We start from the raw sequence: 72,089 nt of genomic DNA, 5'->3' as shown, positions 1-72,089 counted from the left end.
TGCTGAAAAGCCGTGTGCGGAACCGAATCTTCCTTTTAATCTGTGGAAAATTGAAAAATAGTCAATTTGTTGAGTCGAATAAATTTTATTTCTTAATCACCTTAATAAATGTGCAGGATGAGCACGATGCAAAATGAACCTTTTTCAATAATGACTAAAATCCCTTTCAAGTTGCGGCTATGGTGGGATGATTTAGGTGGTGAAGGGCAAGATGAGGTCAAGAAATATCTAAAAGGCTGTTTCGGGTTTATTGGAAATCCAGCCACGGGGGGATATCATAAGAGCTTTGGTCACCTGCTGGGATCCGGCACACAATGTTTTCCACTTCTCCGATTTCGAACTCACTCCGACTTTGGAAGAAATAGCCGGGTACATCGGAAATGCTGAAGTTCCGTTGAGGCAAAAATACCTGGTTGCTCCAAGAGCTGTCACTGTGCATCGGTTTTTAGATTCGTTAAAGATACCCAGGACGGTCCATAACCCAGATCTGGCCACATGTTTTTGTAATCCGCGCTTCATATACGACAGATACGGTCACGTCGAAGGATTCAACAACCCGGGTAACAAGTTATGCAACAAAAGTAACCGTCAGAAATGGGACGAGCATAGACGAGTGGCTTTTATGATAACCTTTTTGGGCCTTTTGGTATTTCTAAGGAAAGACAGAAACATTGATCTGAAAATAGCCGGGGTCGTCAATACCTTGCTCACTCAAGATAAAAGCACTCTTGCGCCTACGATAGTATCTGATATCTTCCGAGCTCTCACAGCCTGCAAAGCCAGAGGGAACTTTTTCGAGGGGTGTAACTTGTTGCTACAAATATGGATGACTGAGCATCTCTGCCACCGTTCCCAGCTCTTGAGTTATGGTTCCTCGAAGAAAACTTGCATAGAAGAGTTCTACACAAGAATCAAGGGGGTCAGTCTACCCGAGGGAGTTACGGTGTGGACATCATTCTTTCGGACCCTCACCGCCAGCCAAATACAGTGGACACTAGGATGGTTGCCTGTGGATGAAATCATATATATGCCAGCCACTGGACCCCATTTCCTTTTGATAGGACTCCGGAGTATTCAGCCCTATGCCCCGTATCGAGTCTTGAGACAGTTGGGGAGATGCCAAATAGTTCCGAAAGTTGAAGATCTTAGTGGCCAAGTAGTCGATATCGGGCCCAACGGACAGTTTCCCGAAGCAGCAGTCCGACAAATTTAGAGCGAGTGTCAATACTTAACAGCCAATACATGTGTACGTGATCGGTCCAAAGGTGAAGTTTTGTCGGGATACCTTGCTTGGTTTAGGAAAGAAATCGAGTTTGGGAGACCGACTAAGAGGCCCCATCTCCAGGAGTTCGTCTAGGTGTCGCAAGAATAGTGGGATTGGTTGGCTAAAGAAGAGAGTTACAGGGCAGAAATAGGCAAGCTGAGGCAATAGATTAGAGACCTGGAATTTGAAAATAGTCTGCAATTTGATGCCGATTATCGGGGAGAAAAGAGCAAATTGGCCCAAGAAAATGAGGCGCTGAAAGCCCAAATCCGACAAATGAGGAGAGATGCTGACAAACAACAAAGGAGTCGGTCGGATGAGCGGTTAATAAAAGGATTGGAAAAGGAAATCGGTGAGTGCCGGGATGATTTGAAGAAATCTGAGGATACCTTAGCACAACTCCAGGCACAATGGGCAAAGAGAACAAAAGAGTGTGCACAGTACTTACAGCAGGCAAGGAAAGATTATGAAAAGACCATTGTCAGTCTAAAAAGGAAGGTGACCACCCTCGAGAGCAAGGCGGCTAAACAAGCCAAGGCTTTTGAAACCGAGAGTAAACACTGCTATGATCTGATGGCTTCGATGGAAGATGAAATGCAGCAGTTACGGAAACAACATCTGCATGATTCTCGGGTTTTGAAGGCTAGAGGGGATCAGATAGAACGCCTACTCCTAGAAAAAGACCAAACCAGGAACAAGATTCTGACTGTTGCTCGTGCTATTACCAGGAAATGTCGGGAGTGTGAAAACATAACCCGTACTACCTTCTTCTCGGCGGTGACGATATTTGTGAAGCAAATAATGTATGAATTGGAGCAGCTGGAAAGGAACCTTACACCTAAACCCACGGCGAGGCCGAATGATGCCCCGCGGGCACCCAAATTTGAAACTTTTATATGTTCATAGTTTGAATCTGCATTTTTCCTTTTCCTAGAGTCTGTTGTCTGTTAGTGTCTTTCTTTCTTTCGCGTCAGAGTCTGTCAGTAGTTATTGAGTTCGTACTTGGTTGAGTTTCGAGTCTGTTATTTTCCTTTCCAAAAAAGCATCTAGTTTGTAATAGAATGTTTATTAGTGAAAAATCAAAAATTTCCAAAAATTATCTTTTTACTTTTCGCACTTATAGGGCAGAACTACGCCCAGTCTGATTCATGCGGGGACATCTTACGTAGGCAATCCACATAAGATTCGACCACCACTAAAAAGAAAAAAAAAAGGCAAAGTAAAAAAAAGAAAGGAAAAGAAAGAAATAAAAAGAGAGATAAAGAAAGTTTCGGAAACACTTAAACAAGGCAAGTCGGAATGACACATGCGGTCGAAGCAAAGACTTGTTAGAAATGGTTAAACTGCCTAGGGACATTGCATTCCCCAATGTGAAATTGCAATATGTGTTAAACTCTAACGCTAACAAGTTTGTTGCCCTTCCAGAGATTTCGAACCAGTTAGTTTGTTAGAACGTTCTGGCAGATTACCATTACCAAATAAGATCCAAAGGGGTCGTACTAAAAAGCATGACTAGTTCAGACCAAAGTGTCGAGGATGAAAGGACGGAGAATCAAATGTTGAAGGAGGAAATGGATAAGATGAGATAGGAGATGAAAGAAATGCAGCTGGCTTTAGCTAGGGTACAAAAAGTGCCTAACCCTCCCGTTATTCCCACTCTTCCACCAGGACACACACCGAAATACCTTCCCCACGGCCGTTCGACAAGCTTCCCCAGTCACCAATACTATCAGGGAAGAAATGCCTATGATCCCCAAGCTTTACAACCCAATCAGAACCCTCCTCCACCAAATGCTCCTGTTTTCGTGGCACCCCCACCAGCCACGCTGCAAAGATCATCCAGCGAGCCATTGTTTCAGGCTCACGATGACCAATATTACCCCCTGAACCAACCTTCAAAGCACCCGAGCCTCATACTTATAATACTCATTTCGAGATACCGGTAGAGACTGAAAAGCTGGCTAAGAGCCCAGAGCAAGATGAAGTGCTTCGAAAGTTTAAAAGCCTGGAGCAGTCCTTCAGGAATATCCATGGGTTAGGCAACCAAGTCAGTGTGGCCTACAAAGATCTGTGCCCATTCCCCGACATTCAATTGTCGGCAGGGTTCAAGATGCCAAAGTTTGATCTATACGAGGGGCACGGTGATCCAATGGTACATCTGCGTGGTTTTTGCAGCAAGATGAGAGGAGCAGGTGGTAAAGATGAGCTGCAAATAGCTTACTTTGGTCAAAGTCTAAGTGAGTCTGCACTGGAATGGTACACAAGACAGGATCCGAGCAGGTGGTACACTTGGGACGATCTAGCACAAGCATTCGCAGGTCACTTCCAGTATAACCTTGAGATCGTCTTTGACCGTCTCACATTGCTGAAACTTGCGAAGAAACCGGGAGAGAGCTTTAGAGAATTTAGGTTTCGGTGGAGAGAACAGGCAGCAAGAGTTGATCCTCCGATGAGATAGGGGAAATGGTGGACTACTTTCTACAGACTCTAGAGCCAACTTACTTTGGTCACTTGGTAACGTTAGTTGGCAAATCTTTCAACGAAGTAGTAAAAATGGACGGTATGATTGAAGAGGGACTTAAGTCCAACAAAATCGTGAGCTATTCATCGATTAAAGCAACCACTCAGGCCATCCAGAGCGGCACGGGAGGTGCGCTCGGAAAGAAGAAAAGGGAAGATGTCGCAACAGTCGAGGCAGGTACTTGGTCCAGATCCAGAGGTCCCCCCCTCACTACCAACCTAGACCCCATCACTCAAATTACCCACACATTCCATACGGCCCTCCACAGCCCTACTACCCACCACAAGAGCCACACTTCTCTGTCCATCACGCCCAAACTTACACCCAGCCTCCGGCTCGCCCGTAATTGCGTGCGTTGGCTCCTCAGAATACATATCAACCTACATATCTACCTCCACAAAATACATATTCACCCTTACAAAACATATATCCACCTCCACAAAACATATATCCACCACCAAGGGCCTACAGGAATCCTTCGGGACCAGTCTTCCGTGGGAATCAGACCTTCAGGAATGAAAGGGTGTAGAGGCAGAGAACATTCACTTCGCTGGGAGAAACTTATACTACTCTGTTCCACAAATTGAGTCAGTTAGGCCTATTGAGTACTGTAGAGCCCAAATTGCCAAATCCCCTTCCCAAAATCTGGACCACTCGGTAAGCTGTGAATATTGTTCGGGGGCTCCCGGGCATGATACTGAGAAGTGTTGGAAGTTGAAGACTACCGTACAAGATCTTATTGACAGAAATAGGATCGAGGTCCAGGAGCCAGAGTCACCTAACATCAATCAGAACCCGTTGTCGGCACACCATGAAGCCCACATGATCGAACTAGTGCATGAAAGAGGGAAGCTCAAGAAGCCCTCACAAACGGTAATGATGATCCGTGCCAGTCCGAAAGAAAAGTTTATCAGTGGAAAAGCGGTAGTACAGTCGAAAAGGGTAGAAGACAAGCCAATGGTGTCAATGGGGAAGAGTTCGTCTGATGTTGCCAAGAATCCAGAGCCGGTCAAAGTAACGGTGCAAGGTATATCAAGCAAGCCAGTAGCCGTGAAGGGGGAATGCACAGGACCAGTTGTTATCAGGCCAGTAATGCAGTTGCCGATAATCAGCGAGAAAGCTGTGCCATGGAGCTACAGTCAAGTAATGGTAATGCATAAGGGGAAGGAAGTTGTGGAGGAAATATGTGAGGCACAGGGGTTAACTCGTTCGGGAAGGTGTTTTGCTCCCGCAGAGTTAAGAAGGGCCAATCTCGTAGCGATAAAGAATTCAGTTACCGAGGAAGAGGCGGAAGAATTTTTAAAGAAAATGAAGGCACAAGATTACTCCATTGTGGAGCAGTTGAGGAAGACCCCGGCACAGATCTCATTGTTGTCGTTGTTGATCCATTCAGATGAGCATCTCCAGGTATTGATGAAAATTCTGAATGAAGCCCATATTCCGGATAAGATCTCTGTGAACCATCTGGAGAAAATAGCAGACAAGATTTTCGAGGTCAACAGGGTCACTTTTTCAGATGATGAGTTGCCCGTGGAGGGTATAGAACATAATAGAGCCCTTTATTTGACTGTGAAGTGTGAAGACTCGGTAGTCACTCGCGTACTGATTGATAATGGGTCCAGATCCAATATCTTTCCTTTGGCCACATTGACCAAACTGAAGGTCGATGGTGACAGGATTCACAAGAACAACATCTATGTTCGAGGGTTTGATGGTGGTGGTACAGACACAGTGGGTAACATCATACTTGAATTAACAATTGGTCGAGTCGAGTTCACTATGAAGTTTCAAGTGTTAGACGTGGCAGTGTCATATAATCTTCTGTTGGGGCGACCCTGGATCCACGCCACCAAAGCAGTGCCTTCTACACTACATCAGATGGTCAAATTCGAGTGGGATAGGCAAGAGATCGTAGTACATGGGGAAGACAATGCAAGCGCCGTAAGTGATGCCATCGTACCCTTCATAGAGACTGATGATGATAAGGGACCGTGGGTTTACCAGGTTTTTGATACGGTTTTAGTGGACAAAGTTCCCGAAGGTGAAAGCATCCCACTTCCCAAAATAGCAGCTGCAACTGTCATGGTAGCCTCGGAGATGTTGAAGAACGGGTTTGTGCCAGGCAAAGGTTTAGGGGCTGATCTTCAGGGTATTGTTCAGCCGGTTTCTTTGCCCCAAAATCTGGATACCTTTGGGTTGGGGTTCAAGCCTACAGCAGCGGATGTGAGACAGGCCCGCAAATTGAAGAAAAGAGTTTGGGTTCTTCCCAAGCCAGTTCCGCGCCTATCCAGATCATTTGTCAGAGCAAGTATCAGAAAGTTGTCGGTCTCGAAAGTTCTCGGACCACTGGTTGGGCCAGATGGAGATTTGAATGAGGGCTTTGAAAGGCTGTTCGTCGATGTCAACATGGTAGAAGCTAGAGAAGGGTCCAGTAAGTTAGATGTACAATTTGTGGGGCCTAGGGCAAATATCAACAATTGGACGGCTACTCCCCTTCCTACCCGGAGGGAGTCTTGGTAGTGGGCTCTGATTTTTCTTTCTTGTCTTTTTAAATTATTCCAGGGTTGTAATCCAGTTTTGTTTTGTATTCGGCAAAGTGTGAAACTCTGTTATCCCGTATTTTAATAAAGTGAAAGCTTTTGTTCTTCTTATTTTGTTTTAACTTTGTTTTCTTCTTTTCTCTTTCTGAACAGTTCTCTTTATATTGGTTCTAATGACATGGCATGCACAACGTATCATCAACCCAGTCTAAGAAATCAATCTGATTCCAAACTAATTGTACAAGAGGTCGATTATGATGATGAATCAGAATACGATGAGGATGAAGCCTTCGAAGAGATAAACAGAGAGTTAAGCTAGTTTGAGGAGAAATCCAAACCCAACTTTAATGACACAGAAGCCATCAATTTAGGGGATGCAGATGATATCAGGGAAACTAAAATAAGCATCCACTTTGTACCGAATATCAGGAAAGAACTAATCAAAGCACTTATTGAGTTCAAAGACGTTATTGCATGGTCGTATGATGACATGCTGGGGTTAAGCACGGATTTAGTGGTTCACAAATTGCCCATTAACCCGGCATGCCCTCCCATCAAGCAGAAATTGAGGAAGTTCAAAACAGACATGAGTGTGAAGATTAAAGAGGAAGTAACCAAGCAGCTGCAAACAAAGGTTATTCGGGTCACTCGATATCCTGATTGGTTGGCTAATGTGGTGCCAGTGCCGAAGAAAGATGGGATGATTAGAGTGTGTGTCGATTACCGCAATTTGAACAGGGCAAGCCCCAAGGACAACTTTCCATTACCCAACATCCATATCTTGATCGATAATTGTGCCGGACGTGAGATCGGGTCTTTTGTGGATTGCTATGCTGGGTATCATCAGAATATGATGGATGAAGAAGATGCGGAAAAGACGGCCTTTATTACGCCGTGGGGGACTTATTGCTACCGGGTAATTCCATTTAGTTTGAAGAATGTTGGGGCAACGTACATGAGAAAAATGACTACTGTGTTTCATGACATGATATAAAAAGAGATTGAGGTATACGTGGACGATGTGATCATAAAATCCAAGCATCAGGAGGACCACGTAGCAGACCTAAGGAAGTTTTTCCAAAGACTTCGAAGGTACGATATTAAGCTCAACCCGGCCAAATGTGCATTTGGTGTTCCATCTGGAAAGCTGTTGGGATTCATCGTCAGTCAGCGGGGCATTGAGCTGGACCCGTTAAAGATCAAATCCATCCAAGATTTGCCACCGCCGAAGAACAAAACAGAAGTAATGAGTCTGTTGGGAAGGTTGAATTATATCAGCAGGTTTATTGCTCAACTCACAGCAACTTGTGAACCCATTTTTTGGCTACTGAAGAAAGATGTTGCGGTAGAATGGACGGCAGAATGTCAGGAAGCATTTGACCAAATCAAAGGATATTTGTCAAATCCACCTGTGTTGGTTCCACCTGAGCCGGGAAGACCATTAATTCTTTATCTAACGGTCCTGAAGAATTCGTTTGGCTGCGTACTGGGGTAACACGACATTACAGGAAGGAAGGAGCAAGCCGTCTATTATTTCAGCAAGAAGTTTACAGGCTATGAGGTTAAGTACACTCAACTCGAGAAGACATGCTGCGCCCTAACTTGGGTGGCCCAAAAATTAAAGCATTATCTGTCATCATATACTACTTATCTCATTTCACGCTTGGATCCACTGAAGTATATTTTCTAGAAGCCTATGCCCACAGGGAGATTGGCAAAATGGCAAATATTACTCACAGAATTCGACATCGTCTATGTGACGAGGACGGCCATAAAGGCCCAAGCATTGGCTGATCACTTGGCTGAGAATCCTGTTGATGAAGAATACGAGCCCTTGAGGATGTATTTTCCTGATGAAGAAGTGATGCATATAGATGAGTTGGAAATAACCAAGGAACCAGGATGGAAGCTTTTTTTCGATGGAGCCGCAAATGCGAAGGGAGTTGGAATAGAAGCGGTACTTATTTCTGAAACAGGACATCACTATCCTGTTACAGCTCAGCTGCGGTTCTATTGTACCAACAACATGGTTGAGTATGAGGCATGCATTTTGGGTCTACGGCTAGCTGCAGACATGGATGTCCAGGACGTTTTGGTGTTGGGAGACTCGGACCTCCTGATGCATCAGATTTAGGGTGAATGGGAAACACGGGATTTGAAGCTCATACCATATCGACAATGTTTGCATGATTTGAGCAAGCAATTTCGATCAATGGAGTTCAGACACATCCCAAGAGTTCATAATGAGGTTGCCGATGCTTTGGCCACCTTAGCATCAATGTTGCACCACCCAGATAAAATTCATGTTGACCCATTGCATATCCAGGTTCGTGATCAGCATGCTTATTGCAATATGATAGAGGAAGAAATGGATGGCGAGCCATGATTTTATGATGTCAAGGACTACCTCAGGATGGGGATATACCCTGAGCAGGCCACCGGAGATCAAAAGAGAGCCATTCGGCGATTGGCAAATGGATTTTTCCTCAGTGGAGGAGTGTTGTACAAAAGAACACCAGATTTGGGATTACTGAGATGTATAGATGCTATTCAATCCACGACAGTTATGACAGAGCTACATGATGGAGTTTGTGGGCCACATATGAGCGGATATGTATTGGCGAAGAAGATTCTTCGAGTAGGGTACTATTGGCTCACTATGGAGCGTGACTGTATCAGTTTCGTGCGGAAATGCCATCAGTGTCAGATACATGGAGATCTGATTCATTCTCCGCTGACAGAATTGCATACAATGTCAGCACCATGGCCATTTGTCGCCTGGGGCATGGATATCATTGGACCAATTGAGCCAGCAGCATCCAACGGGCATAGGTTCATTCTGGTGACCATCGATTATTTTACTAAGTGGGTTGAAGCTAAAACTTTCAAGTCGGTAACCAAGAAGGCAGTGGTAGATTTTGTTCACGCCCATATCATCTGTAGATTTGGAATCCCGAAGGTGATCATCACAGATAATGGTGCTAATCTTAACATCAATTTGATGAAAGAGGTATGTCAGCAGTTTAAGATTACACACCGCAATTCCGCCCCATATCGTCCCAAGGCGAATGGAGAAGTTGAGGCAGCCAACAAAAACATAAAGAATATACTTCGGAAGATGGTAGAAGGTTCGAGGCAATGGCATGAAAAATTACCATTTGCACTGTTGGGTTATCGCACTACTGTTCGTACTTCAGTAGGTGCAACTCCTTATTTGTTGGTATACGGAGCTGAAGCAGTGATACCGGCAGAAGTTGAAATTCCATCCCTTCGGATTGTCGCTGAGGCTGGGATTGATGATGATGAATGGGTCAAAGCCCGATTGGAGTAGTTGAGCCTGATTGATGAAAAGAAATTGGCAGCAGTATGTCATGGCCAGTTGTATCAGAAGAGGATGGCAAGAGCATACAACAAAAAGGTGTGTCCCCGGAAGTTTGAAGTGGGTCAGCAAGCGTTGAAACGCATCCTCCCACATTAGGCCGAAAAAAAAGGCAAGTTCGCCCCGAATTGGCAAGGGTCATTCATTGTAACCAGAGTGTTGTCCAATGGCGCCTTATGTTTAACAGATATCGAAGGGAAATGCGTCGACATGGCTATCAATTCGGACGAAGATAAGAGATATTATGTATGATTTCTTTTGATTGTAATTATTGTTTGTTTGTACTTTGCATTTATCGGAGAATGAAATGACGGAGGCAATTCTTTCTTCTATCCAACACTTTAACCTTTGCTTCCCCCTTTGAGACTTATTTATTCTTTCATATCCCTCTTTTGGAATCAGTAATGAAAATGAAAGAAAAGAGAAGAGAGAATAATGATAATAAAGACAGAAGAAAAGTCACAAGAAAAACAAAGGAATTGGGAACTACGTTTGACTTGATTCCTCAAAAAGGATACGTAGGCGCCTCATGGCTCGGTCATAGTGTAAAAAAAAAAAAAATCCCCAAGCAAGAAACTGGGGCAGAAGTTGTAAAAGAAGTTTGATTCCAAGAGTTGTACTGTTTTACCCATCAAAATTATTTTGAACCTTTTATCCTTTTTCTTTTAGCCATACACAAAAGCCCATATTGATGTCCAAACAAGACCTCTCGATCAGTATCCGAGAAGTGCCAAGTCATGCAAACGGAATTCGGGAATAACACTCTAATCCCCAGCAAGGAAGAGGATCATAAGCTGGAAATGAATTGATAGCCGAAAGAACCCCCGGCAGAGAGAGTCATATCGGTAACACTCCAATCCCCAGCTGAAAAATAAAATAAAATAAGAGAGAGACTTACCGGTGAAAACCTCCACAGGCACCATAAGGCGACGGAAGTCGAGAGAAATAAAATGAGAGAGTCTTATCGGTGAAAACCTCCACAGGCACCATAAGGCGACGTAAGTTGAGAGAAATAAAACGAGAGAGTCTTATCGGTGAAAACCTTCACAGGCACCATAAGGCGACGGGAGTTGAGAGAAATGAGAGAGTCTTATTAGTGAAAACCCCTCGAAGGGCACTATGAGGCGATAAGACAAGATTGGCGGAAAGGATCCGCATTTGGCAAAGAGTTGAGTGCCTGTTTATCCCCAGCAAGATGAGGTCGTCCGAAAGATTGATTGATACAAGTAGACTGGGTTGATTAATCCGGAATGCACGACATGATCGTTGGGATCGGTTATATCATTCAGATAAGTTCTTTTCTTTCCTTTTCCCCAGAATTTGTTCAGAAAGATTTCTTCTTTTTCTATCTTTTGAAATCATCACTTTTTAATTTCTTGGTCTAAAGACTTTATCTCCCCAGCAGTTTGTTTTTGAAAAGGATTTTCAGAGCTTATTACCAGTTGCCAAGATGGTGCAAAAACACAATGTGGATAGGATGGGCCAAAGATAAGGCGATAAAGCGAAAAGAAGTTTGTCGCAAGACCAAATGATGAATGGGTCTAGATTCCAAGAGGACCGAATTTCCAGGGGAAGTTGGAGAAAAATAGAAAAAACAACAGTTAAAAAGTTATGGATCAAATTCCAAGAGGATCCCCAGTAGATTTGCGAGGTGCAGGAATAACTCCGACAAATTATCGGCCAAGTTCCGCGACGGTCGGACAACACAGAGCGGGGAACGAAGAGAAAAGAAAAACCATCCCCAGCAGGAATATCATCCCCAGCAAATAATATCATCCCTAGCAAGTTTTGTAATAAAACGCAAAACAGGGAAAGGAAAAAGGGAAAAACCATCCCCAGCAGGAGTGGCACGACCACTCACCACGTTTTAAACTAACAAATTTTTCTTTGATTTGAAGCAGGGAAAGGAAATGTTATTGACAGCGGGAAGACATAGCCACAAAGAAGATTATCAAACTGGGGCAGAAAATTTTCTCTCATTGCGAAAATTTTCTTGAAATCAAATACCCACTTGGGGAAGATGGAAGATAACACAAGTTTTAAAGGAAGTGGAATCCCCAGCAGTATACGGGAGAAGGCAATACAAGTTTTAAAGAAAGCAATCTTGGAAGAAGCAAGATAACCCGAGTTTTAAGGGTAGTTGTCTTTGAATCAGTGTCATCCCCACCATTGTTAAAAGGAGAAAAGTAACTAGTCTTAAAGAAGGAATATAATTCCCCAACAGTGTTATCCCCGGCAGGTTTCAGAGAAGTGAAAACACCAGTTTGAGGGAAGTAGTTCCAGTGGAAGGAAAGCGCCAACTTTAAAGGAAGTAGTCTTTGAAGAAGGAAAATAACATATTTTTGAATAAAACACCGGTGTTATCCCCAGCAGCTTTCAGAGGAATAAAACACCAGTTTAGTGGGAAACATTTCTAAAAAAGATAATTTCAAGTTAGAAGGAAAATGGTTCAGAAGGCAGGAAGGAGCAACAACAATAAAACGCATTTTTAAGAAGTAGTAGAGTCAGGAGACCGCCTGAAGAACGGAGGTATTATATTTTTAAGAAGTTGTTGAAGTCAAGAGCCCGCCTGAAAAATAGAGGTATTATATTTTAAAGTTGTTGAAGTCAGGAGCCCGCCTGTAGAACGGAGGTTGTTATATTTTAAGTTGAAGAAGTCAGGAGCCCGCCTATAGAATGGAGGTCATTAAATTTCAAGTTGCTGTCGAAGTCAGGAGCCTGCCTGTAAAACGGAGGTTGTTATAATTTTAAGTCAAAGAAGTCAGGAGCCCGCCTGTAGAACAGAGGTTGTTATACTTTAAGTTGAAGAAGTCAGGAGCCCGCCTGTAGAATGGAGGTCGTTAAATTTCAAGTTGTTGTCGAAGTCAGGAGCCCGCCTGTAAAACGGAGGTTGTTATAATTTTAAGTCAAAGAAGTCAAGAGCCCACCTGTAGAACGGAGGTTGTTATAATTTTAAGTCAAAGAAGTCAGGAGCCCGCCTGTAGCACGGAGGTTGTTATATTAGAAGTAGCTGAAGTCAAGAGCCCGCCTGTAGAACGGAGGTTGTTATATTTTAAGATAAAGGAGTCAGGAGCCCGCCTGTAGAACGGAGGTTGTTATGTTTTAAGTTGAAGAAGTCAGGAGCCCTCCTGGAGAATGGAGGTGTTATGTCTTTAAGAAGCTGTTGAAGTCAGGAGCCCGCCTGAAAAATAGAGGAGTTATATCTTTAAGAAGCTGTCGAAGTCAGGAGCCCGCCTGAAAAATAGAGGTATTATATTTTTAAGAAGTTGTTGAAGTCAGGAGACCGCCTGTAAAATGGAGGTTGTTATCATTGCAAGTTGCAGACGAAATCAGGAGCCCGCCTGGAGAATGGAGGTATTATATTTTTAAGAAGTTGTTGAAGTCAGGAGCCCGCCTGAAAAATAGAGGTATTATATTTTTAAGTTGTTGAAGTCGGGAGCCCGCCTGTAGAACGGAGGTTGTTATATTTTAAGTTGAAGAAGTCAGGAGCCCGCCAGTAGAATGGAGGTCGTTAAATTTCATGTTGTTGTCGAAGTCAGGAGCACGCCTGTAAAACGGAGGTTGTTATAATTTTAAGTCAAAGAAGTCAGGAGCCCGCCTGTAGAACGGAGGTTGTTATACTTTAAGTTGAAGAAGTCAGGAGCCCGCTTGTAGAATGGAGGTTGTTAAATTTCAAGTTGTTGTCGAAGTCAGGAGCCCGCCTGTAAAACGGAGGTTGTTATAATTTTAAGTCAAAGAAGTCAGGAGCCCGCCTGTAGAACGGAGTTTGTTATATTTGAAGTTGATGAAGTCAGGAACCCGCATGGAGAATGGAGGTCGTATTATCTTTTCTAAAGTCAAGTTGGAGTTAGGATCCCGCCTGTAGAATAGAGGAATAAATTTCAAGATTGAGGTCAGGAGCCCGCCCGTAGAACGGAGGTTGTTAAATTTTAAAGTTGTTGCATTCGGGAGCCCACCCGTAGAACGGAGGCATTACTTTTAAAGTTGTTAAAGTCAGGAGCCCGCCTGCAGAACAGAGGTATACATTTCAAGATCAAATCAGAGGTCAGTAATGCAGAAGGTTACAACAAAATACCCCCCAGCATGAATCCCATCGCAGAAATCGGAAGGAAGACTACAAGAGCAAGTTGAAAATAGATAAGATGTTGTAATCCCCAGTTTAGTCTAGCTTCTTGTTTTCTTTTGTCCCGGTGTAATAAGGAGGTCGGAAAGCAGTAGTAACAGCATGCAACAACAGTAGCAACAACATTGCAGTCACATGGTAGTCCCAGCTACCAAAACTTCCCGAACTACATTAACCTGATTCCCTTCTAGCCAGGGATATGTAGGAAACCTTTGAAGCAAAGGTTCGGTTAAATCTTTTCAAAAAATGCTTCACACGGAGTGTTCCAACGGGCAAAAATCGCTCGTATCCGCTCACTTTATCTTTGCACGAAAACTCTTTGTGTTTTCGGACAAAGAGGGGCAGCTGTGAGCACGTGATTTTTGCCCTATGAGAACTACTCCCAAAAATTCAAAATAAAATGGTTTTGTGTTGTTTGTGATTTATTTGTATTTTGTCTGTGCATGTTTATTTCTACTTTAATTAAGAAAAATACAAAAATATGTGTTGCATGTGCATTTAGGATTTAATTTTACAATTTAGGAATTAATTAAACAATCAAGTTTGTTTTACAAAATGGAAAAATCACAAAAATATATACTTTGCATTTTTGCATTTAATGTCCGAATTGTGTGATTTTATCTTTATTTAATGTTTAATTTCATGTGATAGCTATTATTAAGACTTAATGTTTTTAGTTAATTGTTGATTTTATAATTTAATTAGGATTTTTAGTTGAAAAGGAATTAAAAGAAAATGAAAAAGAAAAGAAAAGAGTGAAAATTGGACCAAATCAGAACTGGACCGTTATATTTTGACCAGAAATCAGGCCCAAACAGATGCCCAGACCGGTCCAAATCTCACAGACGTTCGAACGACGTCATTTCAACGGCAATTAATCACAGCCGTTGGTCCTGCGTGATCCAACGGCTCAAAAGCCGTCTCCCTTACCCATTCCCTGGCCCGACCCGTTACCCGGTTCAAACCAAGCCCCCCATCTCATTCTCTCCCAAGCCTCGTCTCTTTCAGAGATGAGGAACCCTAATAGCCGCCACCTCATCCCTTCACCGTAAACCTGGTGGCGCCGGCCCCGATGGCCATGAAAATAACACCCCTGAACCTCCTAACCACCCTCAACACGATTCCATACTCCATTAACCTCGAATCATACTACAACTTCTTGAATCTTCGATCGAAGACCCCCGTCCCAAACCCTAGCTTGTCCGCTTAACCCCAAAATCACACCCAATAATCCCCTTGACCTACTCGTCGCTAATCCCTAACCAGATTGGCTCGAATCTGAGTAAAACTCGTCAAATGCCGGATCTAGGGTTCGACAGATCGAGACTGTTTTGAAGCTGTCAGGGTCGAACAGGTTCTAGTTAGTATTATAAGCCTATTTCTGATGAAATAGACGTATAATACTAACTGGAACTCAAGTTCGAAAGGGCATATTGGTGAGATCCGAGAAAAGAACAGTGAGTTCTTCTTAGCTTCTTCTTTTCCTTTTTTCTATGTGTTTGTTTGTCTGTGTAATTAGTCGCTTCTTTAGGTTTTCAGTTTAAGTTAATCCAGTATATATTTGCTTCTTTTTCTGATTCTGGTTAGATTAAATATTTCAATGTGTGTTTGAGTAGTTCAATCAATTCTTCGTTTGCCGAAATTAGGTCCGTTATTTTGTCTCTTCTCCCTCAGACCTTTTTCATGTTGTTCATTATTTTTGCATATGAGTTCAGTTTGTTTGTCGATTCAGTGCGTTTACAGTGATCATTCATTTTGGTCTAAGTTTAATTTAGAATTGAGAATGTAGTTAGTCATTCTCGCGTATCGGTGTCAATCATGGTCTGAAATTTGACCTTCGTAGTTCAATATGGTTTTGTTTGGATTCATTGGTCTTTATTTTTATGCTATTTGATCTGACCTGAGTTCTAGTTTGAATTACTGATTGAATTAGATAAGTTGAATTGGTTATACCTGATGGATTTGGTACAGATTGAAAGGGGTTGAGGTAGGATAATACACAGGGGTTATGGGGGTAATTTGGGAATTGAAAAGTTTAAAAATGGCCAGTTTAAGTGTTCTGTCCAGTAAGTACTAATTAACATTAAACTAATGTATTTGTTTAGTGCTAATGGGGAATAAGACATAATGGTAGGGGAAGGTTTAAAGGAAGTGGATTAAGAAATAGGTGCCCATACCTATTTGAACTTAAATAAAAAAAAGACAAGGGTAGTGGGGAACAAGTGAATTAAAAAGAGAACAAAACATGTAGTAGTGGAGGAGGAATATCATGGGCAGAAATACTTTCTTAATGAGCTTAATACTCCTAAGAGCTGAAAAAGTTAAAAAAAGTTTGGCTATAAATGAGAGGGGCTTTAGACAGAGAGGGATCCTTTTTTGGTCTGGGTTTTTCTTTTGGGCAATCTAAGGAGGGAGGAGAAAGGAAAGAAAAAAGAATAGGAGGCAGTTGTTGAAAACTTGAAAACAGTTTCTTTAGGCAGTTGGAAAGGAGAGTCCGGAAAATCCATGTTGGTGAATCTTTAATCAATTTATGAGAGCACTATTTGAGAGCATCTTGAGGTTAGGTTTTTTAGTCAGTTAAAAGAAACAGCTCAGAAAGCTTGTAAGGATTCAATTCTAAGAGTGTTGAATCTGAATCTAGAGTGTTAGGTTACTGTTTCATCAACCCTTTGAGCAAACCTTCAGTTCACTTTCAAATCTGGAGTATTTTGAGTAGTTTGAGATTTTGTTCTGTATCTGTTTAGTTAAGTGTGAATCCGGAACTAGATTCTGTTTCAAAGAACTGCATCCCATGGTCTGAGGTTGATTGGTTTTGGTCTGAGTTTTGGGTTTAACTTGCTGCTGCATTGCTGGAAGTTCTTTTCCTGATTTTGGTTTGATGTTGTTGTTGGTTTACAACCTCTCTGGGTTTTTCTGGGGCATTGATTGAGTCACTGCTGCTGGTGTATTGCTGTTGTATTGACTGCTACTAGTCTGTTGCTGACCTCTTTCTCTTCTCATTATATTGCCATTTCCAGGTACACGGCTGTAACCCTGGTCATTTGTAAGCTGAAAACATAAGCATGAATATACATGAAGATTTGAAACTTTAAGTTTGATCTAGCTTTCTACTGATTTGTATATTAGGATATCTCACTCACTAATATCATGTAAATGCGTGCGGGATGTATAACTGGACAGTTCTTGTAATGATTTAATTTGTGAACTTTCGAATGAACTTTATATCATGTATCTGCTCTTGTCTATTTCGAATGTATAGCTGTAGTCAATAATATTTGGTTTGCTTTAGCTTGATTATTAGGTAGTGTATTTCAAATGCATGTCCGTTAGATTCCGGCCTAATAGACTATTTAATTAATACAGCAATCTAATTGTAACATCAATGGCTTGAGTTTAGGATTAGGAATAGACATCTAAATTACCTCTTTCTAACTATTGCTCTTATAAAACCTGTAGTAATATACTTAATTAGATATAATCACTTCACATTTCTGCGTGGAAAATTGTTGAATATGTGTAGAATAACTTAAGTAAGTTTCATTAAGTGTTTAGTTCGTTTAAAATCGGAAGAGTGATGTGTTTTGTCGAAAAGAGATCGATAGCCCATATTTAGGCGGATTGGGCCTCCGCACTTGAATAAGATGGCCCAGGTCCTGTGTTTTTAACACTACATTCGTTTGGACCTGGGCCCAGGTTGGTGAATAGCCATGCCCGTCGGCGTACTTAGGTTCTGATTTTAAACGGGTGGTGTTCATGACCCAATTATAAAAGCTCTTAAACCATATAATTAACCAGGACTCCTCCTTTTATTTTAGAAACGAACTAAGTAGAACACTATAGATTACTTTAGGTTTGCCCTTTAATTAACGAACGAGATGAGCCTCGCCAAATAAAGCACCTAGATTGCGGGGCCCTCGATAATTGTATATATTAAAATACATAGATTTCGGGACAGGCCGTTTAGCGAGTTTCACGGCCATTTCCCAAAATAACCCCGCGTTAGTCTTTTTAGGCGCGTACTTTAAACAACATTACCTTCTTAAACCCGGGTGCACATTTATGTGACCCAAATCCAAATCCCAACGGAGTCGAAATGTGTCGCTAATCACGGGTACATTGATTGTGACGTGGTTCGAGATGCATTTCCACGACGTTGCAAATTCCTTTAAAACTAGTGAATGAGACGAGCCTCGACAAACAAAAGTACACAAGCTACGGGGCCCTCTATATGGGTTGGTAAAATTACTTAGATTTCGGGATGGGCCGTTTAGCAAAATTTCACGGCCTTACCCAAAATAATGATACGCTAGTCGCTTTAGGCGCGCCTTTAATAATTTACTATTTTAAACTCGGGTGCACATTTATGTGACCCAAATCCAAATCTCCACGGAGTCAAAATGTGTCAATAACCATGGGTGCATTGATGTGACGTGGTTCAAGATGTGTTTCCACGACGCTGCAATCCTCGTTAAAAAATAATAATAATGAAAGCGGTAAAAAGTTAAAATTTGCACATAGGTTCAACATGTATTGAAATCAGATAAATAAGTCGAATATGACAGTTGAGCGACCGTGCTAGAACCACGGAACTCGGGAATGCCTAACACCTTCTCCCGGGTTAACATAATTCCTTATCCGGATTTCTGGTTCGCGGACTGTTAAACAGAGTCAATCTTTTCCTCGATTCGGGATTCAACCGGTGACTTGGGACACCATAAATCTCCCAAGTGGCGACTCTGAATTAAATAATAAATCCCGTTTCGATTGTCCTTTAATTGGAAAAACTCTCTTTTACGCCCCTTTGCGGGGTGTAGGTGAAAAAGGAGGTGTGCCAATTCAAATATCATTAGAACTCTCGGGGAGCTTCATAAAGCAGTATACTGTTTAAAGAAAAAATTTAAAATGAAAGATCTTAGAAAGATAAAATTTCATCTTGGTCTACAAATTGAGTATATGAAAGATGAAATTTTTGTCCATCAATCAACATACACTGAAAATATTTTAAAGCGGTTCTATATGGATAAAGTACATACATTGAGTACCCCGATGGTTGTATGATCACTTGATATAAATAAAGGTTCATTCCGACCTCATGAAAATAATGAAGAACTTCTTGATCCTGAAGTACCATATCTTAGTGCAATTGATGCACTAATATAACTTGCTAACACTACAAGGCGTGACACAACTTTTTCAGTTAATGTCTTAGCAAGATATAGGTCTGCTCCTACAAGGAGACATTGGAATGAAATCAAACACATATTGCGTTCACTGAAAAAGGACTACCGATGTGGGCTTTATTTTATGGCAATGAGTGCAATTCCGATCATGTTGATTATGCCGATGCGGGGTATTTATATGATACACACAAGGCTTGATCTCAAACATGCTATGTATTTATATGTGGAGGTATTGTCATATCTTAGCGATCGACTAAGCAATCAATCGTGGCTACTTCATCTAATCATGCTGAGATAATTGTTATTCATGAAGAAAGTCGAGAATGTGTATGGCTGAGGTCTATAATACATCTTATTCGAGCCAAAAATGATTTGAAGTGTTACAAACTACCCACAATTTTGTATGAAGACAACACATCATGAATAGCCCAATTAAAGGGAGGATTCATAAAAAGGAGTTAGGACAAATCGCATTTCACCAAAGCTATTTTCCATACATGATATTCAAAAGAATGGTGATATCAATGTGCAACAGATTCTTTCAAGTGATAATATGGCTGATTTGTTCACCAAATCTCTACCGACGTCAACCTTCAAGAAACTAGTGTACAAGATTGGGATGTGAATGATCAAGGATGTGAATTGATGCTTTTATCAGGAGGAGTTAATACACGTTGTACTCTTTTTCCCTTACAAGGTTTTGTCCCACTGGGTTTTCCTTGCAAGGTTTTTAATGAGGCAACCAAAAGGCGTATTTCTAAACATGTGTACTCTTTTTCCTTCGCTAGGATTTTTTTTCCCGTAGGGTTTTTTCCTAGTAAGGTTTTAACGAGATACATTATCTTTGGACATCCAAGGGGGAATGTTATGATAAATATCACATTGTGGTGGATGTTTACTCTTCTTCCATGATCTTCATCTCAAATGCTTAATGACATATTCAATGACATATTTTGTATGTTCAATGGCATATTTTCTTCACTTTTTATGCCTATATAAAGATCTTGTAATAGATAGGAAAATACACACAATTGAAGAAGAAAATCTCTTCCTTCTTTCTATCTCCATTTCTTGTTCATGTTTTACTAAATTGCTTATATTTCTTGTTTATGTTTTACTAAATCGCTTTTATTTTATAACAAATTGTTTTTTTTATGCTTCATTATATCTTTTTTTACTGCTGCCCGAGTCTTTAATTATATGTATTTTTGTCCATTTGGGCAGAAATGTCATCAGATAAGGCCATAATTAACATCTCCACTTGGGATGGCACCATTACATCTACTGATTTTTACGTTGCTGCTTCTAATTTTGCTGAGCAATGGAACAATTTAGATCTAGGGTTTCCTCACTGGTCATGGATCAACTGTCCAAAGGGACCACTGTTTGCTGCTAGCAAGGTTTGTCTTTGTGCAATTGCTTTATATATGCTTTCGGCGTGTTATATATATATATATTAATACTACTCGTATTCTGCAATTGGGCAGGTAGAAGGATATTTATCATTGGAGAATATGGTTCTTCCAGGATCCACTGAGGTCTGTCCTTGGAACTTCAGTGGAGCTATATTATTGAGAAAATTTAGCATAAAATGTTATGTACCTGTAAGACTTTGCTGATTTGTTTGTCTTTCTTATAGGAAGATCGAAATCATTGTGGTCTTGCTGGAATAGAAGATTTGAGTTGCGCTAATGAAGATGTATATACGGATACTGCTATATTGGTATGTTGCACATTTTATTTCTTGAATTAATTCCGTTTACTTGGAAAAAAAAATTATTTTATGGAGTGCTCGAGTTTCAAAATATTTATCTTTTTCTCACGTGTTGGAGATTTTAACAGGGACTTTTTCTTGTTTGAACTGCTGAATTATAGCAAACTCAACTTCCAGAGTTTTGTGCTTCCTTTGGGATTAACATTTGAGTCTTCAGTAGAACACAACTAATTGTCCAATCTCTTAGTTCACGCGTTAATTTCTTGGAATCAGGCAACTAAGATTCATGAATTCATGTATTCTTATCCTTAGCATCTTTATAAAGCTTTCAATTGGCCTTATCAAAAAAAAAAAAAAAACTTTCAATTTGATACGGGTGCTAATTTGGTAGATGTTGGTGGTCTTGTCAATAGTTGCTCCTCTTTTTAGAACTAAAATTTCACTTGCTAAGTATGTAGCTGTTGCCTTCAGTCTTACTTTTGGAAGGGTGGGGGCATGCATCAGTGACTTTGTGTCTGATGCAGTTATAGATTCCTTGCTTTTTAAAGTTTCATGTGCAATATGTAGTTGTCAACATTTACACATATCCATGCTCCATCTTCAATGCCACATACTTTAGTTGTGATACAGTAAATAGCAATTTACTGTTTCAGTTTTCCTCCTATCTTTTGTTGAAAAATAAATGGTTTAACAATTGACGTGATGTTTCTCCTTTAAGGTTCAAAAGCACAGCCAAGAAAGACATCACTATGACTTCCATGTCGTCTACAGTTCCTCTTTCAGGGTTCCCGTGCTATATTTCCGTGCATACTGCAGTGGTATGTTTGTCCGTATCCATTTTATGCCGGAAAGAAACTGAATAAATTAGTTCTCTTGCTATTTTTGGAGTATCTGCACGGGTACGACGGTATTTTGGAGAATTCTTGCAACACAGTTTGTAGGAGCATCTGTCTTGTGATATTATAACCATGCTTTAGGACTTGATTGCTACAGCAACACTAGTAATTAAAAACAATAGCAGCTTCATAACTGTGCCACCGAGGCACTAGTTTATAAAATTTTAATTCTGAAGTAAAGCGGAAAATTTTGGTTAGACAAATCATGATGAGCTTGATACGTGTGGAAAAGATGATGACGAATACTAGTCTCGGGTCTATCCAATGCTCTGCGTAGTTTTAAATTCTGCCTCTACTACTTGTTTGTTGTATACGTCGTAATCCATTGTCATCAGTTTATTTGTTTCATTAATCACTTCAATCAAACAGCAAGCTAGTTTGGATTTGGTTTCTGATCTGCTATTCTTTCTCGCCTAATGTATGATAACTTATATGCCAGCATAAACATTGTTCTGATTGTGCTACATCCATAGATGGAGAACCCTTGGCAATAGAAGACCTGGAAAAAGAGTTTCCTGCCTATACTACACAAGAATTAGCAATATCTAAATGGACCTTTATAACTCAGGAGGTATATTGCTTCTTCATTTTTTTGTGCTTTTTATATATTCTGAAAACTGAATACATTCTCTTGGCTTGTGATTTCTATTAGCACTTGGTATGTTTGCATGGCTTCACCTTCTATGAAAAAAAAAAAAAAATTATCTCAACCAAGCCAGCTTTTGTGGAACAATTCTGATATATTTCCTCTTTCTCAACTCACTTACCTATCAACGCCTCACACCGTTGTATCTCGCCACATAATCCATCTATGTTAATTACCAGACTAGTAACAATATCCATCTCACTTGCCAATGCATTTTAGCCTCTTGCCATCATGCATGACCTCAAATATCAGGGTCTTTCCTCATGAAGCGGAGGAATATTGAAACAGATTGCTGCATTTTAACTAACTGGGAAGAACTGCAACATATATCTATGATTTACTAATCCCTGGTCGATAATATGTATGCTATTAGTAGTATTTAAGAATGTTTGGTGGCATTTAGTTGCAGCCAACAATCATAGCTGCTGCCAATTTCTAATTCTCAAGTATTCTCAGTGGAATCCTTATTTTCTGGTTGAGACTATCTGAATGTCAAGGTTCTGGCAAAATTCTCTTCAAATTATATCCCCAGTCCTTTCTAGTAGATGTCAAATCTGCTTGGATGATCCTTGACATATCTTCATGCTTCTCAATTAGTGTCTCTGCTTCTTTTTGCTTTGTTTCTTCCCTAACCCTTCTTCGCCAGTAAAAAGTAAAAGAGGAGTAACTACAATTAAAGCTAAGGTATATCTTAGGCTTTGTTTGTCTTCCTGGTAGTGCAGTTTGCTTTTCTCATTGTATCTCCTTTTACCAATTAGCGTGAAGTTTGTCATAAAAATGTGTGTTAATGAATGTGCACCATGTTTAGATCCACCTTAAATTCAAATGCTGAATTATCTGTAGGAGCACCCCTACCTGAATCGGCCATGGTACACGTTACATCCTTGTGGAACTGGTGACTGGATGAAGCTACTTTTCAGTAATGAACCTTCAGTGGTGTCTCAAGGTGGAGTTGCAGTTGAGAAATATCTGATCCCATGGTTTTCAGTTATATGTCCGATCTTTGGTCTTAAAATCCCCTTAAAATTGTTTGTAAATGCGTCTAACAAGTCTGAAAATGTTTCTTATGTAACATAGATTTAGTGTTATCTTCTCAACGTAAATGTTCTTCTGAACACAGCAGCAAAAATGAATCCATCTGCCAAAATGCAAAATATAAGCTATTATGTAGTGTTTATTAATTATTATCTTATGTCTTATGTTAGGAACTATTGGTTCTTTACATAAATGCAACCTTTAACATGGCTAGGCCGATCAAGTTTTCAATTTTAGTTTCTACTATTAGAGTTTAAGCATGTCACGTTTTCTTCTAGGGGCTTATCTCACTTTCATGGCTCCTAAGATGTACGTTGGTAAAGAGTGCATTCAGATTCAAAACATCATACTACAGTACAATGGTTTATGTTTAAGTGTTTGATCATCTCATTTAAAAGTTTTAGTTGTTAGAGGGACATTTATTTACTTAATTATATCTTCAACATGTCTTCTAACATGTGAATTTAATTCTTATGTGGAAATTCTTTTTGACAGTGAGGGAGACAAAGTGAGAATGAACTCAGAAGCTCTAATACTATGTTAAGTTAGGCTGCCAAAAAGGTTCTGTCATCTGGCAATTTGGATTGACTTAATTTGATATGCTTACTATCTGTATTCCAAGCTGAAACTTAGCAACTTTTGAATGTTTACACCAAGATCAGATAAAAATATCTGACTTCCAAAGTGAGTTCATGTTAAGCTTTGCGATTCTGTACATTTCGAACGTGGAAGCTTTCATTTTTGACATACCGCACAGGTCATTTGCTTGGAGAAAATCAACAGGCCCAAGATAAAAGTCATCGAGCAATACTTATGATCACGAATTTCTCATTAAACTAGAACCAATCCGAAAACGGAAGAGGATCATGCAAGGAAACCCTAGTACACCCTGTATTATTTTAACCCTGTTAAAGGTAATGGGGCCTAAAATGTAGGGAGAAATTTAAAAATAGTCATATTTACAAGTGGTCATTCAAAAATAGCCACAGTTTCAAAAGTAATCGAAATTTAGTCACTTTTCATGTAAAGATAAATTTGAACGAAAACACTGTTCAAAATCCGAAAAATACTCCAGCATAATATACTGAAGTTCCAGTATAATATGCTGGAAGTTCAAGTTCATACACAGGTGCTCCAATCTCCAGTATATTATGCGGAAACTTTTCGCGGTTGGAATTCCAACATAATATGCTGGAAGTTCATGCACAGGTGCACCGATCTCCAGTATATTATGCTGGACCAGTCCTTGTTGCAGCAAAATAGTGGCAATTTTTTAATGACTTTGCAAATGCTGGCTATTTTTGAATGACCAGTCCGAAAACTGGCTATCCCGTACTATTTTTACTAAAATATACCATTGTGCTAGTAAGCATTGATGAGCAGCCATTATAACCTTTGCAAAGGTATTTATTTCAGTACTATAATAATTACTACGCCTCGAACCCAAGAAAGATGGATCAGCTATATGAACTATGACTATCCATGTCACTCCATTAAAACCCATATTCCAATATTTTAAAAAGTAGTAGTAGTTATGCAGCACTTACAAAGGCATTTCAGTAACCCATAGTTTTGCCTTTTGGAAATGCAGTATGAACATGCATTACATTCCATTGCCAGCTGACTATTGTATAAACAGGTAATTGGACTCGAAATTCACAGTCGTAAACCAGAAGCTACACGACGTGAACTAAAAGTCCAACCACCATCCTCTTGCTGCAAGTGTTGGTGGCATGCCGAACGTCGCCAAAACTTGAGATGTTCACTGTTTATAGACATAGTGACGAAAGGACCAAAAACTCAGAAGGCCATTCATCTGGAATTCCTACTTAAGAATTATGCTTCCATGTAATTGATTTGACCTCCAAGCCCTTTAGAAGCTGTGCTCTTTAATGTTTTCGGAAACATATCCAGCATGCCAGTACAATACATGTTTGATCCAGATGTTAGGTAGGCTCATTGTTTTTCGACTTCTTCACTAATGACTGCCTGTCGACTGAAGCAAGCCAGAAACTCTATATTTCCTTCAGCTCCTTTTAGAGGTGATTCAATCCAACCTTTGCATTGAAACCCATGGTTTTGAACTCCATTTATGATCTTCTCAATCACCTGTACAACAATAAAGGAAATATATTGTGACAGCTATAACAGTAAGAACAAGGAATTTCTGTTATAAGCAAGATATGTGACTAGGAGCATTAACTTCTTTTTTCCTGTTATTTTCAAACACTAAAAATGACTTGATGTGGGAAAAGGAAGGAACAATAGAATTAAGCATCTCCAGATTACCATCATGTGAGGTTACAGTGCAAATATCAACTTCGTCGTACTTCACACAGTCAAGATTTCTACTACCTCCTTTGATGACAAAATGCTCTGACCCCATAAACAGTGACAAACCTACTAAAAAGATTGAGAACTGCTAGCTCAAACCAAAATTGACTTCTCCAAGAGTTCAGCCATATGGCACATCCAGAGCACAAACAAGCAGACATCAAAAGCAATAGCAACATACCCGTGACACTATTCTGTTCCATAACCCCAAACAGCTAGATGTACAATCAAATGCAATTCTGCAATTCTCTATATATACAGCTCTCCTCTTTGCTGGTTACTTAGCTTTTCACTGGCTTTCCCATCCTACCCAAGTTGACAAAACTCACCATTCTCTTTATCCAAAATCTAAGTTCTCACTTTCTTTCACCCTTAGTCAGTTGGCATCCATCAGAGTTAGAGAAAACATAAAAGGTCTGGAGACCTACTTCCCATCCTCCAGCAATCTATGCATCCACAAAAGATTTATGGGAGTCAAGGAGGGAAAGAAGAGAATTATCAAGATACTGGATTTACTTTAAGTTGCAATATACTTTAATTTGTTTTACCTTACTATGACCTCACCAAAAGTAGTTATCTTATATAAAAAAACAAAAATCATTATAGCCCTGAACAAAATTGAGTAAAGCAGTCCAACGGACTACTTCCCTCCAATTGACCTACTTATTCAGCCTTGTGAGTGGTATCCACTTAGTTTCTGGTTGAGCAGTCAAGTAGGGAGAAAGATTAATAAACAAGGGGCTACTGAATCCTAGCCATAGAAGTGGCAACTGTTATGCATTCTGTCCATAAGCTGTCAAGCTCAATTCAACAAAATGCAAAAGGTGTCAATTTTTAGGATGCTAGACTGGTGCCGAGCTTATCTACTGCTTTCCCCAAGTGTAACTCATACAAGGTTTAATTTTCTTGTGGTAACTGAAGGAAAATACGTAGAATAAGTACAAAAATTTCACAGGAAATGGTTATAACATCAAATTGCTATGTAATAAATATAGAGAAAAGGGCATACTATAACAAGTATTTGTTTAAAAATGTATCAAGTTAAGACAAGACATTAGTAGAATAAATCAACAAGAAAATGAGAGATCTTAACATATTTAACATTCAATTAACAAAATAAGCAATGCACTCTTAGAATTTTCAAAAGGTATGTAGCTACTTGTCTAAATTGTGGTTGATAAAGTGCTCCGTTATTAAAGCACAAATTCAAATGTCAGTTCTTGCTAAAAGAAATTTCTAATGCATTTCTTGACTTTTCATATTTATTGACTGCTTATAAAAGACGGAAAGAAAATCAGTTGCTTTATAGCCCATCATCCCTCAAAGTAGCCAAGATACCAGTATCATTAGCATTAAAACATGAGTTTAATAATCAGATTTTAAGTCAGTCATAAAACATCAAAAGCAAGCAAACGAAAAAGTTGGGCAAATACATACCTCTTGATGGACTAAGGGATCTCTTACAATTCCACCTCCTCCAACCTAACATGCATAAAGAATTATACATCAAAATACATCATCTTCTTGCAAATTCAATCACAATACTAACACAAGCTAACTCTTAAGAACAAGATAAAGGCCAACTCCTCTTGAGTGCAATACTGATGCAAGACTTCAGATACGCGCAAATGATTGAGCTATCAGTTGAAAATTTATGACTATTAATCTAATTGAATCCAATCAGGTTTGAAAGGGATATTGACTAAGCCGATAATTATACCCTATATATCCACATGAAGAATCCGTAGCATGCAAAATCAATCACAAATTTAACATAAAGATCATCCTGAAGAGCACAATATAAGCCAAGGAATCTTGAAAGCAATATAATACAAGACTATGGATAAAACACAAATGATTGATGTAACAACGCGACCGGCCGTTTTGAGCATTTGCACTTTGTTCGGTGGTTTGAGGTCTTTGAGAAGCTTCATATGGTGTATTATGACTTGCGTGTATCGTCAGTTTTGGTTTTCGAGTGGTTCAGGATTGATTTGAAAGAATGATTCTCATTTTAGAAGCTTTAAGTTGGAACAGTTAATCGAGTTTGGCTTTTTGCATATTTAATCTCGGATCGGAGTTTTGATGGTTCTGTTAGGTCGGGATGGTGATTTTGGACTTATAGCTTGTTTGGTCAAGCTTCTAAAATCTGCTTATTTTGAGAAGTGCTTTTCAAAAAAGTACTTTTGGTGAAAATCAGTTTGTGTTTGGCTAATCAATTTGAAAAACACTTTTGAGCAGTAATTAGTGTTTTGGCCAAACTTTTAAAAAGTGCTTCTAGGTGTATTTTTCTCAAAAGTGTTTTTCAAAAAAGTGTTTCAGGGGAGAAGATACTTTTTTCTGCTTCTTAGAAACTGCTTCTGCTCAAAAGTACTTTTTTTCCTTAAAAAAGCTTGGCCAAACACCTCAATTTTTTTTAAGAAAAGTACTTTTGACCAAAAAAAAAATACTTTCTGCCAAGAAAAAAACTTGGCCAAACAGGTCATTAGGCGTATGCCCGGAATTGGATTCGGGGGTTCCTAGGTTGATTTGGCACTTTTTGGTGAAAGTTGGCAATTTGAAGGTTCGGAATTTTCCTAAGTTTGACCATGGTTAGACTTTGTGGCTATCGGGTTTGGATTTTGGTTTCGGTACTTGGAATAGGTCCATTTTGTCATTTGGAACTTGTCGGCAAAGTCTGGCGTCATTCTGAGTTGGTTTGATAGGAATTGGACGCGTGGTTGTATTTTTAGAAGTTCTTGAGTTTCATTGTGATTTTCATGTGCTTTGGTGTCTGATTCGTGATTTTGGATGTTATCTTGGTGTTTTGATCACACGAGCGAGTTTGTATTTTGTTTATGTACTTGTGTAAATATTTGTTGTGGAGCCCCGGGGGCTCGGGTGAGTTTCAGACGTGTTTCTGGGTGTTTTGTTCATTGCTTCAAGTTTTTGGTGTTGCAGACCTCGCAATTGCATAGGTCTGCTCGCATTTGCGGAGGTTTGATCGCGCCGGAGAGTTCGCATTTGCAGACTCATTTATCGCATTTGCGATGGGGCACTGGGCTAGGGCTTTGCGCATTTGCGATCTGGTGGTCTTGCGAAGGGGTCAGGGTTCACAATTGCGAATATTTTGTTGCTTTTGCGACGTTTGCAGCATTATGCATGGGTCACTTTTGCGATCTTTATTCCGCATTTGCGAGGGTTGCATTTGCGAACCCTAAGTCGCAAATGCGATATCTGCAGCTTGTTTATAGCTGGATATTTCAGGACTTAGCTTCATTTTATTACATTTTGAGCCCCTAGACTCGGCAGGAAGCAATTTTGAGGAGAGATTTTCACACACAATCAGTGGATAAGGGATTTTAACTCAATTTTAATTATATAATGTGATTATTTATGAGTTTTAACATCTAAATCATGAGATTTGAAGATAAATTTTGGGTATTTTTGTCTATGTTTAGAAAAATGAAAATTTGTGATTTGAGAGTCGAATTGGACTCAAATTTGAAAATCAAACACATATTCAGGCTCGTGGGGCTATGGGTAGTCAAGATCTGCCTTTTGACTTGGGTTTTGACCGGGCGGGCCCGGGGTTGACTTTTATTAACACCGCTTTCCTAATCAAAAGATAGGAGAGCACCCCTTTGCCGAGTTCCTTCGATATGGTTCTCTCAAACGCCCTAGTATACTCTACTTGTTCACCTGTGTCGGTTTGGGGTACGGTCATTTCACCGGGAAGATCGCCCCTTTGAGGAATTGTGCAAAGATCTTAACTTTATTAATTGAAATTGGTTTCTCTTGCATCGTTAGGTGTTATTAAGTCGATTTTGATTAGATTTGAGTCGAGCGGAGGTGAGGAAAAGCATTTTTAGATTATTGATTGAGGGCTTTTGAGGTAAGTATCTTGCCTAACCTTGTGGGGGGAACTATACTGTAGGATTTGATCTAATTGCATTATTTGTACTGTGTGAACGACATGTACATAAGATGATTTTGTACACGGATGTATATGTGTTGGTTTTGACCGGATATGACCCGAGATTGCTCTTATTGCCTTGTTTTGATTGTGAGTACTCTACACTACATGTTTCCTGTTGCGGATGATTACTTGAGTTCATATTCCTTGTTAGAGATCATGTTTCAGGATTTTATTTCCTTAATTGGCCAAATTGGGCGTTTGTGAAATTGTTGCTATTTCGGTTAGCTGAATTCATGTTATATGTTGAACACCCATCTGCTTCCCCTATTTATTGTCCGTGTGCACTGCGTTGGCAGATTTGTGAGTTGATGTCTTGATGACAATTGTTGGTATGTTGTGCTGTTGTGATTTGGCACACGTGGACTTGTTGAGCGGATTGTCGGGATATTTGCACGAGGTTCTGCCGTGCTATTGTTATTATTGATATTGCACATGCAACAAGACAAGGTGGGCTACAGATATATATTGGGTCTGCGTATGTGGCAAGACAAGGTGGGATAATTGTTGATGCACGTGTGGCGAGACAAGGCGGGCATATACTTTATTGTTGCGCACGCGGCGAGACAAGGGGCGCTACGTGGGGATGATGTGTGATGGCTTGGGGGCGTATTATTGATGATATTTGTGTGGTGGTTTGACTTCTTTGTGTGTGTCATGCATATTACGTGTTTGTTGTGTTGTTTCCCTGTGATAGTTCACTTGCATATGCATAGACCGTAACATGTCATTTAAACCAGTCCAGGAGCATGAAACTTGATGTTCATTGATCATGTACATATATTCTTGTATATCTTCTTTCTCTGCGGTTTGGGTGACCATGCCGTGCGAATTGTGATATTGAGCCCGTGACCACGCCGAGCGGATTGTGATATTAGCACGTGAGTTGTCCGTGCAGTTATGATTGATAATGTGGGCACGAGGTGCCATGTGTATATGATTCATGATTTGTAACTTGAGATTTGTGATTATGAGGTGTGGTACCTTGGGGTGACTCGTGGTAAATCTTGTGTGGAGCAGTTTGATGGTTAGAACTGTCATTGTTTTCCCTTAATTGCTTTCACTTCTATTTTATTTGTGCTTTGATTATTTTGTTGTATTATCACATAATTACTCTTTGTTGCCATTTATTTACTTTGTTTTCCGTTGTTAGCTTTATATTCATATATTGTACATGTTACTTGGTTAGTGAGTGTCTTGACTTGAATCTCGTCACTATTCCACCGAGGTTAGTCTCGATACTTACTGGGTACCGACCGTGGTGTACTCATACTACACTTTTGCACATTTTTGTGCAGATCCAGGTATTGGAGCTAGCGGATTCAGGCAATGAGAGCTTCTTGATCGTGAGCAAGGTAGAGCTCCTTGATCGTCGCAGTCCCTTGGAGTCCTTTGCTTACATTATTACTGTCCATTCTCTTATCCGAACAGTGTTGTATTTCGAGTTTTCTATGTATTCAGTAGAGTACGTGACTCTGTACTACCTAGTCTTGGGGAATTCGTTGTGATTATTGCAGCTTAGGCTTGTATCACGTTTATTTCTATATTTATATTAAACCCTATTTTCATTATATCATGTTTAATTGGTTTGATTGTTGTAAGTGATCAGCTTACCCAGTTTTAGATACTAGGTGCCATCACGATCCTTAAGGTGGAATTTTGGGGTCGTGACAATTGAGCTTCAGTTGATCTGATTGAGCCAACACTAGGACTGAAAAGGATATTGATAAGCTGATACTTATACCCTATATTTTATATGCGCAAAATCCTTCATGCCCAAACACAAACGGGAGCACCACCTCAAGAAACTCATTTAACTGCATTTGTTTGAAGTGAGTAAGCTCAATTTTAGACAACTGGAAATTTTCAATTATGATCAAACTTTCAGCGAAATTGGTCCTCTTTTTAAGTCAACAAAGTCGAGGGTCTATCAGAAACAACCTCTCTACATTCATAAGGTAGGGGTAAGGTCTGTGTACACACTACCCTCCCCAAACCCCACCTTGTGGGATTACACTAGGTTTGTTGTTGTTGCGGTTGTTGTAACAAAGTACTCTACCAGTCTGTCCATTCAAAATCGCCTATTTTAGTATATTTGTTGCAGACTTGTATAAGTAAATAAAAAGTGTCTCCATACTAACAATTTAAGCTTTTAGATGAGGTTGTCACACAATTTGACATGGTACCAAAAGCAGGCATAGATTCTGTGTTAAAGTTTCACGGGCACCATCAACCAAAATTATTTCCACATGCTTGGTCCAGGGAAAAAAAAAACGGACCCACACATAAGTGATGTCTTGTAGACCTAATATATAAATAAATAGAAGTGTCACTTCTCTGGTAGCTTTTTTTTTATAAAGTAAAAAAAAACAGTATAATCACTTTTCTGAATGGCCTAAGCTTTTAGATAGAATAGTCACACAATTCAACAATGTTAAAAGATTGGTCCATCTCAACATGGATTATCAAAACAAGTCAAGTTCATACGAGCCTTTTGTCTTCATTGAACCTAGAACTATTGGGAGGTAACCAACAACTACTTTTTCTCTGACTTGGGAAATGACTTGGGAAATGTGCCCAGCCATATTCTGTCTCTTTGAAACATGTTCCGGCATATTTCTCTTCCGATAATCTTCTTTACTTTTTCATCATGGAGGACAAGATCTTTTTTATTCCAGGCGTTAAATCTTTTGAGCTTATCAACTCAGGCGAGGGGTGGTTCGATTGGATCGAAAGGGGCAAAAGATTTTCATGCAAAATCAGAATAGATGAGGAGAACCTCCGGCGGGTATGTGAAGCACTCAAGCAAGCATCTAAAAGGGCAGATTATTACAGACGATGGGGGTGGAAATCACAAGCATACTATTACAGAATTTTTGTTAATTTCAACTACTATGGGCGATTCATTCGCATTGAAACGTGGTTGGGGACAATAAGAAATCTGTAATCATCCCTAAAGCTGTTTTCAACATGGGTTGGGGAGATATAGCCGATAAAATCATCCACTTTCTGGGGAAGCAGTCCACAAACAGATATAGGCCAACTTATACTCACCAAACAAAGTCATATATTGACACGGCTAAGATTGCTCAGTGGCCGGTGTTAACAAAGGCTACAACGAGGGAGGTGGACAATGCTACTTCAGTTGACTCGGGTGGTGAGAGTCATCGTTTTCTTGCTAGGTGCTTGGTAGGTACCTTCAATGATCCGTTCAATTACAGTCCAAATCAATAAGTTATCCAGAAATGGTTTGTGAATAGATGGAGGATCTGTGCTGATATGAGAGTGACTCCGATGTCTCATAATCAGTTCCTGTTCGAACTTCCTTCAAGGCAAGAAGTTGTGAGAGTCCATGCAGGGGATTGGTTCTGGAATGGATGGTGTCTCTCTTTACAGTGGTGGTCGGCGGTGGCTTGCACTGAAATTGCTTGCCAGAAATATGACCAGATATGGATTAAAGCTTTTGGAATCCCCGTCCACGCATGGAAACTTGATACATTCAGAACCATTGGAGATCTTTGCGGTGGTTTCATAGGTATTGATGAGGACACGAAGCATCGGAGCCACTATCTTTGGGAAAGAATTTGTGTTAGCAAGAATAGTGCTAAATGCCCAGATAAGATAGAGCTCGAACTGGACTGTTGGAGATATGAAATCTCAATTTTGAAGGATGTGGCAGCAACACCAAAACTAGCTCGAAAGGCCGGAGAAGAAGGGTTGGGGATTTTATCAATCAAAGCAGCGGTGAATTTGGGTAAAGGTGTCGACAGGCAGGTCAAATCACAGCACGTGGAAGGGCATTTTAATTCAAAAGCTACATTAGACAGACAGCTGGACATAGGGCACTTTAATTCAAAAATATCGGGCCCTCTACCCAGTCTCATTAATTCACGGGCCAAGCAAGGGAATTTTATAATTAGGCCCAATGAAGCCATCAGCTCAGACATTAGTCGAGTACCAGGGAAGTTGGGCCAAAATATAAACTTTTATTCAAAAGGCCCACACAAAAAGGCCCATTTTAAGTCAAAGACAAATAAACCCATTAGCTCCCAGTCTTGGCGTGCCATCAGAATTTTACCACACCCTCGTCTTCTTCGCAGTAACGATGTGCCTCTCTCATCTGGTGATCTTCAGCAGACCCATGTCAACCATGTCATTACGAAATCAACTACGCAGGTCTCAACAGCTATCCCCCTCTCAGAAGCCGATGATGATGCCGATGACGAAGCTGAAACTTTCATCAACAATCTCAGAGGTCTTTCACAGAGGTTGAATTGGTCAGAATATGCTTCTACTGCTCTGGTATGTTCTGACACTGATTCTCACAGTGAATCTCTTCCCCTCTCTTGGCATGACGGTGAGGCATTGGAGCTACAAGAAATTCATCAAGTAATTCAGCAACCCACAACAATAGAGACTTCTAAATGGACAAAACTAGTTATGGGAAAGGCATGCAAGGATTTTGGGATCAATATAGCCGGCTTTAAACATGAAATTCTAGACTTAATTCTAAGAATGGACCAGAAGAGACATGTTCAATTACAAAAAATAGGATCTCCTTCTACTTCCAGTAAGAAAGGAAAGGGGAGAAAGAAAGGGGAAACTGAAGTTCAGAATCTAATTTGCGGCATCAACTATGATGGGAGGAAGAAAAGTGATCGGGGCCGGCATTGCAAGATACTGTCCAGATGAAGGTCAAAATTCTCAGTTGGAACATTCGGGGGCTAAATGATAAGAATAAAAGAAGCACTCTAGCTTCACTAGTCAGAAGGTGGAAAGCTGATATCTTATGTTTACAAGAAACCAAAATGGATGGCATACCATCAAGTATGATTTTTCAGATATGGGGGAATAGGTGGACTGATTTGGTAGAGTTAGGGGCAAACCGCAAGAGTTGAGGTATTATTATCTTATGGGACAAGAGATTGTGAAGGTCTATTGACTCTCACCAAGGTTGTTTTTCAATTACATGCATCCTTGAGAGTCTGCAAGAGGATTTCAGGTGGGGTTTTACAGGAGTTTACGGCCCACACAACAACACGGACAGGAATGACTTCTGGCAAGAGTTGGGAGCAATAAGGGGTATCTGGAATGATCAATGGGTTATAAAAGGGGATTTCAATGTGTGCAGATTTGAGGCTGAGAGATACAGTTGCAACAGAAGAACCAAAGCTATGAGAAACTTCTCTGAAATAATCTCGGATCTTTAACTAATCGACCTACCTTTACACGGGGCACAATACACATGGTCAAAGGGGGAAAACAATTTACAGGCCTCAAGAATTGATAGGTTCCTTATCTCTACAGAAAGGAATGAGAGCTTTAAGTCTATCAAACAGTTGGCAATGCCAAGACCTATTTCAGATCACAAGCCTCTAATGTTAGAAAGTGGTGACTGGTCTTCAGCTCCATCCTACTTCAAGTTTGAAAATATGTGGCTACAGCAAGAGGGGTTTATGGACATGGTGAAGGAGTGGTGGCAAGGTTATGTGATTAGTGGCAGCCCGGATTTTATACTTGTTCAGAAGCTGAGGTTTAAACCTGAAGAAAGACATCTCCAAATAGAACAAGGAAGTCTATGGAAAGCTAGAGACAAGAAGCAGAGTTCTAGAGGAGCTTTTAGCTTTAGAACAGGTAATAGAGAACAAAACTCCTACTCAGCCTGAAAAACAAAGTTTTCTTAATATGAAATTGGAGCTAATGGAAATTGCTAAAGCTGAAGAAACTTCATGGAGACAAAAATCAAGATGTCTATGGCTAAAAGAAGGGGACAGGAATACAAGATACTTCCAAACAATGGCCAACTCTCACAGAAGATACAACTCAATTGACAAGCTCAAAATTGATAATGAGATCACAGAAGACAAGGAAATGATCAATGAGGAGATCTTGAATTACTACCAGAATCTCTACAAAGAAAGTGAAGAGTGGAGGCCTACTGCCAGCTTTGAGGAAGTAGCCAGACTCATAGAGGCAGACAGGGAGTTGCTAGAAAAAGGGTTTGAAAGATGAAGTGCTTAGTGTCATTCAATCATGTGCTCCTGATAAGGCCCCAGTGCCAAATGGTTTTACCATGGCATTCTTCCAAAAATCTTGGGGTTTCATTAAGGCAGAGGTCATGGGGGCCCTCAACTACTTCCACCAGCATTGCTACATGGTAAGGTCTTGCAATGCACCTTTCATTGCTTTAGTACCTAAAAAGAAAGGTGTTGTTGAACTCAGGGATTTCAGGCCAATTAGCCTTATTGGAAGTGTTTACTAGATAGTTGCCAAGGTTCTAGCAGAGAGATTGAAGTTGGTTGTTGGGAAGCTAGTCTCTAGCTATCAAAATGCCTTCATCAAACAAAGGCAGATAACTGATGCAGCTCTCATAGCTAATGAGATTTTGGATTGGAGGATTAATACTGGAGAACCTGGAGTTATGTGCAAGCTGGATATAGAGAAGGCTTTTGATAAATTGAATTAGTCATACCTAATATCTATCTTGAGGAAGATGGGCTTTGGTGAAAAGTGGTTAAAATGGATAAGGTATTGCATCTCTACGGTTAAATATTCAATTTTAATTAACAGATCCCCTGTGGGTTTCTTCTCCCCTCAAAAAGGGATCAGACAAGGTGATCCACTCTCCCCTTTTTGTTCATATTAGTCATGGAAGGTCTAAGTAAGATGTTGGAAAAGGCCAGACAAATGCAGTGGATTCAAGGCTTCAGAGTTGACACCAATGCTGGGAATACAATTACTATATCTCATTTACTGTATGCTCATGATACTCTGATTTTTTGTGAGGCAGAAAAAGCACAGCTCCTATACCTGAATCTCACCCTCCTACGCTTTGAAGCCTTGTCAGGATTACATATCAACAAGCTGAAAAGCACTATCTATCTAGTCAACAATGTGAACAACATAGTAGAATTGGCAGGAACGATGGGTTGCAGCATTGGGGCACTTCCTTCCACCTACCTGGGCCTCCCATTGGGAGCCAAATTCAAGAATTGTGAAATTTGGAATGGTGTTGTAGAAAAATTTGAAAAGGGGTTGGCCACTTGGCAAATGCAATATTTATCTATGGGAGGTAGATTAACTCTTATCAGCAGTGTGCTTGACAGCATACCTACCTATTATATGTCTTTGTTCCCTATCCCTAAAAAGGTGTTAAAGCAATTGGATAAAATCAGAAGAGATTTCCTTTGGGGAGGGAATAACAGCTCTCACAAATTTCATTTGATAAAATGGGATAAAGTCATACAGCCGAAAAGCAATGGAGGACTGGGGGTCAAAGATTTAGCAATCCACAACAAAAGTATGCTGATGAAGTGGCTATGGAGGTATGGTACAGGTGAGCCTAAGTCTCTGGAAGAAAGTGATTGATGCAAAACATGAGAAAAGAGACAACTGGAGCACTAAAATTGCAAATGCCCCTTATGGTGTTGGTCCCTGGAAGTTTATTAGCAAATTGAACAATGATTTTTTCCAGAAGATCCACTTCAAACCGGGTAATGGAGAGCACATCAGATTTTGGAAGGACATTTGGCTGAATAACACGGCCCTTATGGATGATTATCCTGACATTTTCCTAATTGCCATGGACAAGAACTCCTCAATTGCTCAGAACAGGAGCAACAACAACTGGGATGTGCATCTGAGAATGTCTGGTCAAGATTGGGAAATGGAAAGTTTGATGGAAATGCTAGCAAGAGTGGAAAGCTACAACATTGATGAAGATCTTTCAGACACTATGTGTTGGGGCAGCAAGGGTATCTTCATAGTCAAAGAGTGTGTTACAAGCAAAACTGCACTCAAAATCAGGTGCTTGATGCCTGGCCATGGAAATTGATATGGAGGACCAAATTACCTATTAAGGTTATATGCTTCAATTGGATTGCATTATATGAAGCTTGTCTAACACAAGACAACCTTAACAGGAGAGGATTCCAGCTGGTCAACGGATGCTACCTTTGTAGGAGGAATCAGGAAACTGTCAGTCATTTGTTCCTGCACTGCCCAGTTGCCACTGATATATGGAATATGTTCTACAGTATTTTTGGTCTGAGCTGGGTTATGCCTCAAAATATGAGACAGGCACACATTAGTTGGAGTTTGTGGAAAGTTGATAAGGCCATCAAGAAAATCTGGTTGATGATTCCTGCAGCTATTTTTTGGTGTTTATGGACAGAGAGAAATAGAAGATGTTTTGATGGCATCTCAACTTCAAATCAATCTCTCAAGGCAAAATGCCTACTTGAACTTTTTTGCTGGACAAAATTGTCCCCTGTAATTAGTGCTGGTCATTTTTTGGACTTTGTTAGTACTCTTGTCCTAGATTGACACTTTGTATAGGGCCTAGCTTCTCCTTTTTGTTTTTGCCTTTGTAACTAGGCCTCCTGTAACTATGTAACTATGCATCTTCTTGATGCTTTTTTAATGGAACACCTAAAAAAAAAAAATTGGTCCCTCTCAACTTTCTTCACCGTAGACATGGTATCCATATACTGTAAGATATGAAAAAGATTCACGGATGAGGTACATCAGAGATGTAGACAAACAATCCTTAAGACTTGATCAAATTGCATCTCTAAGCAATCCAAATAAGAGCTTTGAGTTATAAAATGTTGGTAAAAAGTGACACTTTTATTTATGTATATTAGGTCTGCAATGGGTCACTTCTCACGGCATACTAACGCTTTACAAATGCAGGCAGGAATGCAAGCATGATATATGAAAAATGCTTACTTGGGATCTCCGAGCCTCAAATTGAGGTTTAATTAGAGTAACTAAAGTAGCTTCTTCCTTCATCAAATTGATAACTGCAGGCATAACCTGGATTGGGGGAATGAACATGTGAGTATTACTAGGTATTGACAAAGACCATCTACCATCTACAGATGTGGAACAGCCTAATTTTATATGCTAAACTGTTAACTTAGGAAGCTACATTAAAGAAATTACATTGGAAGCATTTTCGGATGAGAAAGCTTACCAAAAGTATCGAAATAAAGGAGAGGTCCAAAGTTACTAAATCAACCTTCTGTGGGAGTTCAGAAAGGTATCTCAAGTTTGTACGCTCAATAACACTTACACGCTCATCTCGCCGAATTTTATCTGCCACCTATAAAAAATCAGCAAGTCTTTACAAATTTAAACAACCAAATAGTCAGCCAATGTGAAATCGATCCAGGACCACTTGGCAACTAATTAAACTCAAAGAAGTGAAAGATACTTTCGAGCTGCCAAAACAAGGACAATTTCATAATTCAGGATTTAGTGAACTGTTGAACTTAAATTCAGAGCATTCTGAAAGATTTTTAATTAATTGTACATTCTACTGGTTTCAAATTTAAAGCTCTAGAATTTTCTTTATGGGCAGTCATTGCCACTAGTATACTTTCCAAAAAGAGAAAAGAAAGCTGTTTCATAGATACCTTATTCCACCTGCTTAGCTTATTTTATGCTAGAAGTAGTTTCAGGTTACCATTTCCAGCTACAGGGCTCAGCTTTGTGTAGAAAGATACTTCCAATAACAATGTACATTTTTGCAATTTGATTTTATAATAAGAGGTTACATGGATTTTTCATGTTTTTCCCCTCCTTTTCCAACTTGCACAGTGAACTTAAATTTGGCAATGCATTTGCACACAATGTTCTTTTAGTCTTCTATCTTTTGACAAATAAAACACTGCTTGCTAAAGCTGCTCCAACAAGCTTTGGCACTGTGTTATATTCAGCATCTTATCCATTTGGTCTCTAAGACATCTCAAATTTGATGAGCCAGTCAGTACCTTAACTTGCATTCTTGATTAGAGTATATACCAGTAAAAGAAAATTTAAAACAATAGAAGCTCTGTGAGCATCAGCTTTTAATTCTGATGATGTTACCTGTCCATATCCTACATCAACTCCATAGACAAATGAAGCACCATACTGAAGTAAACAATCAGTAAATCCTCCAGTAGACAAGCCTGAATCAAGAGCTACTTTCCCTGCAACATCAATGCCCAGGTTTTCAATAGCAGCCTCCAATTTGTGTCCTCCTCTGAGTAAACATCAACAAGCAAGTCAATTAGCTGGAGGGATCTCAGCAAAATACGATGTCAAAAACTAAAATATAGGCTCAGAGGAGGAATATTCACCTGCAGACATATTTGGGAACTTCAGCAATGATCTCCACGACAGCTTTATCGGAGATTTGACTCCCTGCTTTATTAACAACTTTTCCGTCCACAAGCACTTTGCCTAAGCTAGAAGATTGTCAGGAGTTACGGAGATGGAGACAGAGAGACAAAAGCAAATCAACCTCTAGTTAGGATATATCAACTTGACAGCAAAGTGGAAGCAAAGAAATTACAATAAGTTGTCACCCCGACAAGAAGAGAACGAATTCGAAAACACCATAAGATGATTTGGATGAAGTTTATGATTGGAGATAAACTAGCCTGAATAGGAGTTTTACATTGTCAGGTTGAGATACCTCATAAGACAAAAAATTGAGAGAAACTATCATTAAAGAGTGTCTGAAAAGAAATAGAGACATTCTCTTCAGGAAGACCAATAACATACACGTACAACTATTGACATCTGAAAACAATATTTTAGCATTGACGAGAGATGTGTTAAAGAATTAGATTTCCTGAAAAATTGCGTCTAGAAACGTTCAGTGTCTACTCTACTAGTGTGATTTATGATAGCTAAAGTATTGTTATATAGACTCTACTCAAGCAATGGTATTCTACCTTGTAACTGTACCATAAAGAATAAATTTCTAACCCTAAATAGCTCAAACCAAATTATAAGAACAGAGACAGGAAATCTCTTTACTCTGTAATGAGCTAAGCGAAAATCAGGTTTGATTACAGAAGCTCAAGGTCACTGAGCAATCCAGAAGTTCTATTATAATATCAAAAAGAAGTGTCAAATAGGCTTGATGAATAACAACTACCTTGTAGAATCCATGACTGTATAAATGTCCGGCTGTATTGCTGAAATCTCTCAAGACACAGTTCATCCAGTCTCCTTTTCCTAATGAAACCAGACAAACACTTAGCCAAATATGATGGTAGGAAAAAGACCGAAAGTTATCAACAAAATAACATACACAGAGAGCTTAGACCTTTGTTTGAGGAAATAGCTAAAAGAGTACCAGTCCTGAGCAGAAGTAAGGACAAACATTTTTCAGAGCCCAAAAGGAAGAAGAAAAAAACTCTGTTGATGATGCCATCACCTAGTAGTTATTAAAACCAAGAGGCATGTATGTGGGTAGAGCATATTTAGTTAACATCTAATGTTTCAAATTTTGCTAGTACTGCCTTTAATATTGCAGTTGGGCAGAGCATATTTAGTTAACATCTAATGTTTTAAAATTTTGCTAGTACTGCTTTTAATATTGCAGTTGGTTCATAGCATGTTATAGTATTCATTAGTTTGTTACCTCAGTAAGAACTATTGCATTTTGCTTATATTTCGTGCCCATCTATAAGGAATAAAAGAATGACCTTTTCACAAAAACATGTACTTTGGACTCAACAATTCAGTGGTATGCTATTTTTAGGATAATACCAAAAATATGCAAAATCGCATATGTGAAATGAAACCTGAGTAATATTACAAAAAAATGCTAAAAGCTCAAAATTGATGGACACCATTAGGCGAAACACCAACATAACATTGTTAATTGCATCTTTGACCAAAATGTGCGCTCTTCTAAACATAAATAGTGCGCAACTTAGAACTCTATCTATATGGTTAGAGTTATATGGATACAAGAATCCTCCTCGATCACTCATGCTTAAATACGTGTTTGTGCACATATTTACTATGCAAATCTCATTCGTCAAATGTGAGTTAAGTACATAGAACTCTATCTATCACGAGATTGCTTTCGTACACGTGAACACATCGAAGCAAATTTAGAAAATGTGCAATAAGAAAATACATACTATAAAGGCGACTAAAGTACAATAGTGCTTTGTAAAGCGCCTAAGAATTCCTACAATTGAATAATTCTCTGCCAAACTTGTTAGGGAATCTACACATAAAAATTGAAGAAAACACAAATGCATCTGGCGAATTTTAACTTGAGGTTAATAAAACATATTATCTCATGTGATTTATCTTTAAGGCCACCCTCCAGACATCAGTTATTTTAGTTGGTATATAAGCACATGTTTTTTGCTTGTTTTTTGTACTTTTTTTAAAAATCTGCCAACTCTTGGAATAGTGTTCAAAAGAAAGCACATTTTGGTAAAAGATTGAAGAAGAATAAATTAATACGAAACCAGAAACAAGTGAGAAATATTACTTTTTCTTTGGTTGACCCTTCTCCGTGGTCAGTGAAGCAAAGGTTCTTACAGAAGGATGATTGCGGGCTTTGAACTCGACCCATCTCGCTGATCAATAAAAATACAGAATTTTATCATCAAAATCTTATGTCGTATAAACCCACCAAGAAAAAGCAAAAATATAAGCTCAATACAAAAAACGGATATGAATTTAAGCCCCACGTAGCAGCTGGACTTGAAGCGTCGAAAAATGCAATATTTTGAAAACCAATTTCAACAGAGACTTGGGTTGTAACGTAAAACAAGTGAAGAAATGAGTTCAATTTAAAAGTACCAGAAAGCTTTGGAGTTCTGTATGATAATTTGCAGGAGAAAAAGAAGCTATTGCTGGAGCTGCAAGAACAGTAACAGCGTGATATGATGATGGGTAGCTTCAGTATTTGAAGCGCCATTTTCTCTGACCTCTGCAAGGAAGAGGAGATTAGGAGACGGAGATTTTGCAAGGACTGGCTTTTTGGGTTTAGCGCCCACTGGATAGCAGTTCCATGTAGAAATGGCGTGGGCCACTTTGTAAGGGGAAGTGGACAGCAGTAATAAAAGGGAGAAATTCAAAAATGCAATATGTAAAAATAGTCAACTATAATATACTGGAGTTCTAGCATAATATATTGGAATTTAGAGCACCGGTGCTCTAGTCTCCAGTATATTATACTAGAGACAGCACAGTATATTATACTAGAGATAGCAAAATATACTGGTCCAACATAATATGTTGGAAGTTCATATACAGGTGCACCGAACTCCAGTATATTATGCTGGACCGATCTCATTTGCAGCAAAATAGTAGTTATTTTTCATTGACTTGGTAAACGCTGACTATTTTTGAATGACCAGTCCGAAAACTGGCTAGACCGTGCTATTTTAACGTAATAAAATATGTATTTACTTTTAAGTCATTGTTTAAAATGTCTTGTCTTTAGTCATTGCTTTAATAAATTTCCCACTCGGACGAAAATACTCTTCTGCTCATAAAGTTCAGGACCAAGTGTCTTTAACTTATGAGCTTGTTACCGTAAGTTCAGGACTAGTTATGCTTAATTTATAAGTTTAAGTTTAGGACTACCTGTCCTTAACTTTTGAACTTGTAACTCTAAGTTCAGGTCGACTTGTCCTTGACTTTTGAACTTGGAACTCGAAGTTCAGGACTACCTGTCCTTAATTTTTGTGCTTGTAACTCTAAGTTAAGGACTACCTGTCCTTAATTTCTGTGCTTGTAACTCTAAGTTAAGGACCAAGTGTCCTTAATTTTTGAACTTCTAACTCTAAGTTCAGGACCAAGCGTCCTTAACTTATGAGCTTGTTACTGTAAGTTCAGAATTAAATGTCCTTAATTTATGAGCTTGTAAGTCTAAGTTAAGGACTACCTATCCTTAACTATTCCGATAACCAAGGACACAATCTCTTTCATTTATTTATTTTCTCATCCTGAAAAAGAATCTTATAGAAGTACTTGCCCTAAATAAAAGCGATTGTTAATAAACATTTGTGTCAAGCTTAAGAAAAAGATAAAAGAATCATATTGAGTATAGACCAGTCTGGAACATAAATCATTTTAACATTAGAACTTCCAACTGAATCCACTTGAGAATGAGAAGAAATGCAGTCGCCGATATAAACACTGCATTTCCGTTTGGGAAGGAAAAGAGATAGAAGAAAGGGTAACACCGTCTTTTCATATTAATTTTAATAGACTAGTGGCTACTTTTTCTCAGCATTAAAAATGCTGGATAAAAAGTAAATACCACTTTAACAAGTGGTTACCCCGTAATTTTTACATTTTATAATATGGTATTTAGTTTTTATCTAGTAATTTTAATGCTTAGCAAAAATAACCACTACTCTATTAAAATTAATACGAAAAGAAACTGTGTAAATATTAAGAATATGGTATCCTTAACATTTACACTACACACATGAAGTTAAGGATGTCATGTCCTTAACATTTATACTGCACATAAAGTCCTAAAGTTTAACAACAGAAGGTGCAAATACAGGACACTTTGTCCTTAATATTTACACAGCATTCATGAAGTTGATGTAACGGTCCGACTGATCGTTTTGAGAATTAACACCCCGATCCCCTATTAACTGATTTTCCTATGTTTGTTTCTGCTATTCTGATTTGCTGGGAAGATTCGTTTTGAGTTTCGGAGTGTTTTGGGACATTTAGTCCCTAAATGAGAGCTTAAACTTTAGAATTTGGACCATAGCTGAAACGGTATGAACACAGCCTTGGAATGGAATTCCTCAATTACGTTAGCTCTATTGGGTGATTTTGGGCTTAGAGGCGTGTTTCAATTGGGTTTTGGAGGTCCGTAGCTTATTTACGCTTGAAATGCCGAAAGTTGAATTTTGAAGTTTCCGTATCGATAGTGAGATTTTGATATCGGGGTCGGAATTTGATTCCGAAAGTTAGAATAGTTTTGTAGTATTGAACGTGACTTATGTGCAAAATTTGAAGTCAATTGGACATGGTTTGGTTGGCTTCGGCATCGGTTGTAGAATTCTTGAGATTTCAAGTTCATTAGGCTGGATTGGAGGGTGATTCGTGGTTTTAGCGTTGTTTGATGTGATTTGAGGGTTCGGCTGAGCCTGTATGATGTTTTAGGATTGGTTGGTATATTTGGTTGAGGTCTCGGGAGCCTCGGGTGAGTTTCAGATGCTTAACGGAATTGGATTTGGACTTAGGCAATTTTCTGAACTTGCTGAACTTGTTGGTTTCGCACCTGCAGAGCTTGGACCGCAGGTGCGGCGCTGCAGAAGCAGGTTGGAAACTGCAAATGCGGTCTAAGGCATAAGGACAGTTGGTCGCAGATGCAACTCAAGGACCGCAGAAGCGGAACCGCATCTGCGAGGTAAGGAGCGCAGGTGCGGAATCTGGTCCTTTAATGAAATTCCACAGGTGCGGAGTATGAGCCGCAGGAGCGGGACCACATGTGCGATTATTCCCTCACAGAAGCTTAAATCGCTGGGCAGAAAAGAGAGAAATTGAGGGTTTGAATTCATAACTTCTAAAATCAATTTTGAGCTCGGGAGAAGGCGATTTCTTGAGAGATTTTGAAGGAAAACTATTGGGTAACGATTTCTATCACTAATTTAGTTCTACAACATTAATCTATTGTTATTTTCCTCATTTAATCTAAGATTTGAGTGAAAGAATGGGGATTTGGGGGAAAAGTTCCCCAACCAAGTTTTTGGATTTTGATTGGGTTTTAGTTGTCGGAATTGAGTGATTTTTGGACGAGTGGTCTCGTGAGTGAATGGACGTTCATAATCCATAATTTTACCCGATTCTGAGTCGTGGTCCCGGGGAGGATTTTTGGGCATTTTTCTTATTTCTCATCGTAGCTTCAAATTCATTAGTTAAATTAGTTTCTTATAGTTTTATTTATGTTATGTAATTGATTTGATTAGATTTGGGCCACTCGGAGTTGGATACTCGTGGCAAGAGCGTGATATCAGATTGATTTTTAAGCTGGTTCGATGTAAGTGGCTTGTCTAACCTTATGGGGGGAACTCTCCTTAGGATTTTGGTATTGTTGTTATATTAATGTTGTGTATGCGAGGTGACGAGTACGTACATGTATTAATTGTTGAAAACCCCCATTTTTATTAAGCAAATATCTACGTTTTCTTTTAACTGAGCAACACTAGTATATGAAGCCTCCTGTTTAGCTTAGGAAAGCATGCTTACGTGACTTAACTGTCTTACCTGCTTTAACTGCTTACTTGGATTTTGTGTAGCATGTTTAGAGTAGAAATTTCCCGTTTTCCTGATACGAACTTGAATAGAATTGTAAGATTCTTTCTTGAGACTGTTGTGTATTTACTTTGGGAAAATGGATAGGTATTCTGGGAGATCCCCCTGCATATTTACTTTGGGACTACGGATTAGTATTTCAGGAGATCCCCTGCACATTTATAATTGGGACTACGGGACGATATCCCGGGAGATCCCCCTGTTCTGGGTAATTACTTTGGGACTACGGATTGATATTCCGAGAGATTTTCCTACATATTTGTGACGATCCGGCCAGTCGTCTTAAGAATTTACTCCTCGATCCCCCATTAACTGCTTTCCCCAAGTTTATTTCTGCTATTTTGATTTGTCGGGATGTTCGGTTTTGAGTTTCGGAGAGTTTTGGGACACTTAGTCCCTAAATGAGAGCTTAAGTGTTGAAAAGTTGGTCGTAGTCGGAACAGTATGAAGACGGCCTCGGAATAGAAATCTGATGGTTCTGTTAGCTCCGTTGGGTGATTTCGGGCATAAGGGCGTGTTCGGATTGTGTTTTAGAGGTCCGTAGCTAATTTAGGCTTGAAATGCCGAAAGTTGAATTTTTGAAGTTTCCGATTAGATAGTGAGATTTTGATCTGAGGGTCGGAATGGAATTACGGAAGTTAGATTAGCTCCGTAGTGTTTAATGTGATGTGTGTGCAAAATTTCAGGTCATTCGGATGAGGTTTGATAGACTTTTGATCGAAAGCGTATTTTTTAGAGTTTTTAGGATTCTTAGGCTTGAATCCGATGAAAAGTAGGTGTTTGGTTGTTGTTTTGAGCGTTCTGAAGGTTGGAACAAGTTTAAATAATGTTTTAGGATCGGTTGGCAGGTTTGGTTGAGGTCCTGGGGACCTCGGGTGTGTTTCGGATGCTCAACTGGTCATTTTTGGACTTAGAGGATTGCAGAAAATATAGCAGGTCTCCAGTTCTGGTTTCCTTCTTCGCATTCTCTAGTGGGGTCTCGTGTTCGCGAAGAGAAGCTGGGACTGGTGGAAACTTAACGCTTCGCATGGTCGTATGTCTACGCGTTCGCGAAGAGGGTCCCGCATTTTCCCGACAGGGGGCATCGTGTTCGCGATAAAGGAAATCTGGGCCAAGCGAAGTTGTGCTTCGCGAACGCGAGGGTCCTTCCGCGTTCGCAAAGAAGGATTTACCTGGGCAGATATAAAATTTCAAAGTCGAGGGTTTAGCCATTTTTATCAAAACTAGAGTTTGGGAGCTCACATTTGAGCGAGATTTTGAGGGATTTTCAGAGATATCGATTGGGTAATGATTCTTAACTCTTTTTTGCTTGTAACCCATTAATCTAAACATGAATTCATCATTTAATTTCGGATTGGAGATGAAAATTGGGAAAAAGTTAGAAGGAAGTTCTTAGACCTAGAATTCGACTTTTGATTGAGAATTTGACCTAAGATTTGAATAATTTTGGTATGCATGAACTCGGGAGAGTGTGAGGATTCTGAAAATATAAATTTTACCATATTCCGAGACATGGGCCCGAGGGGCGTTTTGGTTATTTTACCTAATTTCGCGTATTAGCTTAGAATTTCTTTGTAGAATCAGTTACTTGAAGTATTATTTACATTATGCAATTGAATTGAATAGATTTGGGATATTTGGAATAGAGTACTCGTGGCAAGAGCAAGGTTTCGGGTTGATTTGAGCCGGATCGAGGTAAGTGGCTTGTCTAACCTTGTGTGGGGGACCTTACCCTTAGGATTGGTATTGTGATAATTGAAATGCCTTGTATGTGAGGTGACGAGTGCGTACTTGTGCTAATTGTTGAAAATCCGGTTTTCATTAAGTAACTTTAATTGTGTTTTCCCTTTCTATTTATTCTACTTGCACTTTTAAACTTGCTGTTAGTTAGAGAAGCATGTCTAATTGACTTAATTGTTTTATTTGCTTTAACTACCTTATTTGTATTACGTTAAGCATGCTAGGTTAGTATTGTTTGTGTTACCTTGTTATGAAGCTGAGTTTATTTGAGTATTCCTTATGCCATTGTTGTGTGTTTTACTTTGGGACTACGAGACGACATCCTGGGAGATCCCCTGTATGCATTTACGATTTGAGCTGAAGTGTAGGATATCGAGAGATCCCCAGCATGTATATTGAGGATATCAAGAGATCCTCGGGATACCAAGAGATCCCTAGCATATATGGAGGATACCAAGAGATCCTTTTGATACCAAGAGATCCTTTTGATACCAAGAGATCGCTATCATACATTGAGGGTACCAAGAGATCCTCGGGATACCAAGAGATCACTATCATACATTGAGGATACCAAGAGATCCTCGGGATACCAAGAGATCTCTAGCATATATTGAGGATACCAAGAGATCCTCGAGATACCAAGAGATCCTCGGGATACCAAGAGATCCCTGGCATATATTGAGGGTACTAAGAGATCCTCGGGATACTGAGAAATCCCCGGCTATTTCCTCGTGTTTGGTTTTGCCTCTGTTTCAGTTATTGAATTCCTTATTTTCCTATATTAAATTCTTATCGTTAGTTTTCAACTGTACTGCTTATCTTATACTATCATGTCTTATATTCTTTATTTTATCTCAGTAGGGCTCTGACCTTCCTCGTCACTACCCGACCGAAGTTAGACTTGGCACTCACTGAGTACCGATGTGGTGTACCCATGCCCCCTTCTGCGCATGTTTTTCATGTGTAGATCTAGGTACTGTGACTCAGTCCTATCACTCTTGAGGCGAGGCGACTGCTCCAGCGACTTCGAGGTATATCTGCCGCGTCCGCAAACCTAGGAGTCCCTTTCTATTCTAGGTTTTAAGCATTTGCCCTTCTGTATTTCTTTTCCTTGTTAGATATTCTAGAGTTAGAATACTGTGTAGTGATCCTTAGCTTGTGATTCATAGTTTTCCGGGTCTTGGAAGTATGTATTGGTGGAGAGTTAAATATTGTGTATGCCGAGTGGCACTTTTAAATACTGTTTTATCACTCTTCATTCTGTTTTAATTTGTTTTTATTCCGCACTTTGGTTATCTTCCGCAATTTAGGCTTACCTAGTCATAGAGGACTAGGTGCCGTCACGATGGCTCTCGGAGGGCAAACCGGGGTCGTGACAAGTTGGTATCAGAGCTCTAGGTTCATAGGAGTCATAGATCACAAGCTAGTTTATTATAGTCTCGCTGATCGGTACGGAGATGTCTGTACTTATCTACGAGAGGCTATGTAACTGTTAGGAAAATTTCACTTTATTTGATTTCCTTGTCGTACTATATTTTGACATCACAATTCTAAACTTCTATCTTCTATTCTCTCACAGATGGTGAGGACATGTGCTACCGGAGATGATCAGGCACCCGTGCCCCCTACTGCAGCCATTAGAGGCTGGGGCCGGAGTAGAGGTCGAGGACGCGCACGTGGTGCAGCCAGAGCACCTGCGCGAGCTGCCGCCGAGGTACCACCAGCAGTTCCAGCCGAAGTCCAGGCACCTGACATGCCTATTGCTACTACTACTCCAGCTTTTTAGGAGACTCTGGCACAGTTCATGAGCATGTACACCATTCTGGCTCAGGCAGGGTTGCTTCCCCTTGCTGCAGCTACATCTCAGGCTGGTGGAGGAGCACAAACTCCCGCCGTCCGCACTCCTGAGCAGTGAGTGCATGTTGAGTAGGTCCCTGAGATTATTCTTGTACTGCATGCAGTGCCGGTTTAGCCCGAGGGTAGGGCAGCGGCTTCCGAGGATCGGAGGATGCTTTGAGTAGGCCTCCTATATTCAGCGGTCTAGCATCGGAGGATGCTTTGGAATTTCTAGATGAGAGTTACCACATTCTCCATACCATGGGTATATCAGGATCGAGCGGGGTTTCCTTCACTACTTTCCAGCTTCGAGGAGCCACCTATAAGTGGTGGCGTACCTATGAGTTAGATAGTCCGGATGAGGCTACTTCACTAACTTAGACTCAGTTTTCAGATCTGTTCCTGAGAGAGTATGTTCCTCAGAGCCTCAGGGATGCATGGTGCGCACAGTTTGAGCATTTGCGCCAGGGTACTATGACTGTCTCAGAGTATGCTGTCCGTTACACTAGTTTGGCTAGGCATACACCAACCTTGGTTTCTACTGTTCGCGAGAGGGTTCGTCGGTTTATTGAGGGCCTTATTCCTAGCATCAGGTCTAGCATGGCTCGTGGGTTGGAGATGGATATTTCTTATTAGCAGGTGGTGAGCATTGCTAGGAGGATTGAGGGCATGCATGCTAGGGAGAGAGAAGAGATAGAGGCCAAGACGTCTCAAGAGTCGGGCCATTTCTCTGGTGCCCGTGCCCTAGCAGCAGGTCATCATGGTAAGGGTTATATGAGTTGCCCTGTTCATTCATCTTTTCCAGCAGCCAGTGGTATTCCAGCTCCTCCTAGACCTCAGGAGCCTTATTATGCACCTCCAGTATCTAGCGTGACTCCTGTGTGGGGTGCTTTCAGAAGTCAGTCCAGCAGACCTGGCCTGAGCCAGTCACAGCCACCACGTCCTCCCAAAGTTTGTTTTGAGTGTGGTGACACACACCATGTGGTGAGGGATTGCCCTAGACTTGGGAGGAGTGCACCTTCATAGACTTTTCAATTACAACGTGCCCCGCAGAGTTCTCTGGCTATGGTTACAGCTCCAGTTGCTACCCCACCTGCTCAGCCAGCCAGAGGTGGAGGTCGGGGAGGCAGAGGTCGCCCTAGAGGAGGAGGCCAGGCCCAATACTATGCCCTTCCTGCTCGTACCGAGGTTGTTGCCTCCGATTCTGTCATCACAAGTATTATACTGGTTTGTCACAGAGATGCATCGGTTCTATTCGATCCAGGCTCTACTTATTCTTGTGCTTCTTCTTATTTTGCTCCGCATTTGGGTGTATCTCGGGATTCTTTGAGTTCCCCTGTTTATGTTTATACTCCTGTGGGAGATTCTCTTATTGTGGACCACGTTCATCGGTCGTGTTTGGTTGCTCTTAGTGGTTTTGAGACCAGAGCCGATTTATTGTTGCTCAGCATGGTAGATTTTGACATTTTCTTGGGCATGTACTGGTTGTCCCCCCATTATGATATTCTTGATTGTCACTCCAAAGCCGTGACGCTGGCTATGCCAAGTGTACCGTGTGTTGAGTGGAGGGGTACGTTAGATCACACTCCTAGTAGAGTTATTTCTTTTCTTAAAGCTCAGCGTATGGTTGAGAAGGGGTGTGACGCGTATTTAGCTTATGTGAGAGATATCAGTATTGATACCCCTTTAATTTATTCAGTCCCAGTAGTACGAAATTTTCCCGATATGTTTCCAACTGATCTTCCAGGCATGATGCCTAATAGAGATATTGATTTTGGCATTGATCTATTGTCGGGCACTCGGCCCATTTCTATTCCTCAGTATTGTATGGCTCCTCCTGAGTTGAAGGATCAGTTACAGAAATTGCTTGATAAGGGTTTTATTCGGCCTAGTGTACCACCTTGGGGTGCTCCTGTCTTGTTTGTGAAGAAAAGGGATGGTTCTATGCGTATATGTATTGATTATCGCCAGTTAAACAAGGTTACAGTGAAGAACCGTTATCCTCTACCTCATATTGATGATCTGTTTGACCAGCTTCAGGGCGCACGAGTGTTTTCTAAGATTGATTTGCACTCAAGTTACCATCAGTTGAAGTTTCGGGAGCCAGATATCCTGAAGACTGCTTTCAGGACTCGGTATGGTCATTACGAGTTCCTTGTTATGTCATTTAGGCTGACCAATGCCCCAGAAGCCTTTATGCATTTGATGCATAGTGTGTTCCGGCCGTATCTTGACTCATTCATCATTGTCTTTATTGATGATATTCTGGTGTATTCCCGGAGTCGGGAAGATCATGAGCATCACCTGAGGACTGTGCTTCAGACTCTAGGAGAGAAGAAGTTATATGCTAAGTTCTCAAAATGTGAGTTTTGGTTGGATTCAGTGGCATTCTTAGGCCACGTGGTATCGAGTGAGGGTATTCAGGTGGATTCGAATAAGATAGAGGTTGTGCAGAATTGGCCTAGACCATCCTCAGCTTCCGAGATCCGCAGTTTCCTCGGCTTGGCTGGCTACTACCGTCGTTTTGTGGAAGGGTTTTCATCGATTGCAACCCCTATGACCAGGTTGACCTAGAAGGGTGCTCCATTCCAGTGGACGGAGGAGTGTGAGGCGAGCTTTTAGAAGCTCAAGACAGCTTTGACTACAGCCTCAATTTTGATACTGCCTACAGGTTTGGGGTCTTATACGGTCTATTATGATGCCTCGAGGATTAGTCTCAGAGTGGTGTTGATACAGGACTGTAGGGTGATTGCTTACGCATCCAAACAGTTGAAGATACATGAGAAGAACTACCATGTTCACGACCTTTAGTTAGTTGCCACTGTTCACCCCTTGAAGATTTGGCGCCATTATTTATACGGGGTTCCCTGTGAGATTTATACTGACCATCGGAGCTTGCAGCACTTGTTTAAGCAAAATGATCTAAATTTGCGCCACAGGAGGTGGTTAGAGTTGCTAAAGGACTATGACATCACTATTTTATATCACCCGGGCAAGGCCAATGTGGTGGCCGATGATTTGAGTCGCCGAGCAGAGAGTTTGGGGAGTTTGGTTTATTTACCAACATCGGAAGAGGCCTATGGCGATGGATGTTCAGGCCTTAGCCAGCCAGTTTGTGAGATTGGATCTTTTGGAGCCCAGTCGGGTTCTAGCTTGCGTGGTTTCTCGGTCTTCCCTATTTGATCGTATCAGGGAGCGTTAGTATGATGACCCTTATTTGCTTGTCCTCAAGGACAAGGTTCTGTACGGTGATGCCAGAGATATGACTATTGGTGATGATGGGGTATTAATGATGTAGGGTCGGATTTGTATACCCAATGTTGATGGGTTTCGAGAGTTGATCCTAGAAGAGGCCCATAGTTCACGGTATTCCATCCATGCAGGTGAAGTATGAGCACCGGAGAGCGTGTGGGTTGCTTCAGCAGATAGAGATTCCGGAGTGGAAGTGGGAGTGGATCACCATGGATTTTGTAGTTGGGCTCCCACAGTCTTTGAAGAAGTTCGATGCTATTTGGGTGATTGTAGATCGGCTGACCAAGTCTGTTCATTTCATTCCTGTGTGTACTACTTATTATTCAGAGCGATTGGCGGAGATTTATATTCGGGAGATTGTTCGTCTACATGGTATTTCGGTGTCCATCATTTCAGATAGAGGTAGTCAGTTAACATTACGGTTCTGGAGGGCCGTTCAGCATGAGTTGGGTACTCAGGTAGAGTTGAGTACAACATTTCACCCTCAGACGGACGGACAATCCGAGCGCACTATTCAGATTCTTGAGGATATGCTCCATGCGTGTGTGATTGAGTTTGGAGGGTCTTGGGATCAGTTCTTGCCATTGGCAGAGTTTGCTTACAATAACAGCTATCAGTCCAGCATTCAGATGGCACCGTATGAGGCTTTATATGGTAGATGGTGTAGATCCCCGATAGGCTGGTTTGAGCCGGGTGAGGCTAGATTATTGGGCACAAACTTAGTTAAGGATGCTTTGGAGAAGGTTAAGGTGATTCAGGATAGACTCTGTACAGCCCAGTCCAGACAGAAGAGTTACGTAGACCGAAAGGTTCGTAATGTTTCCTATATGGTTGGAGAGCGGTTTCTACTCGCCTATGAAGGGTGTTATGAGATTTGAGAAGAAAGGGAAGTTGAGTCCAAGGTTTATTGGCCCTTTTGAGATATTGAGGCGTGTTGGGGAGGTTTCTTATGAGCTTGCCTTACCTCCCAGCTTGGCAGAAGTTCATTCGGTATTTCACGTTTCGATGCTCTGTAGGTATCACAGTGATCCGTCGCACGTATTGGATTTCAGTTCAGTCCAATTGGACAAGGATCTATCCTATGTTGAGGAGCCAGTGGCAATATTGGACAGGCAGGTTAGAAAGCTAAGGTCAAAGAACATTGCATCCGTGAAGGTTCATTGGCGAGGTCAGCTGGTCGAGGAGGCGGCCTGGGAGGCCGAGCAGGATAAGCGCAGCCGTTACCCTCATCTTTTCACTACTTTAGGTATGTCTTTATGCTCGTTCGAGGATGCATGAATGTTTAAGTGTAGGAGGATGTGACGAACCGGTCGGTCATCTTAAGAATTTATGCCCCGATCCCCCATTAAATGCTTTCCCCAAGTTTATTTCTGTTATTTTGATTTGTCGGGATGTTTTGCTTTGAGTTTCGGAGAGTTTTGGGACACTTAGTCCCTAAATGAGAGCTTAAATGTTGGAAAGTTGGCTGTAGTCGAAACAATATAAAGACGACCTTGGAATAGAAATTCTATGGTTCCGTTAGCTCTGTCGGGTGATTTTGGTCTTAGGGGCGTGTTCGGATTGTATTTTGGAGGTCCGTAGCTAATTTAGGCTTGAAATGCCGAAAGTTGAATTTTTGAAGTTTCCGTTCGATAGTGAGATTTTTTATCCGAGGGTTGGAATGGGATTCCGAAAGTTGGAGTAGCTCCTCAGTGTTTAATGTGACGTGTTTGCAAAATTTCAGGTCATTCAGACGAGGTTTAATAGACTTTTTGATCGAAAGTGTATTTTTTAGAGTTTTTGGAATTCTTAGGCTTGAATCCGATGAAAAGTAGGTGTTTTGATATTGTTTTGAGCATTCCTAAGGTTGGAACAAGTTTGAATGATGTTTTAGGATCGGTTGGCAGGTTTAGTTGAGGTCCCGGGGCCCTCGGGTGTGTTTTGGATGCTCAATGGGTCATTTTTGGACTTAGAGGATTGCAGAAAATGCAGCAGGTCTCCAGTTTTGGTTTCCTTCTTTGCGTTCACGATTGGGGTTTCCCGTTAGCGAAGAGTGAGCTGGGACTGGTGGAAGCTTAACGCTTTGTGTTCGCGAAGAGGGTCCCGCGTACGCGAAGCTGAGAGGTCGTATGCCTACGTGTTCGCGAAGAGGGTCCCAAGTTCGCGTAGGAGGGGGAAGTTTGCTACCGCGTTCGCGACAGGGGGCATCGTGTTCGCAATGAAGGAAATCTGGTCCAAGCGATGTTGTGCTTCGCGAACGTGAGGGTCCTTCCGCATTCGCGAAGAAGGATTTACCTGGGCAGATATAAAATTTCAAAGTCGGGGGTTTAGCCATTTTTATCAAAACTAGAGTTTGGAAGCTCGGCTTTGAGCGAGATTTTGAGGAATTTTCAGATATATTTATTGGGTAATGATTCTTAACTCCTTTTTTCTTGTAACCCATTAATTTAAATATGAATTCATCATTTAATTTCGGATTGGAGATAAAAATTGGGGAAAAGTTGGAAGTAAGTTCTTAGACCTAGATTCAGACTTTTGATTGGGAATTTGACCTTACATTTGGATAATGTTGGTATGCATGAACTCGGGAGAGTGTGAGGATTCTAAAAATATAAATTTTACCCGATTTTGAGACGTGGGCCCGAGGGACATTTTGGTCATTTTACCTAATTTCGCGTATTAGCTTAGAATTTCTTTGTAGAATCAGTTACTTGAAGTATTATTTACATTATGCAATTGAATTGAATAGATTTGGGCCATTTGGAGTCGAGTACTCATGGCAAGAGCGTGATTTCAAGTTGATTTTGAGCCGGTTCGAGGTTAGTGGCTTATCTAACCTTGTGTGGGGACCTTACCCTTAGGATTGGTATTGTGATAATTGAAATGCCTTGTACGCGAGGTGACGAGTGCGTACTTGTGCTATTTGTTAAAAATTCGGTTTTCATTAAGTAACTTTAATTGTGTTTTCCTTTTCTATTTATTCTACTTGCACTTTTAAACCTGCTGTTAGTTAGAGAAGCATGTCTAATTGACTTAATTGCTTTATTTGCTTTAACTGTCTTATTTGTATTACGTGAAGCATGCTAGATTAGAATTGTCTGTGTTACCTTGTTATGAAGCTGAATTTATTTGAGTATTCCTTGTGCCATTATTGTGTGTTTTACTTTGGGACTACGGGACGACATCCTAGGAGATCCCCTGTACGCATTTACGATTTGAGATGAAGTGTGGGATACCGAGAGATCCCTAGCACGTATATTGATGATACCAAGAGATCCTCAGGATACCAAGAGATCCCTATCATACATTGAGGATATCGAGAGATCCTCGGGATACCAAGAGATTCCTATCATACATTGAGGATACCGAGAGATCCTCGGGATACTAAGAGATCCCTATAATATATTGAAGATACCGAGAGATCCTCGGGATACCAAGGGATCCCTGGCATATATTGAGGGTACTAAGTAGACCTATTATATGGGTCGACCTGATCCGGACCCAAATCCGTTGACTCTTGGCCTATGGATTCTTAACCGGGCTGGTCCGGTTCACTTTTTTATAAGGGTCGGTCCGGATTTTACCCATTAATCAAAATATGTTGATCCAACCCGGGCCCGTAACCCGTAATCCCTTAACCCGGGCCCTATGGGCCGAATCCAATTTAATTAAAAGAAGTTAAAAACTAATAAATGATAAAATAAATTCAAACTTTTTACATATATACGAACTTGAAATTACTACATGTCCTTGAACCAATTAGAATAAAAGTGAATGAAAAATCATACTTTATTAACATTAGAACTTGAGAAACATATCGAATTCAACTATTTCTATAACTAATAGTCTAAAACATATTGAATTCGACAAGACGCCTCATAGTGTCTTGAACTATATTCTTTTTTTTAATGTTTGGATTTAATTTTTTACCAAATTCAAAATATATATATATATATATATATATATATATATATATATATATATGTAGTGAATGTATAAAAATTGATTCATAAGTTGTGCTAACTTATGAATTTTTTTAACTCTATGTAGGTAAATAATCCAAATAATGGTGTAAATCAATTTTTGAAAGATATATCTTGGGGACCTGGGCTTCAGGTCACAACAATGTCTAAGTACGTAGTGAATGGTTATAAGTTTCATACAGAGGATTGCTCTAAAAATAAAAATAGCAACAACAGTGGGTCGACCCTGCCCGTTTGACAGGTCTAGTACTAAGAGATCCTCGAGATACTGAGATATCCCTGGTTATTTCCTTATGATTGTTTTTGCCTCTGTTTCAGTTATTGAATTCCTTATTTTCCTGTATTAAATTCTTATCATTAGTTTTCAACTGTACTGCTTATCTTATACTATCATGTCTTATATTCTTTATTTTATCTCAGTAGGGCCCTGGCCTTCCTCGTCACTACCCGACCGAGGTTAGGCTTGGCACTTACTGAGTACCACTGTGGTGTACTCATGCCCCCTTCTGCACATGTTTTTCATGTGCAGATCCAGGTACTGCGACTCAGTACTATCACCCTTGAGGCGAGGCGACTGCTCCATCGACTTCGAGGTATATCTGCTGCGTCCGCAGACCGAGGAGTCCCTTTCTATTCTAACTTTTAAACATTTGCCCTTCTGTATTTCTTTTCCTTGTTAGATATTTTGGAGTTAGAGTACTGTGTAGTGATCCTTAGCTTGTGATTCATGGGTTTCCGGGTCTTGGAAGTATGTATTGGTGGAGAGTTAAATATTGTGTATGTCGCGCGACACTTTTAAACATTGTTTTATCACTCTTCATTCTGTTTTAATTTGTTTTTATTCCGTACTTTGGTTATCTTCCGCAATTTAGGCTTACCTAGTCATAGAGGACTCAGTGCCGTTACGATGGTGCACAGAGGGTGAACCGGGGTCGTGACAATATTTACGATTTGGACTACAGTACGATATCCCGGGAGATCCTCTGCACATTTATGTTTGGGACTACGGGACAACATCCTGGGAGATCCCCTGTTGTTATCTCTGTGTATTGAGATATTTCTTTCTGTGATTCTATCTTTATGGACTGTTAGCATTTAATTATACTATCTCGTTTCACATTATTTTACTTGGTTATATATATAACCAGTAGGGTCGTGACATGATCTCGTCACTACTCGATCGAGGTTTGACTTGGCACTTACTGGGTACCGTTGTGGTGTACTCATGCACTTTCCTGCACATATTTTTCGTGTACAGATCCAGGTTCTTTTGCTCAGCCATACTATCTGTGAGGTGAGGCAATTCAGAGACTTCAAGGTATATCTGCCACAGACCTAGAAGTCCCTCTCTATTCTCCCTTCAGTTATAGGCTTTTCCCTGTATTTCCTTTATTATTAGACTTCTAGAGTTAGAAACCTTATGTATTTTTTCTTAGCTTGTGATTCATGAAATTTCGGATTTTGGGAGTATTATTATTGGTCAAGAGTATTATAATTGTATATGCCGAGCGGCAGCTTAAACACGTTATCTATATATATACCTGTTAGATGGTTAGTTTGTACTTTTAAATTTCTTTTTTCGAAAATTGTTAGGCTTACCTAGTCGTAGAGACTAGGTGCCATCACGACAGTTTACGGAGGGAGAACTTGGGTCGTGACAAGTTGGTATCAGAGCTCTAGGTTCATATTAGTCATGAATTACAAGCCAGTTTATTAGAGTCTCGTGGATAGGTACTGAGACATCTGTACTTATCTTCGAGAGGCTATATAACTGTTAGAAAAATTCCACTTCATTTGATTTCCTTATCATGTGAGATCTTTAATATCAAAATTCTAAACCTTTGTCTTTATTCTCTCACAGATGGTGAGGACACGTGCTACCGAAGATGACCAGGTACCTGCGCTCCCTACTAGAGCCACCAGAGGTTGGGGCTGGGGTAGAGGCTGAGGACGCGCACGTGGTGTAGCCTGAGCACCCGCGCGAGCTACCACAGAGAAGCCACCAGCAGCTCCAGCCGGAGCCCAGGCACCTGATACGCCTACTGGTACTACTACTCTAGCTCTCCAGGAGTCCTTTGCATAGTTCATGAGCATGTACACCACTTTAGCTCAGGCAGGGTTGATTCCCCTTGCTGCAGCCACATCCTAGGCTGGGGGAGGAGCACAGACCCCCGCCGCTTGTACCCTAGAGCAGCGGGTCCATGTTGATCAGATCCTAGAGGTTATACCGGTACTGCCTGTAGCCCCAGTTCAGCTTGAGTACAGGGCAACAACTTCGAAGGATGAGCAGTGGAGGCTTGAGAGGTTCAAGAAGTACAAGCCTCCTACATTCAGGGGTCTAGTATCAGAGGATGCTCTGGGATTTCTGGAGGAGTGCTACCGTATCCTCCGCACTATGGGTATATCGGGATCGAGAGGGGTTTCTTTCACTGCCTTCCAGTTTCGAAGAGCAACCTATCAGTGGTGGCATACTTTTGAGTTGGACAGTCTAGATGAGGCAGCTTCCCTCACATGGACCTAGTTTTCAGATATGTTCTTGAGGGAGTATGTTCCTCAGAGCCTCAGGGATGTACAACGTGCAGAGTTCGAGCATTTGTGTCAGGGTACTATGACTATTTCAGAGTATGTTGTCTGTTTCACCGGCTTTTCTAGACATGCACCGACCTTGGTTCCTACAGTTCATGAGAGAGTTTGCCGATTTATTGAGTGGCCCATTCCCAGTATCAAGACCAGCATGTCCCGGGAGTTGGAGATGGATATTTATTATCAACAGGTGGTGAGCATTGCTGGGAGAGTAGAGGGAATGCTTGCTTGGGATAGAGAGGAGAGGGAGGCCAAGAGGTCTCGAGAGTCAGGCCATTATTCTGGTGCCCGTGCTCCCGCTGTGGTTCATCATGGTAGGGGTTATATGAGTCGCCCCATTCATTCAGCTCTTCTAGCAGCCAGTGGTATTCCAGCTCCTCCTAAACCTCAGAAGCCTTATTATGCACCTCCAGTATCTAGTGCGCCTCCTACACGGGGTGCTTTCAGTGGTCAGTCTAGCAGACCTGGCTCGAGCCAATCACAACCGCCACATCCTCCCAAAGCTTGTTTTGAGTGTGTCAAAACATGCCATATGGTGAGGGATTACCCAAGACTTAGGAGGGGTGCACCTCCGCAGATTTCTCAACCACAGCGTGCTCCGCAGAGTTCCCAGGCTATAATTACAGCACCAGTTGCTACCCTACCTGCCCAACCAGCTCGAGATGGAGGTCGGGGAGTAGAGATCACCCTAGAGGGAGAGGCCAAGCCAGATACTATGCCCTACCTGCCCGAACTGAGGTTGTTGCCTCCGATTCTGTCATCACAGGTATTGTCCTGGTTTGTCATAGAGATGCATCGATTCTATTCGATCCAGACTCCACTTATTCTTATGTGTCCTCTTATTTTGTCCCGCATTTGGGCGTATCTCAGGACTCTTTGAGTTCCCCTATTTATGTTTGTACTCCTGTAGGAGATTCTCTTATTGTGGATCGCGTTTATCGGTCGTGTTTGATTGCTCTTAGTAGTTTTGAGACCAGAGCCGATTTATTATTGCTCAGTATGGTAGATTTTGATGTTATCTTGGGCATGGACTGGTTGTCGCCCCATTATGCTATTCTTGATTGTCACACCAAAACCGTGACGCTGGCTATACTAGGTGTACCGCGAGTAGAGTGGAGGGGTACTTTAGATCACATTCCCAGTAGAGTTATTTTATTCATTAAGGCTCAGCGAATGGTTGAGAATGGGTGTAACGCGTATCTAGCCTATCTGAGAGATGTTAGTATTGATACCCCTACAGTTGATTCAGTCCCAGTAGTATAGGACTTCTCTTATGTGTTTCCAACTGATCTTCTGGGTATGCCACCCAACAGAGATATTAATTTTGGCATTGATTTGTTGTCGGACGCTCAACCCATTTCTATTTCTTGTTATCGTATGGCTCTTCCTGAGTTGAAGGAGTTGAAGGATCGGTTACAGGAATTGCTTGACAAGGGTTTTATTCGTCCAAGTGAATCACCTTGGGGTGCTCTTGTCTTGTTTGTGAAGAAGAAGGATGATTCTATGCGTATGTGCATTAATTACCGCAAGTTGAACAAAGTTACGGTGAAGAACTGGTATCCTTTGCCTCGTATTGATGATCTGTTTGACCAGTTACAGGGTACTCGAGTATTTTCTAAGATTGACTTGCGTTCAGGTTATCATGAGTTGAAGATTCGGGAGCCAAATATCCCGAAGACTGCTTTCAGGACTCGGTATGGACATTATGAATTCCTTGTTATGTCATTTGAGCTGACAAATGCCCCAGCAACATTTATGTATTTGATGCACAGTGTATTCATGTCATATCTTGACTCGTTCGTCATTGTCTTTATCGATGACATTCTGGTACACTCCTGGAGTCGGGAAGATCATGAGCAGCACTTGAGGACAGTGCTTCAAACTAAAAGAAAAGAAATTATATGCAAAGTTCTCAAAATGTGAGTTCTGGTTGGATTCCGTGTCATTCTTGGGTCACGCGGTATCGAGTGAAGGGATCAAATTAGATTCGAAGAAAGAGGAAGCAGTGCAGAATTGGCCCAAACCATCCTCAGCTACAAAGATCCGTAGTTTTCTTGGCTTGGCGGGTTACTACTGCTGATTTGTTGAGGGATTTTCATCTATTACAGCACCTATGACCAGGCTAACCCAGAAGGGTGCTCCGTTCTGGTGGACGGAAGAGTGTGAGGAGAGCTTTCAAAAGCTCAAGACAACTTTGACTACAACCCCAGTATTGATATTGCCTACAGGTTCGAGGTCTTATACTGTCTATTGCGATACCTCGAGGATTGGCCTTGGGGTGGTACTGAATAAAGACATCTCTAATTAGTGGCTAACTGTGTACTTTCCCCAATTCAATAGTGGTCATTTGCACAAATAGGATCATTTGGTGCCACCCCTGAAATTTTAAAAATCTTGAAAAATAATACTTGGTCAAAATTTTGATGCATACTCATTAGAATTTCTTAGCTTATGGCGATGGTTAGAATTTCTGACCAATTGTCATAATTGTTCATAAATAATGACCATCACTATAACTGATTTGCAAAAATCTTGATAATTGTTATATTTGACCATAAATTCTGACCATTGCTATAATTATTGTACAAAAATTTTACCATCATATTTTTTTTAAAATTGATCTAAATCAACTCTCCGTGTTGGGATAGGTGTTCGAATTTTCACAGCTATTCTAAGAGCGTGCTAAATCCAACCATTGCACGTTCCCCCTTTGGCTAAACCATCACTTTAGGCTAACCCTTTTGCCTGGTTGGCACTTACTCAAGTTGACTCCAACATTGATATACAACCTTCTAATATCAATTTCAAAAATTTTCATTGGTTAAATTCAACTTAAACCTTCAAAAATCAATACATCCATTTTGTCTATTTTAATAAGTTTTTATTCAAGCTCAAATAAAATCTAGCAGTAGTATTTTTTAATTTTCTCCAGCCAAATCAATCCAAATCATTAAAGATAGATAATATAAGTTCAATGAACATTATCCACTCAATTCTAATCACAAATAAATAATGAATTTTTAATTTTCTACATTACATATTTTATGTTTTGTAAATATTTTAGTTGTATGCTCATAATTAATTAGAAGAAGAAGAAGAAGGAAAGCAAGAACGGAGAAAAAGAAGATGCAAAAGAAGGACGATGGAGAAGGAGTAGAAGAAACTCTGGCGGAAGGCTAATACGACTAAGCTTTTCTTAATGGAGTCAAAATATAAATGGTCGTTTTATGAATATCCGCCTAACATAATTTCCTATCAATATTATGCCTTGACATTGGGGGTCTTAATTTTGTAAATTTTGGCCCATAACAAACCAACCCAGATAATATTTTTTTTATGATTTTCAATGATATTTTAATCAGAACTTAAAAAACTAAATTAGTTGGTTAGCTATTTTTAAGCCGACTATTAGAGTTTAGCCATATTTTAAATTGTAATGACAAAGTAAGCATCGGTCCGATTAAATTAATATTTTTATCCCTAACTAAGATACAGAATACAACTCCAACAATCAACGCTAGATTTCAAAGCTTTGAAAAGTGGAACCCCAGTAAAATGTGCTGGAGTTCAAACTCCATTAATGATAATTGGTGTCTGAACCTTTACAAGTTCAAACTCCAAGAATGATTTTTGGGCTTTAAATTTGTTTGGATCCGACCGATCATTTTACTTTCTAGAAATGCATTCCCCTATATAAGACTTTTTGTATGTGTTTTTTTAATTTTATAACTTGTGGGGTTGATTGATTTCATTTTAGAAGGATTTGGTTGAATTCGGAATATTTAGTTCCATAGTAGTGGCCTAAGGTGGCCAAGTTTGAATTAAGTTAATATTTTGAGTAAACGATTCCAGAATCGGGATTTGAAAGTTACAATAGGTTATGTAGTAATTTTATACTTGAGCGTATGTTCGGGTCGAGTTTGGGGTGGCCCGGGAGCGGTTCGGCGCTTGTTGTTGAAATTTGACATTTTGAAGGTTTTAGAATTTGCTAAGTTTGACTTGGAATGGACTTTGGTGATATCGGATCCCGTTTGGCATGTGAATAGGTTCGTTGTCGTTATATTGGACTTGTGTGTAAAATTTGGTTCCATTCCGATTTGTCTAAGTATGGTTCATTGCATTCGGAGTTTGTTGAAAGAAGTTGAGAGTTTGAAAAGTCGATTAGATTGGTTTGGGGCACGATTCTTTGTTGTGATGTTATTTTACTCGTTTTGAGACCTCGAGTGGGTCCAGATTATGTTTATGAACTTGTTGATGTGACTAGAGGGTGCCCAAAGTAAGTTTCGGACCAGCCAAAGTATGTTGAAATTGGCAAATTTTGTTGGTGTCTGATGTGCATCGCGATCCCGGAGAAGGTCTCGCAATCGCGGAGTGTTATGTGGAGCTGGGGGAAATTTTCCCTTAGTGATCACGGAAGGTGAACTGGTTGTATCTTGCATTCACATTGTGAAGGTCGCGAACATGATGTATTAGCGGGGGTTGTCCTAGGTCGGTAGTTGCTCAACGCAATTGAATAAATTCCCTCACGATCGGGGATGAGAAAGTTCGTGTAGGCTTGGCAGGTGGAGTGTCATGATAGCTTGTGGTCCCTTGCTTTCACGAAGAAGGGAATTTTGGCAGTGGCAGAATTGGCTTTCGCGATCGTGGGGTGCTTCCGCGATCGCGGAGAAGGATGCCTGTGTAGAATATAATTTTGTAGTTCTCTCTTGTTAAGGCAATTTTGGGCAATTTGGATGAGTCATTTTCATCTACTAACACAATGTAAGCAATTCCAACTTGTTGCGAGTTAAATACATGGATTATATGTGAATTTTAACATACAAATTAGTAGAAATAATGTGATTTTTGTATTAAACCTATAATTGATAAAAGTTAGATTTGACCACGAAATTGGACTTTGAACTAGGAACAAATTATATATTTGGGTTCATGATGCTATGGATAATATTTATTTTTTAGAATTTTTGGAATCCGGGCGCGTGGGCCCGAGTTTAATATTTGTTGACTTTTCGTGCGGAGTTGAGAATTGTTTCTAATTGTTAAATTACGGGGTTTTGAGTATATTTTGATTGGTTTGCACGTTCTTTGGTTAGTTTAGGATTGGTTGGCATTGGTTTGAGGTATTAGAGAGGTGTTGGTGCCGATTATCAAAGTTTGGAGCAAGGTAATTCTCTTTTCATCTTGTAGGAGGGAACTTATTCCCGTAGTTATTCTATTTGTTACATGTTACATGTTATGGTAGCTACGTACGTACGAGGTGACGAGAGTCTGTACGTATGTTAGACTCTTGATATTTACAGGTAGACTTAGACTTAAACCATGTTTTAAGTATACTGCTTGAGTTAATTTTGTTTATTTAAATATTGGAATTCATGACTTGGCTTGAAACTAGAATTGTGTAGTTTACCGAGCCTTATTACTTTATAAAATTTGGCGGGATTGTTATTTTTCAGTAGAGTTATGCTTTCTCTTGCGTACATATGATCGTGTTGTACTTATTTGTTTGGTACTTTCATGACTACTTAAACTTTCACATAACTTCGTGAGTTGGGATAGTGATCCGTTGAATGGGATCGGGTCGTTCGCCTTGGTAATATTATGAAATACTATTCTTATGGAATCAGGTTATTCGCCTTGGCAATACTCTTATGTGATAAGGTCGTTTGCCTCGGCAGTATCATGTAATACTCTTATGGGATCAGGTCATTTTCCTTGGAACTATCATGTAATACTATTCTTATGGGATCGGGTCATTCACCCCGATAGGATTGTATAATACCATTATTATAGGACCGGGTCGTTTACCTCGGCAAGGTTATGTGAAATATCTAAAAAGGTAGTTTGTACATACCTGAGTATCTTGACGTATTTGTACCGGTTTTTTTTATTAAAATACATGTTGTATATATTTACCTGCTCTGTTGTTACTTGCCATGTCTCTTACCTGTTTACTATCTTTTAAGTACATTGATTATTGGACCACTAATAAGTGTCAATGTCGATCCCTCGACACCACTTCTTCGAGGTTAGACTAGATACTTGCTAGATATGTGTTGATTTACATACTCATACTATATTTCTACATTAATTGTGCAGGTACTAAGACTGTCGCTTTTGGTGGTCACACGGGCGCATAGACGCACTTATTGGGAGACTTAATGGTGAGCTGCCTTTTATGTTCAGCCCGCAACACATGAAATCTCCTTCCTTTATATTGTATTCTGTCTACTTTTAATTCTAGGCAGTAGTTGTAGTACTTTTGTATATTCTAGTAGATGCTCATGCACTTGTGATACCAGATTTTGAGAATTTTAGATAGTTATTATGGTTGTATAGTTGTTATGACATTCAACTTATTATTTTGTTCATATTTTGTATCGTGGCAAAGATGTTGGTATTTTATCATGATTTCTAAAACAAATTCCGCTTATTTATTTCATCTTGATTTAAAAGTATTGTGAACTATCGATCAATGTGTTGATTTTCTTTGGCTTGTCTGATAATGGAGTTGGGTGCCATAACGGCCTATGGCTAAAATGGGTTGTGACAGCTTAGTATCAGAGTACTAGGTTCAAATAGGCTTCACGAGTCATGAGCAGACCTAGTAGAGTCTTGCGGATCAATATGAAAACATCTGTACTTATCTTCGAGAGGCTATAAAGTGATAGGAAGTTTCTCTTTATTCATTTTCCTATTGTGTTGTCGATGTTGTTCTAATCTAAATCTTTATTGTATTCTCTCACAAATGGCAAGAAACGCGTGCGAGGGAATCATCCGGCGGCAGAGAGGTTGCACCCTCGGCCGTTAGAGGTAAAATAGAGGTCGAGAGAAGTCCAGAGCTCCTGCTAGAGGACGGGGGCGTCCTAGAGTAACCCCAGTGGCACCACTTATAGATCTAGTGGAGAATCTTATTATTGAGAAGCATGATAAGATACCTGAAGCTCAGTAGGCCCAGACAGAGTTCACAAAACCACCACGCATTCAGGAGGTCATGGGCCGCATGTTGTGATTTATGGACACTATGACTCAGTGATTACATCTAATTCACACCCAATCAAGGAGTACGAAATGGTCGTTACAATAATAATACCCAACGCGAGTTGGGGTTGAATCCATAAGGAGTTTAAAGTGGTGTTAAGGTAAACACTCAAGAAAAAAACTCGAAATAACTTAATTTAACTTTCAAACAAAAGTGGGTAACTAATATATTAACTTTTAAGAGATTTAACTGGCTAATGAGCAAATAATGTTTGAAATATTTTTGATGTTTTTATCAAATAGGAAAAGGCATAGGGTTGTAATCTTCATCTAGGTCTAAACCTAACGGGTAAAGTAAATATATGCTTGTTTGATAGATCGGGGTTCGTTATGACTCCCAATGCTCAAGTACCCACTTAATACCTCTCAGTTAAAGAGTGATTATGCTCAAATTGGTTTTCTCAAGACCAAATGGGTAGCAATCTAAACAATTGAATATGAATCCAAGTTTGGTTATCCATATCTCTAGTTCACATCCTTTAATAAAACTAGTCAAAACTTCAACTAGTTCCATTTCTTGTTAGCCTAGTTTTCCTAGACTAAATTCCTCTTTTTAAAATAAAAACTAAGTCAAATAAGCATGAATCAATATTTTCAACCATTAATTCTAAGTATAAAGCATAAACAAGGCTAAATAACATCTACCTAATCAATATCAAGCACTAATGTTAAATACCCGTAAGTTTTACACGCTAGAGTTGGATCACAACCTTAGATAAAATCTAGCTACTCATAATTATTGACATAAAAAAATAAAAAAAAGTAATTGAAGACATGAAATTAGAATAAAAGTGAAATATTAATGGGTCGTCTCTAATTGTTGCTCTAAATTGCCCAAAATGGCTAAATATAACCGCTAGTTGCTGCTACAGTATAAAAGTTGCCCTAAAAAAGTGTTCCTCGTCTATTTATAGTGCTCTAAAATTTGCTGACAAATATGCCCTTCGGAGGGTTCTGTGGCTGCACAATTACATATGCGGTCCGCACTTTGGTAAGTTGCTCTTGCAAGTGCTTTTGGTTGGAGGGATCTTGCGGCTGGGCATAAGCTTTTGCGGATGCACTTCAGCTTTTGCGGCCGCATAATTTTGCTGCGGATGCACTTTGAGGAGGCTTCAGGCTTGTTCGATTGCATCTTCTCTGATCTCTCAGTCTTGATAGTGCGAACTTCAAATGCGACCATACTTTTTGGTTTGCGGACTACAATCCTTCAAAAATCCTCTGAAGGTTTAAAAACTTCTTATGCGACCGCATATCATTATTTGTGGTCTACATTTTGCTTTTGGGCCGCAAATGTGGTTCTGTGGACCGCACTTTTTCCTGATCTTCTCCTCATGATTGTTTTGAGCTGGAACATCTTCTCTGTAAGTTGGATTTCTTTGTTGAGCTTACATTCTCTATCACACCTGCAATTCACACATTTTCATTAGATTTAGAAATAAAAATCACTACTTTCGGACTAAACACTAAAGCAAGAAGATACTAATAAGTGGTTAAAATTTACACTTATCAACTCCCCCAAACTTAAGTCTTTGCTTGTCCAGCTACTACATTAGTTCCCTCCTTCCCTCAATGAAAGTTCATCTCAACGAGTCACGTATAAGTCATTTATACTCAGTTGGGACCAACAATTACCCACAATACTCATGTATTCTAAATAAGGTGTCAATTTTTTTTCAAACATGTGCAACTTGCATGTAGCTTTAGTGTGACATTTTAGATACTAGAATTGACTTCATTCATCAAGAAATCTTGATTTTCATGTAAATTATGGTGGACTCCAAAGTCTTCCTCTTCTAGCTTCTATTTTCCATGCTCACTTCACGATCTAACACTCGATTTCTAGACCAATAAAGGTTTCACTCTTCTCTCACAAAGGAATATCACAAGTAAAACTTCAAGTACCATAGGCTTGCCCCTCATGTAAATCTCCGCTAATGTAAGCTTACTCAGTTTGAAATCAAATAGAACTTCTTTCGGGTAAGCTTACTCAGTTTGAAATCAAATAGAACTTCTTTCGGGTTGTAATGAATGCTTTTGGATTGGGGTAGGATACCATATGGGATATAAATGGTTACACATTTCCTTAAGTACTTCACATCTCATTTCTTGGCTCACATTTTTCCAAACCCTTTGAGGCATTTCTTTTTCTTGAGGGCTAGAGAGACTTGTCATCACTCTTTATTAACAATTTTAGTCTTTTCTTCTTTGATGTTTATACTAGAGGTGCTTACCACATTCAATTTCATCAACCTCCCTTTTTGTTCTCTTTTTGTGTTTTTTTTGTTCTCATCACTTTCTTTCTTACTTTCTCTTTCTTAGAGATTATTTCTTTTTTCAATGCCTTGATACCTCTTTTAGATTCCTCAAATTTCCCCCCAAAACTTAGGCTTGAGCCATGTACTACATATGAGTACTTAGGAAGATTCGGGTGCCAAGAGAGGATTATGTTCAAAATGGATAAAGGCTTCTAGCATGGTTCTCAACAGAGAAATGATAAATACTCAAAGGGGTTGACTAGGGAGGAAAATCATAGGGTGGTAATAGAAAACTCAAATGGTCCAAGTAAAGCCTACAATTATCTTTCAAACCAAGCAAACTTAGAATTTCGCCTTGAAGCACATTCGGGGCAAGCTCTAGACTATTCACTCAAGTACTTGGACTAGCAACAAAATTTCATCTCACCTCCCATGCAACTAGACCGTAAAAGAGGATAGAGTTTAAAACCCATAACAATCACAATCAAGTTAAAGATCACTATGATACATTCAACTACCTAAAGATTATCAAAGACAACTGAAGAACCTCAAAGTCACTTTGACTATAGCTACTTCTTCCAAAAACCTTATCTTAAATCATAAGCATGCAATTAAGTATGTTGATGCCACATGAAGCATAAATAACTCTTTTTCATAGACTAACTTGATTAGGATTTTTATTCATTACTACGTACTACTACTATTACCTAAACATAAAACGAACTCATTCCCTTAAGAAAGTTGTTATATTATCCATCCTCGGGAAGAGTCATCCGGTTCATACAAAAAATCACCTTTGGAAATAACTGTGGCATTAAAAAAAACCAAAGGCTTATTATCAACAAAAAAAGGAAAAGCATAAAAACTAAACCTACCAATATAATCAAAACTAAAGATACTACTAAATGTAACAAACTACTAAATGTAGATAAAATAAAATCATCTAATTATTATATCCCAATGTCATCAAATATGTCAAATACAAATATAGAAATCTCCACCCCCCACCAGAAATGAAAAGAAGCATTGTCCCAATGCTTAGAAAAATAAGATCAAAGAGTAGAGAGGGGCGAAGAAACTCCCTAAGGGTCTTCTATCATCACAGTGTCACCAGTAGCATTAATCACAGCCAACTCAACTAAGTGAATTATGTCATCATCCTGTGCGGGAGTTGCTTGAGAGTTGAACATATCATATACCACATCAACTGTGCTGGATGCAAGGCAAAGCTCCTCAGTCTAAGCATTGGGATACTCATGAGAAGTCCAATCTAGGTGAGGCTTGCTTGAGTCCAGTAGCATATGAAATGGCAAGTCACCGGCCTCAACAACTCAAAGTGAATCAACCGATTTCTTGCTGGTATGTATCTTTATCATTTTCTTCATCTGCTTGGTCAACCGCTCAATCACTACACCATGTTGTACCAATGTATCCATGATCACTTTCGGGTTGTCCAAGACCTTGGTGAGCTTCTTGTCAATGTCAGAAGGGTCTGGTTGTGTCTGTAAAGATGTTTGCACTACAACTATACTAGAAATATCAGACAATTTTGAAGTAGTTATCTGCATCTAGTTGTTAAGTCTCGCTAGTGTTTGAGATACCCTTACTTCTGAGATACCCGCAAGGCAGTCAAAGGGCTTATAGGCAAAGGCACCAGCCTCAGAGCTGATGTAGGCACTTGAGCAGGGGCTGAGGATGATGGCTTAGGAATGGCAGCTATGGTACTAGTGGAAGGCTCAGCTGAAGTGGAAGGGATATCAGAGGGACCAGGGGCTATGACTACCAGTTCATCATACTGGCCAACAAAAATAGAAGGTTGAATGCTCTTCATTGGGTTCCTCGGGACTTGCAACTTGTACAACTCAAAAAGACCAATTGGTTTGACTAGCTGGCTTAACCTTCGTGTCAAATGGTCTGGACTCCACCTTGGCATCAGTCACTTAGTGATGGTTCTAGGGTAGGGGTAGGATGTGTTACCCTGCTGTGTCACAATAAAGATATTGGCCGGCATCAAAGCACCCACATTGATTGGGCACCCGACCATAATAGAAGCTATCAAAACTACTCTTGGCAAAGGCAAGTTGTTCTCATTTAGGCATGGGTCTGCTACACACAAAGGTCTGCCACCCTTTTGCCTCAAAACTCAAAGTATTGTGAAGGATTGTCACTTTGGGACCTATCCAAGGGGGAGTAGGCCCAAGTGCAAGAATCTCTCTAAGCCATGGTCTGGCCTCCTCTTTCTCTGCCAACTTAGCCAAATACTCTTTTGGATCCACATCCTCAAATCCGAGCTAAGCATTTAGAGTGCATTGATCAAATTTGACTTTAAGGTTGTGCACTTTTGTAACCTTTGTCCTTTTAACGATGTGCGTCGTGTTGGCATAAAATTCCCAGACAAGGTGTTCCTTCACATCCACCAACTTCTCTATAAACTGCATCCACCCATTTATCTTTGTAAATTATTCCAAGACAAGGGGATTGTATTTGTCTAAATCCTTAAGGAGAAATTGCCTTTCATGGGTCAACAATCTTTACTTCCACAATATCCAGTATAAGCTTGCAGGCTAAAAAACTGGTCTTCCCATACCACCTTCTTCTTAGTTCTTGTCATGCTAACTTTTGAATTTGTTCCCCTCTTTCGACATCTGGGGCATTATTAGAATCAGAGTCTTGAGCAGTTGCATTGGACTCATGACTTGTGCTACCTGAGCCTTGGGAGGTACTATGAGATGTGGAGGGCATAGCTTTGAGCTTAGATTGTCCATGTTTACTGGATTGTTCCTCGTTGTTCTCTTCAGGTAAAAAATACAAAATTCCCTTTCGAGGCTTCCTTATATGGGGCATAAGAACTTGACTCTGAGAGGCTGCTACCTTTCCCGCAGTCTGCAGTTGGTTTTTTTATAATGGCCCTCTGTGCACTCGAGTGCATGGCACCCCTGCCTCTACCTTTACCTAGTTCTCCCCTTTCTTTAGAAGACTCTCCTCGTCCTCTTAATCGTACCATTATTTGTGTATGCACAAAGAGAGTTGTCAGTTGATATACAAGCTGCAAAGCAGTTAAGAGTCATTTAAGCATTGGAGGACACCATAGAGAAGTAGGGTTTCATGTTTGCAGTATATAGTAGACATGGTACAAGTGCGATCCGCACAATTTAAAGTGCGGTCCACACTTCAACACAGTTGTGCCAAGACATCAGAGAGAGGTCTCTGATGGACAATGCATACTCTATCTGCTGCCACAAAAACTCAATTGTAGTCCGTATAATTACTTTTGTGGTTCGCACTTGAGTAAAAGTACTCAGGACCTTAGAGAAGAAGTTCTCTGATTGTCAATGCGGATCTCCCTTTGTGGCCAAAAAATTAAACAACAGTCTGCATAATTAAAGCACGACTGCACAATCAACTAGCATTCAAGTTATCAAATTAGAAGTTTGTAGACCGGACAATTTCAAGTGCGGTCCGCACAGTTAAGAATAGTGATGGACAACATGTCTATTTACCTAGATTATGCAATTATGTGTTCAATTATACTGTGTGACATGGTAAGGGAATGATAATCAATAACCCAACACTATCTATACATGCTTTGACAAATACCTAATGTTGACTACCCCACATAGACACATTAAAGGGATGCAATAACAAATGACCTAAAAAGAAGTTAAAAAGACCAAATAAATTCAAAAATAAAAACAACAAGATTTGAAATGGTGCATACCCGAGTGTGCTAGTGTGGTAAGATCA

At 40.1% G+C, this 72,089-nt stretch overlaps 2 protein-coding genes across 3 annotated transcripts; one reads left to right on the top strand and one right to left on the bottom strand.

Annotated features, from left to right (window-relative positions):
* Positions 1-20,167: 20,167 nt before the first annotated feature.
* On the top strand, positions 20,168-23,424 carry LOC107824952 (ubiquitin-like-conjugating enzyme ATG10). Of its 2 annotated transcripts, XM_016651773.2 has the most exons (6): positions 20,192-20,407; positions 20,495-20,545; positions 20,647-20,730; positions 21,440-21,539; positions 22,091-22,188; positions 23,107-23,424. In XM_016651773.2, exons 1-6 carry the CDS (start codon positions 20,234-20,236, stop codon positions 23,338-23,340), a joined length of 741 nt encoding a protein of 246 aa, XP_016507259.1. In that variant the 5' UTR covers positions 20,192-20,233; the 3' UTR covers positions 23,341-23,424. The 2 variants fall into 2 exon arrangements, with proteins under 2 accessions (XP_016507260.1, XP_016507259.1); XM_016651774.2 differs by lacking the exon at positions 21,440-21,539 and having other exon boundaries at positions 20,168-20,407; positions 22,057-22,188.
* Positions 23,425-24,765: 1,341 nt separating this feature from the next.
* On the bottom strand, positions 24,766-42,435 carry LOC107824951 (uncharacterized). The gene is made up of 9 exons (XM_016651772.2): positions 42,194-42,435; positions 41,880-41,967; positions 40,521-40,600; positions 39,715-39,817; positions 39,461-39,617; positions 38,565-38,693; positions 38,318-38,404; positions 27,070-27,114; positions 24,766-25,407 (listed from the first exon to the last, which is right to left on the bottom strand). The coding sequence occupies exons 1-9, from the start codon at positions 42,309-42,311 to the stop codon at positions 25,255-25,257; spliced, it is 960 nt and encodes a 319-aa protein (XP_016507258.1). The 5' UTR covers positions 42,312-42,435; the 3' UTR covers positions 24,766-25,254.
* Between the last annotated feature and the right edge of the window lie 29,654 nt (positions 42,436-72,089).

Source organism: Nicotiana tabacum, chromosome 22, assembly GCF_000715075.1.
Source record: "Nicotiana tabacum cultivar K326 chromosome 22, ASM71507v2, whole genome shotgun sequence".
In the NCBI taxonomy this organism is placed as follows: domain Eukaryota; kingdom Viridiplantae; phylum Streptophyta; class Magnoliopsida; order Solanales; family Solanaceae; genus Nicotiana; species Nicotiana tabacum.
The sequence above is the reverse complement of the archived record's forward strand: the minus strand, read 5'-3'. Positions and strand labels throughout refer to the sequence as shown.

Bases quoted from the DNA above. Each gene is read 5' to 3' on its own strand.
- LOC107824951 (XM_016651772.2), bottom strand. From the start codon at position 42,311: ATGGCGCTTCAAATACTGAAGCTACCCATCATCATATCACGCTGTTAC. The intron at 39,818-40,520 runs GTAGTTGTTATT...CTTCTAGCTTAG, and splicing joins ACAGTCATGGATTCTACAAG to GCAAAGTGCTTGTGGACGGA. The intron at 39,618-39,714 runs GTGAATATTCCT...ATGTTTACTCAG, and splicing joins GTTCCCAAATATGTCTGCAG to AGGAGGACACAAATTGGAGG.
- LOC107824952 (XM_016651773.2), top strand. From the start codon at position 20,234: ATGTCATCAGATAAGGCCATAATTAACATCTCCACTTGGGATGGCACC. The intron at 21,540-22,090 runs GTATGTTTGTCC...CTACATCCATAG, and splicing joins TTTCCGTGCATACTGCAGTG to ATGGAGAACCCTTGGCAATA. The intron at 22,189-23,106 runs GTATATTGCTTC...AATTATCTGTAG, and splicing joins GGACCTTTATAACTCAGGAG to GAGCACCCCTACCTGAATCG.